The sequence below is a fragment of the Henckelia pumila genome, unplaced genomic scaffold, assembly GCF_033568475.1.
Source record: "Henckelia pumila isolate YLH828 unplaced genomic scaffold, ASM3356847v2 CTG_466, whole genome shotgun sequence".
NCBI classification, from domain to species: domain Eukaryota; kingdom Viridiplantae; phylum Streptophyta; class Magnoliopsida; order Lamiales; family Gesneriaceae; genus Henckelia; species Henckelia pumila.
This window is the reverse complement of record NW_027331833.1, coordinates 4,502,680-4,573,897: the sequence shown is the minus strand read 5'-3', so window position 1 is coordinate 4,573,897 and position 71,218 is coordinate 4,502,680. Positions and strand designations below refer to the sequence as shown.

The window sequence follows — 71,218 nt, the reverse complement described above, 5'->3', positions numbered from 1 at the left end:
GATGAGTCCTAAGCCCTTGGTTGGAGGCGAGACTCCGAAGGATGCGAAGAACTGGCTAGATCGCATGGAGACTTGTTTTCAGACATTCCACTGTACTGAGGAGCAGAAGATGGAGACTCTTGGTTATCTTCTAGATGGGTGAGCCCATAAGTGGTGGAGGTTCACTTCTGCACCGTTCATTGCGACGAGAGGAGTTGCTACTTGGGCCGAGTTTCGTACAGCTTTTCAAAAGCTGTATTTTCCTCCTGCACTCCGTCAGGCTAAGGCGGGTGAGTTACTGAGTTTGCGTTAGGGATCTATGATGATTGACGAGTATCAGCAGAAGTTCTTCGATCTGTTATCTTATTGCCCCAAGATTGCTAATAGCTCTGAGATGAAGTACAATCTGTTCCTTCAGGGTCTTAACCCGGAGATTCATGACCGTGTGGCGGTTGGTGATGATATGACCTATGAGGTATTGGTGAGCCGTTGTCACCAGGCGGAGGATACATTCGGCGTAATAGGTCTTTCTCTCAGTGTAGGCCTGCGAGTTCTTTGGGTCCTCATGCTCAGTCTTTTAAGAAGTCCGGATCTACTTCTTATTCCTCCGGTTCCGGTGGTGTTGTTCGTTTTGGGAAGAAGGAGAAATGCGACCATTGTGAGAAGAACCATCCGTCAGACAAATGCCGTAAAGCTTCTGGGGCATGTTTTTGATGTGGAGAGGTTGGTCATCTCCGGAGGGATTGTCCATTAGCTGGGGGAGGCGTTTCAGGTTCTGGTTCAGGATCGGGTTCTCAGGATACCGTTCAGCAGAGGTCGCAGGGACAGTCTGCTGGGAGTTCTCACTTGAAGCCGCGGACTTTTGGCCAGGTGTTTGCCTTGAGGCACGATCAGGCAGTGGAGGATAATGAGAAGGTCATCGCAGGTACATTTTTGTTATATGGTATACCTGATCTTGTACTCATTGACAATGGTACATCTCATTCTTTCATTTCTGCACGCTTTGTTAAGAGGCATAAGTTACCATGCATTGCACTAGACGTAGTAGTTTCTGTTTATACTCCGACGGGAACATTCTGATAGCGAATCTCATGGTTCTTGCGATGGATGACTTCGATTGTATTCTGGGGATAGACATGTTGACTACCTATCGAGCTTCAGTGGACTGCTATCAGAGATTAGTACGCTTTCATCTGGATGGGAGTGATAGCTGGTTTTTCTATGGTGAGGGAGCACGACCCCCGATGCCGTTGGTATCAGCTTTGAGAGCCTGTCGAGCTCTAGAGTCTGGCGGGGAAGGTTACCTCATCTATACAGTTGATCTGTCTGCTGAGAGCGTTGGGATAGAGAGTATTTCGGTTGTGAATGAATTCCCAGATGTATTTCCTGATAAGATTCCGGGTTTTCCTCCTGCTAGGAAAGTCGAGTTTGACATAGAGTTGATGTCGGGTACTTCGCCTATTTCTCGAGCATATGAGTATCATTGATGTTTTGGAATGGATGAGAAGGACACTCAATCAGGGAGAATGGAGCTGTTCATAATGAGGACATGAGAAATATGAAAAGAATGACTACGGATCATACATGCAGAGAATCGAGAATATTTGAATATGGATGTCGATTGGAGCGTTTTGATGTTGTATGACTTCTAGAATGCTTGAAAATATCTCAGCACAAACAATATGGGCCGGACCTCGACATCTCCTAGAATCTGGACAAAATCGCAATCTCACAAAATGCGGTTGGATGTAGATGATTCGTTTAATGAAACATTAAATTCATATTTTGTGGGTTGCGTGACCATGTAGGACAAATTTTTTTAGCTTTTGGGAGGTAAATTGCAATTAGAGAAGGTTTGAAGATGGTACAATATCAAAGTATAGAGATTCATGAAATTTCTACAGATACTCTTCTGGCAGTGCAAGCAGTCACCGATCCAGGTGATCAAGATCACAACTATATTGGATTACTCGCTTCTGAAGTTAGGAACATTATCGACGGTCACCATGATAGAAAGTTTTATCATATTCGACGATCGGCGAATAAGGTTGCTCACAAACTTGCTTCTTTTGTTATTTCTTCCGACTCTTCCTTTGTTTGGGAGTTTGGAAATTTTTCTATGTGGTTGGTAAATCTTGTATCTAGTGACGTTACTTCATCTATCTATCTATCTATCTATCTATCTATCTATCTATATTATAAATATACCACTTTCAATTGTGAATTTGTCCCTATATCCTTCACTATTTAAGCTAGAAGTTTTCTTTTGTGGGTTCATTAGTCATTTTTTTGTCCATTTTAAATGACTAATAGAAATTATTAACATTAACATTTGGACATTAAATACAATGAATCTCTTCTTATTGGTTTTCCCATTTTCGGCTCATCCCTAAAATTATAATATCCCTCAAGTTATATATTATTTGTTAGTTCTTCAATATTGAAAATGATGCACATTCAAAAGTATAAAATTTAGAAAAAAAATGTAGCTAGCATAATTGCAATAATATTTATAAATAAATAAATCTATCTATTCTATATTATAAATATACCACTTCCAATTGTAAATTTCCCCTATATCCTTCACTATATAAGCTAGAAAAAATTTCTTTTGTGGGTTCATTAGTCATTTTTTGTCCATCTTAAATGACTAATAGCAATTATTAACATTAACATTTGGACATTAAATACAATGAATCTCTTTTTATTGGTTTTCCCATTTTTGGCTCATCCCTAAAATTATAATATCCCTCAACTTATATATTGTTTGTTAGTTCTTCAATATTGAAAATGATGCACATTCAAAAGTATAAAGTTTAGAAAAAAAAAATGTAGCTAGCATAATTGCAATAATATTTATAAATAAATAAATAATAAGAAAGATATATAAAAAAATTAAGTTGGATTTATCTATCTATCTATCTATCTATCTATCATAAGTCAACGTTATGTTGTTGTAGATATATGTTGAATATAATTGGTCATGCTTCGTCGTTCGGCTAACAGAGTAGCCCATTGTATTGCTCGTTTTGCTTGTTCTATTCTTACTCCTTTTATTTGGGTGAATGATGATTTTTCTTTTTGATTGGTTAAATTTGTAGTGGACGATGTGCAATAATAATTTTACAAGTTTTTCCCTCCAAAAAACATTATTTATTGAATTATGTATATATATATATATATATATGTCATTTTGTCATATATGTACTATGTTTTTAGCTTAAATCTAAACGGTAACTTTTTACCAACTTTAGAAATATTAATATGCGCATCTAATGATTATGATGTGTCACATTAATTTTTTAACAAGAAGAAACTACACTTATTTTTATTGAACTTTCTCAATTATGAATTACTTTGAATATTTTTTTGTCTCCTCTCAAATAATGTCTATCTACTTCTTTTCATGCCAATGTTTTTTTAATCTATTAATTAACCGCTCTTGAATTGTCATTTAGATTCACCTAATTTTTGTATATCTACATATAAATAATTTTGAAATTATTACGTACATTTATTTTAATTCCTTCAAGTTTTTTCAAGTGTTTTTCATTCAAATAGGAAATGATGACATTATCTACGCTATATAATTAAAATGAAGCAAGAGCTTTAGACTGAAGGGTACGGTACAACTAAAAAAGTTTATTATCCTAGATATTTCCTATATAAACATAATATTTTAGAAAAAATGTAATTTTCCTGTAAGTTGGGTTGTTTTGATTTTATCATATAGCTTGTTAAAGTTTGGATTCCATCCTATAAGTTGATTTCTTTTTGTTATCCAAAATCACTAAATACACTAAAGATTTCTTATTTCACACCGACGCTCTTTTACGTGGCTAATGTGATAAAAATAAAGCTCTTATATTACACATTTTAAAAAAATTACCTAAACAAAAAGGAAAAATTACAGTTTGTGTACGTTAATTTTGTTACTTTGTGATTTTGGTCCTCCATTTTTCACATTCAATTTTAGTCATGCGTGTTTCGATTTTTGGCTACTTTAGTCCCTTTTAGTTGAAAATGATGGTGTGACACTGTACACGTTAGCTTCACATCAGCGCTGCATTAGTGATAACATTAGCGCCACATTCGAAAAAATGACTAAAATTGTCAAAAAAATAAAAAAAATAAAATATAGTAGACTAAAACTGAAATCTTACAATATAAAAGACCGAAATCATAAGTGACAAATTTAAGGAATCAAAAATGCAATTTTCCCAAACAAAAATAAGAGAAACGACACTTTTCCCCTCGTATTTTGATGCATGTTTTGAGGTCATTTTGCTTTATTTTCCTCATTTTTTTTACCCAGATGAATTTTAATTCGTGCAACCTAAACTTTATTCTCAACACACGTACTATGTAGGAAACCACCAGTTTCTAATAAACTGTAGGACCGAGCGCTTGCTGCTTTACCAAAAGCTATAGCTAGTGGTAATTGTGCAACTCAAATCTTTTAATCGCACAGCAGCTCAAACGTCATGGTTCGATCGCTCACCAAGCAGGAACAATTATTGCACCCCAACAATCTCCCTCACAATAATTACACTCCTTACAATCAATATGAATCGAATCCATGACCTTGACTCTGATATCAATTGTAGGACCGAACGTTTGCCACTTTACCAAAAGCTATACCTGGTGGTAATGGTGAAACTCAAATTTTTTTTAAACCGCACATCAGTCCAAGCGCTATGGTTCGATCTTTCTACCAAGCAGGGACAATTATTGCACCCCAACATAAACCATATTCTATAGATCTAGAGGTTTCAGGCAAAAAAAAGACAAAAAAACTAGAATTTATTGGATACAAATCAAATTTTGACAAGTCACATAACTAAAAGCCAAATAGACTAACTTTTAGACTAAAATTGTAAATTTTCAGTATCTTCAGTTTTTGAGTTTATTTTTCTTGTGTTTAATTTTGAAAACTTAACAAAGAATGATTATAGTACTTATAATGAACATTATGATTTTTCAGTTTTTGATTTTATATCCTTTTGTTTAGTTTGAAAATAATGTCAATCACTATTGTCGATCAAACATCTAGAATATTTATTAGATATTAATAAACATATATATAATTTTAAGTTTATCACGTGTTTCGCACGTGCACCTTCATAGTCTTAATAAATTTACAAGATTATCAAAAAATGAAAAAAAAAAACAAGACGTCATTTTTTTAAAAAATTTTTATGAGGAGACAGTAGACCAATATGGAAATATAATTTAATGTGAAAAAATATCTTGGGGATATTTATGTCATTTAGGCTACTATGGAGTTGGAACAAATAAATAAAAGTAGTAGGGACTGATAAAAAAACATCTTCTGACATAAGGACTGAGCAAATATTTGAGTTTTAGATTAGAGATTTAAAGCCAATTTCCTGAAACGATAATTAGATATTATATCTTAAATTCGCGTTACGTGATTTGTCCTTCATGGAAAATTACTATATCAATTTCAAGGATTTAAAATGTGTCCATGATGGAAAAATAGAACTCGAATCTTTCGAGTCAAACTCAAATATCTCGAATCGAATAACACTTAATTCGAGACAGGATCGTTAACGTAGTTGAATTTACCAACCTTTCTTCCGACGAAAATAGCAATGCAATGGTCCAATGCCGATCACGAACGGAAAGGAATCGAGTTCACAACTCAAATGCTTCAAAACATGATATCTTGATTGTGTAATTTGGAATGATGATCTCGGCACTTTAAGAAGAACAGAAATTGAAGCAACTAACTTCTGCCATACGGCCCATACCACCCATAAGATTATGGGATTAGGGAGGTTATTATAACTAATAACCACTCCCTCCAAATGATTCAAAATTTGAATCATCGGGTATGGGTCAGTCCTCATGGGCGACCCATTAACCCATTATTTCTTACATCTCCCACTCGCACATGAGGGCTAGACCTTTCGTCTAGTTTATTCACAATCATATACCACCAATTTCATACAATCAAATGGATCGTGTGACCAACGAGAATATTAAACCAGAGCATATAACCATACACCTGTTAAGGATATATAGCAGCTCATTTCATAATATTCATGAGTATATCTACTCGTTATACCCCAGATTTATTATTACACTAATCAACGTATCTCTCGTCCCATACAAAATAATAAGAGCATACTTGATGTATTCACAATTATGTTCTAACATCTATTTTAAACATAATTAGCCGGCTAGTGAATACCAAATGAGTGTCAAAATAAATCTTCCTTTCCTACTGAAATCTTTCAATTTCTATTTTAGCTGCTTTCTTAGACATGTACCGCATTACCGAATCGTCCAGTTATTGGTATCATGCTAAAGTAGCAACACTAAAATAAAATTAAAAAAACGTTGAAAGTCTTAAGGGTATAAGATTAGGTTTGTATTTAAACCTACAGATCTCACACGATGAGTTGGGACTCATCTACTCATTATCCAGATGGTCACTTCAGTACACGTGGTATGAAAACACGTGCTACGATGTGATTTTTCCTCCTTTTGGAAGCGTATGTCATACATATAATATTCACATCGTACAGATCTTAGTTCAAGTGTGTCTCAACACTTAACTTGAGTTTTCACCTCGTTTATCCTCCATCATGTATCAATATATTGAAAACTCTAATCTAGTTATAACAAGTTTAATGGATTGTGGAAAAATCCATTCCGATTACAATTTCATAAAGTAATCTCATCTTGGGAATTCATGACCAAGGCAACATATGTATTGATTTTATTCACCACAAAAATCAATATTGTCTCATCTCTGCATGTTTCTCAACATCAGAGGCGATTGCTCGTGTGAGAGAGCCAATCTCAAACTTTTCAAACATACCTTTAATGCGCAGATAAAAATTCATAAAATAAATGTGTACACATAGCGCATAATAAACATTCTTATAATAATGAGCACAATGTCTTAATTATTCATGTGTTTTAATACAATCACATCCTACGTATTCCAAGAGATCTAACATGATCAATGAAGATATCTCTTGGTATTGGCTTAGTAAAAGGATCAGGCACCATCATGCGCGTAGGCATGTATTTCAAAGTCACCTCCTTTTTTTCAACAATATCTCTGATGAAATTGTAATTTGTATCGATATGTTTGGTTTTTTCATGATATTTAGGATCTTTTTTGTAAGCAATTGCTGATTGATTATTGCAATAAACTGTTACAGCTCCCACTGGACTGCTTACAACACCTAAATGATCTAGAAATATTCTCAACCAAACACCTTCTTGCACTGCAGAAGCACACGCCACAAATTATTCTTTCATTGTGGATAGAGATACACATGTTTGTTTCTTGCTTCTCCAAGATATGCATCCACCATTTAACAAGAAAGCATATCTAGAGATGGATTTACGCTCATCTAAATCACCACCCCAGTCAGCATCTGTGTATCCCATCAGTGTTAGATCCTTTCCTTGATAACAGAGGAAATAATCTGTAGTGCCTTTTAGGTATATCAGAATCCTTTTAACCGCACTCCAGTGTTTTTTCTTGGATTAGATTGATACCTGCTGACCAGACCCACAACATAACAAATATCGGGACGAGTACACATCATTGCGTACATCAAACTCCCAACTGCACTGGAATATGGAATTTTGGACATCTCATGGATTTCTTCAGAAGTGTTTGGGTACATTTCATGACTTAAGTTCTTGCCTTTGGCCACGGGAGTATCAATGGGTTTTCAATTCGACATTCTAAATTGCTCTAGAACCTTTTTAATGTAAGATTCTTGAGACAATGTAAGCAGTCTCTTAGAACGATCTCTGTGAATTTTAACACCTAGAATGTAATCTGCCTCATCCATGTTCTTCATCTCAAAATTCGAGGACAACCACTTTTTAATGGTTTCTATATACTCCTTGTCATTTTCAGCTAACAATATGTCATCGACATAAAGAGATAGTATTACAAACTTTCTATTGGATCTCTTCACATAAACACAATGGTCTTCGTCAATAATAATGAAGTCATATGAGATTATCGCTCTGTGAAATCTCAAATACCATTGTCTAGAAGACTGCTTAAGGCCATAAATTGATCTATTCAATTTACAAACTTGTTTTCTTGACCTTTAACAACAAAACCTACTGGTTGTTCCATGTAGATTTCTTCCTCAAGTTCTCCATTGATAAAAGCAGTCTTAACATCCATTTGATATAATTCTAAATCCAAATAAGCAACTATGGTCAACAACAGACGAATAGAAGTAAATCTCACTACTGGCGAAAAAGTTTCTTCATAATCAATACTCTCTTGTTGAGTGTAACCCTTTGCCACCAGTTGAGCCTTATACCTCTCTATTGTTCCATCAGCCTTTCGCTTAATTTTGAGAACCCACTTGTTCCCTATAGCTTTACGACCATGTGGAATTTCAACTAGTTCCCAAATTTTTTTTGATTTCATTGAATCCATTTCTTCGTCAATTGCATTCATCCATTTGTCCCTCGAAGGACAAGATAAAGCTTCATCTATGTTTTTAGGCTCTTCTTCATCAACTGAAGATATGATATATGTGTGCCCCTCGATGTCATAATGACGTTTAGGCATATCTTTCCTATTGCTCTTTCGAAGTTGGAGGTCAGATGAATCAATATGATCAGTATTGCTCCTACTCGGATCGAATGAATCATCTTGAGCAGGACCATTAGGATTTCTCCCACTCTGATCAGATGAATCATTGTGATCAGGATTTCTCCCACTGGGATCAAACAAAAACTCATCCACTTGAGTTTTTGATGACTCATTTGACAACAACCCATTATCTGAATCAGATAACTCAAATAAAGGTTCATTCCCTTTTATTTCACCTCGCTTAGGAAAGTCATTCTCCAGAAATTTTACATTTCGTGATTTAATCTCAGTAATGCTTCCATCATCATGTTCACCAATGAACACGTAACCCTTAGAATGCTAAGAGTATCTAATAAAAATACACTTCTTTCCTCGAGGACCCAACTTTCCATATTTACTTGTAGAATCATAAATATAAATTGTTGATCCCCAAGGTCTAAGATTACTGAGATCCGGTTGCCTACCAGTCCAAAGTTCATATGGCGTGGAAGTAAATGACTTTGAAGGTACCTTGTTCAGGATATAGGCCGCAACTAATAAAGCATCGCCCCAAAAATAAATAGAAAAATTAGCTTGCGCCATCATGGACCTCGTCATATCCAACAATGTTCTATTCCTTCTCTCAGCAACACCATTTTGCTGAGGTGTGTAAGGAGTAGTCAATTGTCTAATTATTTCCTTTTCATTACATAGATCCTTAAATTGATCTGATAGATATTCACGACCTCTGTCAGTTCTCAAAGCCTTAATTGTTTTGTCAATTTGGTTTTCCACTTCATTTGCATAACGTCTAAAACATTCCAATGCTTCAGATTTATGTGAAATCAAATAGACATGACCATAACGAGTGAAATCATCTATAAACGTAATGAAGTAAGAGGCTCCATGTCTAGCCTTCACACTCATTGGACCACATATATTTGAATGAATCAATTGCAGTGGAATTCTGCCCTAATTGCTTTTTCGAATGGTTTTTGTGTCATTTTACCAGCAAGACAGTGTTCACAATTCGAAAAATCAACTTTAGAAATAGAACCCAATAGTCCTACTTTCATTAGTCGATTCATCTTGTCTTGCCCTATGTGACCTAATCTAGCATGCCAAGTATAAGCATCCATATTTGCATGACTAGATGAACAAACATTTAACGAAACACATCGATCTACATAATAGTTAAACATTTGTCTGTCACAATCTAACACAATAAAACGATTTCTAAAATAACCATAATGCATATTGCCATAGTAGATACGAACAAGAGTACTACTAAAGTTCAAACAAAATCCTAATCCTAGAAGAACAACAACAGATACTAGATTTCGTCGAATTTCCGGTGCATAGAGAACATCATGTAGAATAAGAGTTCGGCCTTCATGCAACTCAAGTTTGCAAGTACCGATTCCTTTGACTTCAACTCTTGCATTATTTCCTACATATATCCATCTACACACTAGGAACTCGACGAAAATCTGCCAACGCTTCACGATCTCTAGTTACATGGTTTGTTGCTCCTGAGTCTACAATCCACACAGGATAAGATTCACTTAATAAAACAGTACTAGAGACACATATAGTACTCACAAAAGCATTATTAAGTGATACCTTTTTTAGGATCAGGGCACTCACGAGCGAAATTACCAAATGCTTGACAATTATAGCACTTCATTTTGCTCTTATCTTTCTTCTTCCATAACCTCTTACGCTTACTCTTTTGGTTTGACTTGAAGTTGTTCTTCTTGGATCCTTCCACAACATTCTTTCCCTTCCTATTATTCTTCCAGTTCTTAAAACGTTTAAAGCCCGAAGATTTCTTGGAACTAGATTCAGCCACAAACGCACTTGCTATGGACTTAGCAGCACCAAGCCGCTCATCCTCAAGTTCAACATGGCGAGCAGCATCAGAGAAAGTCTTAATGCTATCATTGTGAGTCAGATTGACTTTCAGATGCTCCCACTTGTCAGGAAGAGATCGAATCAAAGCTTGAACTTGTTTCTCATCAAAGAGAATATGACCAGCTAATGTCAATTCATGTATCATGTTTGACATAGTTCTCAAATGCTATTTGATGTTGTGATCAGCTTGTTTCTTGTAAGTGTCAAACTTGATAGTCAATTGCCTCAGGCGGGTGACAGTGGTACCTCCATATTTCTCCCTCAGGTACACCCAAATGTCATGAGCAGTAGTATGTTGTTCACATTCATGGATGAGATCATCAATCACAGAGCTAACCAAAATAGCACGAGCAGTTGAATCTTTCTTTTTCCATGCTTGGTAAGCTTCTTGATCTCTCCTCTGCTGAACAGTATTACCCACACCGGGATCCTGCATGATTTGGTTGATACCCTCTAAGGCATCTTGCTCATCAAGCACATACCAAATCTTATGGCGCCAAGTATCATAGTTGTCACCATTCAGTTTGTCACCCTTGTTAAGATCAGCAATGATAGATTTGGATGCCATGGTCTGTATATTTTAGATGTGATAACACATGTTAATGCTCATTAAATGTACACATTAGTTTTGTACTTGTAATTAACATCTATGATGATTTAACATCATAGATTCGAAAGTTCACTAAGCTCCCAATCATCATCTACAATCCTAATGTCATCATCATAAATTTAATTTCAAAGTTACAAAAAAAATTATATCAATGATTTTAGGTGAGAATCACTCAAATTCTTCCAGTCTAAAACTCCCACTTAACTTGGAATATCTTTATAAATTCCAAATAGAAATATATAGATAAGCATGTATTTACATAAACTAACATTAAATTTTACAACATGCTAATATTCAAATACAAATAAAACATAAACTACATTACTTGTGTCAGATAACATGTTCATATAAAACATTTACAACTAAACATAAAAACGTAGATTATAACAAGTAATTTCCCTAAATAAAATCTAATTTCTTCTTATTGCACATGCGGGTTATCATTTTGGTCATTTCCTTTGAGAGCATGTCAGATGGAGCGAACTTCAAGAGACGAGCACCAGTATTTATCCTTAAAGATAATGACTTTTTCATCTCGAGTTCTACCTCTTTCCTCCATCTTTTAATCAGTGATGATTGTACATCATCAAGGAAGGTCGACGAATATTCCCTTTCGTTAATTATTTCATCGAATATGTTCTTCCAATGTCCAGGCAGGGAATTTCTCAATATTCAAAATTTATCATAATCTCAAAAATAATTACCCAAATGCACAAGATCCATACGCATGTCCTCCCAAACTTTAATATGTTGAGGCATACTATGCATGTGATTCATGTTATATTGCTTAAACATGTGCAATTTTGCTATTCGTTCCGGGGCTCTTTGAAATTTAGCTGCTCCACGAAGGATGCTAAGAGCGTGTCTAATTCTTGCCATATCTATATAATATGAGAATAAATATTATATTGGACACAAAGCCAACCATAATATTTAATATTCATGATATATAAAATCAATCTCACATTCTTAATATTATATATGGACAAGATTCTTTTATATTAAACACATAAACTCTTATTATGAATTTCATGTACCCATATAAAAAAAATGATTTTCATAATCATGCTAAACAATCACATACTCATTTCAGAATCCAATTACAAAATGGATTGTCCAATTATATTAAAAATTAAAAAACCACGAAGTCTTTAATTTCACTACAAGAAAAACGGCTAACGACAACGCTTTTTCCGCGTTGTTAATGTCCCCAAAAAAGCGTTGTCGTAGCCAGTGTTGTAAAAGACCACGCTCAAAAACAACGCGGAAAAAGCGTTGTAGTTTCTGGAAAAGACAACGCTTAAAAAGCGTTGTCGTATCTAAAAACAACAACGCATTTTAAGCGTTGTCTTTTATAAAAAGCATTATCGTTTCTGGAAAAGACAACGCTTTTTAAGTGTTGTTGTATCTGGAAAAGACAACGCTTCAAAAAAGCGTTGTCTTTTTTGGTAAAGACAACGCTTTAAAAAGTGTTGTCTTTGTTCAAATAAAAAACAAAAAAAAATTTAATTCACAAATTTTCAATTTTATAAATCACTCAAAATTCAAAAATTTGTAGAATAAAATTTAATATAGAGTCTTCCTATATTATAAATCATTCAAATAAAAAAATAATCGAATTCTAAATTAATGAACACTAGGAAAAACTATGCATTAATCTCGAAAAACTTTGATTCCTTCCTTCAGCACATGTTAGCGTCCCAAGCTTTCATAAAAGCCGCAACAATCTCTTTTTTTTTAATTTGTATCCCCATACTGTAAATTATTAAAAATAAAAACAAATATAAATAGATTATAATGAAAAGTAAAAGCAAACACATTTATCAGTAAAAGAACATGAACTACGAATGACGAAACTATCACTAAGCGATTGAAATGATCAAATGAACTACGAATTACGAAGTTATCACTAAGCGATTGGAATTATCAAGTTGTGATCCATTTAATTAAGGAATGCGGAAATAGCTTATTTTCAGATACTAGATTTAACAATAATGACTTTGTTACTCAATTATTTAATGAGTGATAAAGTTTGTATACCTCCAGTAATAGCCATCAAGGTTTCTCCAGTTAGTGCAGCAACACCGATGATACCTTCACGTTTCCATGCACTTAGCCCATGAGCTTTCTGGTGATCACGTTTATAATTCGGATACCTCCTCTTTCAGAGCAAACAAGAATTTTAATTTCTAAGCAAGAAGCACCACATGCATATTTAAGACTGGAGGAAATAAAGAATTGCATGACAAAAAAATGAAAGTGAGCTGACATAAGACATAAATCACAAGAAAAGAAAAACTTCAACCTATAGGCATGTTCTAATGATGTTATTTCAAATATGTGCCAAGAAACTGAGCCTTAAGAAACCCTATAAGCATCTCATGACCAGCAATCATTTTTCACAAAAATTCAATATACAAAAACCACACAATAAACACTTCATTGGCACAAAAATAAAACAGAAAAAGATCATTTGACGATCAAGGCCGTAATGTTACCAATCAAATATGCACCAAGAATCATGTCGAAAGAAACATATATGATACACAAATATCATCTCCCTCAAATTGACTGCATGTATGTATCTCCATAACCTGCACAAAACCGTGAAAGTTGGTTAGAGAAGTCTAATATTGCAATGAATAGTAGTTCTGCCAACCTATTCTTTGTTCAAATTGAGTAGACACCAACATGGGTAATAAGAAACGAGAAGGGGAACATTAGACAAAATAGACATTAATAAATTTTGATAAATATAGATCATATATACGTGTCAATGTATGAATCTTTCACCTAGCTTTCCTTTTTTATTTTGGTTTTGATTCCAGGTACTTGTATCGCAAAGATCAGAAAACAACATCAGTAAGGAATGCGGTTATCATGGCAGAAAATAGAATCCCTGTACAAACAAAAAAGTTAAAATTCAGTACTTGGGATTGTTTATTTTGGCTCTTGAACAATGATATATAATAACATACACAAGATATGAGTCAGCTGATCTCCATACCTAGTACAACATGATAAAGTCCCCTGCAAAGTACAACTAGAAAATGAATTCAAGGAAAAATGGATGCAAATAGGGTACTTTATATTTTAAGAAAAAATCAATGAATTAGAAATCTACATTATAAAAGGTCAATTATTAGATATAGAATTTTGACAGAAGGTGCAAGCTATATCCAATATCATTTGCAGGTGCTTTTAATTTTATTATTTTTTGTGGCAATTGAGTAGTTGCAAATGCACTGTTCATATAAATCATAATATGGAATATACAAACGTTTTGTATCCAGGTATGGACCCGATGAGGGGGCAAAACTTGATTATTATTATTATGTTTTTTTTCAAAAACATCTGTTTTTTTTTTCATTGACCCCTTTTGGGTCTGCCCTCTCGGCAGGATTTCAAGAACCATTTAAATTCTAGGTCATATTTTTTCAAATGATTATGGTAATCTTCATCATCAAGATAAATATTCTAGACCATCAAGGTTAACATGATTCAAACCAATTTAGGCCACTAGAAATTTTATACAAGGCTAAAAATAACCAAGCTTCAATTCAGACACTCGAAAACAAATGAAAAATTTCAGTAGCGTGATTAAACAAAAATCGACAATATTAAACACAATTCTTCCATGAACATTTCCGAGAAACAAATCCATGCCAGCAATAAAACACATAAATTTTCATAAATCTCGAGCACATTAAAATAAACTGAAAATACATAAGATAAAGTTACCAAATTAATAATAAAATAAATACGTTCAATTGACTTTACTAACATTTGTCTTGTATGTTTGCTACTTGCGCCTTTGCATGCATACAACTTGTCTGTGCATATTGTTTAGTCTAATAGTTAGAAGACTTCCATTTATATCCTAAAGCATAACACAATCCAACAATCACTTCAAATGAAGAATTTCCAGAAATTTAATCAAACTTAGTACATAAAAACTTGTATACAATGAGGAGAGTGCAGAACTTATCAAATCAAAGAATCAAATATTTGAAGTTCAACGTGTGATTAGATTGAAAAAAAAGCTTTTCAAAAAATTCTTTTATGCTAAAATATTAAGGTTTTTTTAAGTGCTTAAGAACAAGAAATTGCAGATTTTATAAGAGCACAAATTAGACATAAATGTGTATCTACTTCAGCCTATATAAAAAAAATTATATTGTTTTCTAACTACCTCGTTCAATTATCGAAATGATTCGAATGTGCCACATACCCAAACCCATTTTAAAATTTATTTCAACAAGGAATTAAACAAAAATAGTGTATTCCAGTTTTCATTAAAATCTATAGATTTTCGAAGCTGTTTCTTTCTTTAAACGGGAGTATGACAATTAAGAAGCATAAACTTACATTATCACATTCCATGTTTAAGCTTTTATGTCATGCATAAGCAAATTTCGTTACCATCCCCACCATATATTTGTCAATAGTACCCTTTAGCTTTTGTGTCATACATGTAGCATCAAATAAACTTCAATTGAATGTTTGGTAGATCGAACTTTGAGCTTTAAGCCATTGAATACAAGTCAAACAGAGAATGAATGAAATGACACAAACCCAAGAGAAGCTACAGATTCATCAGAAACCAGTGAAAAAAGATACAGGAAAAATACCTCTGCCTATTCAATGAACTAAACCTCCTTTCTCCAAGCTTTATATTGTTCCATCTTCGAAACAGCAAACACTAGAATTCATAAAATAACAAAAGAATCATTTCCATCCATCAAAACTAAAACGACCCATTTTCCCAAAAACAGCAACCAAGGTTTATCTTTCATCAACTACAAAAACAAAGAATTTAGAAAGTTGCCCTTGAATCATAACAACTGCACACAATAATGAAGTACCGAGTAAAGGCGGAACTTCGAGCCCATGAAGCATACAGTAGTTGGGGGCCCTGCCGCCACCACTGCTTCCATTTCTGCTCGATTGCCTGCCGGAAAAATTAAAGGAAAGCGGATAATTTTCCAAGACAAATGGCGCAGAACAACGACTTCACAGAGCTATCCTCAAGGCTAGTGAGCGTGAAATCTACAAGAGTCGCAGGATTGGAATTAAAATTGAGGACCTGGTGCACCAAGTGATCTTGCTTGTGGTCCATATTCATTCTCAGTCTTCAATTCACTGTTTAGCACTACATAATCAATTACTCAAAAACCCGACAATGAAATTAGTATATATTATAATCAGTAAAATCAAATTCACCCATGATTTGACATTCACACCTGTGAGAGTATAATGGGGTCACCCTGCTATTCATACAGATTTTCACTCTTTCCTCAAATTCACAATTTTTTCAGTAAACCCTTTCATAGCCATCTCTCACATCGAGATAAATCAACTTAATATCAAGAACTAACAATCAGCAATTAATTTTGGCAAGAACACAAATAACTATAAATTAAGCTACATAAATTAATAGCAAAACGTTAAAAAGATGGGTAACAGTAACCTTCAATGGCTCATTGTCTGTCCGAAAGATAATCCTTGGTACATATTTGAGCCAAACTTGAAATTCACTGCACAAAACACAGCAAGAGGACAACAAAAGCCTAAAAAAAATAACACTATGAGTCTAAAGATAAAATATTTAGCAATATATTAGCAACTTTTGCTTGATGCAAGAACATGGTGATTGTGGACAAAAGCTATCTATAAACTAAAATCCAAGAAAAAAACATCAGCAAGAATTTAAATTGTGATGTCCAATCCTCAAGAAAGATTTATAACAAACAGCGTATCTTCAGAATTAGAAATTATAACCAAGATAATGAAATCTTAGAAGATATCGAGCGGATTCCCTAAGATGTAAGAGCTACACTGAAATTGAAAATTTTTCACAAATCTTCTGTGAGGAAACAGATGCAAGAATACCTTTTGTGAGGAAAGCTATGGCGGTCGGCACGACTCGGCCATCGACGGCAGGCAGAATTTAATTTGTGACTTGCCAGAAGCGGGAAGGAGCCTAGGCGACGGTCGGCGACGGCGAAGGGACGGCGAAACGATGACGTCTGGAAAAAGGGTTCGACGGAGCGTGCTTAAAAATTAGGGAAATATGTACCGGAAGAAATCCCTCGACGAGAGGATTCTAAATCTATGCTCAAATCACCTTTTCCAGCAACGAGGCGGCGTAGATCGGGGTTTGAAATTTAGAAATGGTGAAGGGAGAAATAAGATAGATATGCCGAGAGAGAGAGAATTCGAGGAGAGAGAAATATATTGTATGCGTGTATTTTATTTTGGGGCCAGAATTTTAAAAAAAAATCATCGACAATACTTTTTAAAAAGCGCGTTGTAGATAATAAAAGGACGCTCATAGACAACGCTTTTTAAAAAGCGTTGTCTTTGACAAAAAAAAACAATTATATACAACGCTTTTTTGCAAAAGCGTTGTCTTTTATAAATTAAAAATATATATAGACAACGCTTTTCACTGAAAGCGTTGTCTATAAAAAAAAACGCAACGCTTTTTACAAAAAGCGTTGTCTTTTGAGTGACGGTATGAGCTTTTTCTTGTAGTGTTTTCTCAAAATATTGGACCGATCATGCATAAGCATTTTCATGACTATTAAATATTGGATCTTAGGCATGCCTCTTAATATTTAAAACAATCATGCCTTCTTAAAAAAATGATGACTTATGCATCTGGAAAAAAAATTTCACCGAGGAACATACGTGTTGAACAATTAACAAAAAAAAACTGGTATTAGGCCATTGATAACGTACACGTATTAATGATTATGTGGTAAACTAATATATAATTAAATGCATGCTAATTGTTTCTCCCTTCCACGGTCCACCATATTACATCTGTGCAACATTAAAAAAATGCACCGCTTGGCCACTTCAAAGAAATGATTTACATGCAGCAATATATATATTTGAATATGCATGCCCTATTATTTTGACACATATGTATGCAAGAGTGAACCATCTCAATTTGTTTTCTGATTTGCCGTCCATCAATTAACACATATTAATAAAAATGGTGCTTTCTGTGCTGTCCAAAAGAAAACAAACTGTACATGTTAAATTTTTTTAACAAAAAATGCAGTTTCGATTTCCTTGAAGAAACAGAACCAAAATCCATTTCTGAATCAAACGAATGCATTTAAACATCGAAACCAAGTTAGAAATTCAACTAACGCAGACTCTGATACGAATGACGAAAAATTAGAACTCGAATCTTTCGAGTCAAACTCAAATATTTCGAATCGAATACACTTAATTCGAGACAGGATCGTTAACGTAATTGAATTTACCAACCTTTCTTCCGACGAAAATAGCAATGCAATGGTCCGATTCCGATCACGAACGGAAAGGAATCAATTTCACAACCCAAATGCTTCAAAACATGATATCTTGATTGTGTAATTTGGAATGACGGTCTTGCACTTTAAGAAGAACAGAAATTGAAGCAACTAACTAGAACAGAAATTGAAGCAACTAACTTCTGCCATACGACCCATACCACCCATAAGATTATGGGATTAGGGAGGTTATTATCTTTTATCTTTTACTATTTAATTAAAGATGAGCATCCTATAGAAACTTATTGGTACGTTGGTGTGTTAATGTTTTTATTTTACATTTTTTCCCAGTCAGTTATTACCCACGTTCTCTTCCAAAACTTACTTTTTCCCCAAAAACCAACTCAAATCCCACCCCTCCCAATAAAAAAATCCTTCTACTCGGCTCCTATTTATTTCTCTTTCAGATCAATCATCCAAGATGCCGAATTTCATTCAAGAGTCCAGAGCCCAATCGATTTTGGTGAGTGTTATAATGCTATGAAATTCCCGTTCACGCTTTCTATTTTTGTTTGAGGAAATTCTGAAAAAAATTCAAACAAATACGAGTGTTATCAACATATTTTTGGCATACTCAGTTGGCAATCTGGAAAAAAATCAAGCAAATACGATCTACTTTCACCACCAGTATCAGAAATAGTTTTATGTTTTACCAATTTTCGAAAATCGCTATATTTATTTGTTGTATATTTCTGTTCGATTTGTTTTTATCTTTGGGTTGAGGTTGCCTTTATCTGTGTGCTTATTTTAGAGATTTTCGAAAATTGGTGAATCATAAAACTATATATATTGAAAATTGGATAGTCGGTGGTGATAGATTTGAGATTTTAATGATTATCGTTACGGTTTGTTTGTTTGTTTTCTTAATTTTATTTTGTGTTTATATTAGTGCGTTTTTGGATGTTCTATCTTGGCTTCTATAAAACTTATTTACAAAAAAAAATTAATTTTTTTGTTTATTAATATGCTTTTACTCATCACCAAATATGTTCTATCTCGGGTTTCTTGCAAAAACCAACTAAACCAGTTAAACTTGACATTCAATCCTTGATAAAATTTTCGGTGGATTGATTGATTCAGGGCTTTGAAGAAGAGTTATTGGGATATGGAAGTCCATCCAAGGAAATTTTTTTTGCAAAATCCGGACCTAACCCCCACCCTTGAGCTTAGATCCACCAATATTATTTGATCTAATTTTGTTCAATTTATGTTGCTTCACACATTCATGATTATCAAATTATGTTCTCTCTTATATCATTGCTATAATCTATCGGGTAAAGAGGCTACTATTATTTTTCTCATTTTTTAAGTTTGTATTTTGTATGACTAAGTAGAATTTTCCTTACATTAACTATTTTTTTCATTGTTTACTGTTTTATTAAGAATGAGCAAGGTAAAAAAACTGATTGGTACTATTGGTATGTCCAATTTTAAATCACAAAGTACTAGGAAAAACAGAAAACAAACCACAAAAAATATCTCTTCTCCCTCTTCGATTCTCCGATTTTGTTAAAAAAATCACTTTTCCCTCTCCTGAGATCGTGGGTCACACAAAGATGGGGTCATAACCACTGACATGTTTTACATTCTCAATATGAATCTTGATTCTTAACTTTTGCTAAATTTATATTTACTGATTACTCAATCCAAGATGTTAGTTTTTTTCTTCAACTCATGGTGATATGTTGCATTCGTCTTTCCAATTATTCTTGAAATTGATTTCTCTTTTTAGTGTTCTAATGAACTCAACCTTTACCATTAGGAGATTTATTATTTTCTTTTAAGAACTCCATAAAAAAATTCTAATAGGCCGTATTATAGAAAAAATTCTTACTAAATGGTAAAATATAATGCCTACATGGTCGATGATTAAAGGACGACACATCTGAGTTTCGTATAACATTTCAATTTTTATGATTTATATAAAACTTGATGTCATGCTACTTTATTTTATTCAGGATTGGAAAAAAACATTATTTTATTTTTTCATGCTACTGCTTCAAACCAATACATGGTCCTCAGCTTTCTCATTCAAAGTTGCAAATTACGTGGCTCTGTTTCTCGGAAATCTCAGCATCAATAGCAACTCCGTGTAGTTACGGACGTCAGCTTTGCATTTCTAGCACATTTTTTGGTGAGACCTCTTATCTAGATTGTCATTCTTACACTCTTTAATATGTTTATTTCATTGGATTTCTATGTACTTCTCTCGGTTCTGTTATTATGTTACGCAAACAACATGTTTGACAAAATAAAAAGCTCAATGTTCCAAAGCCAATACCACCCCTCTTATGGCAGTTTCTGAAGCTAAGTTACATAGATGTTATTCATGCTAGATTCACCATCAACTTGCTAATATTTAAAAAGATATGAATAAATACACATGTTGTTATGCGCCCGGGTCTTATTGTGTGTTTTTATACAATAAAAACAATTTACAACTTATCGTTCTTAGTTTGAGTGAATTTCCAGGTTGAAAAAAAAACTTATAAAATTTTTATTCTGCCAATCTTAAAATTTCTTCCTGTTTAAATTGTTATCAAATTGATTAAGGCCTTGGGTGAACTCTAAAAGCATTCCGATGGGATAGATGTTATGGTGATTCACATTTATTTTTGATTTGCACTTATTTTATATATTTTTTTGTTTCTTCGGTTGGCCTTTGGGTATGCAAGTTAATATAAAACTAGCAAGCGTGGCACACGCATTGCGTGTGTAATCAAAAAAAGTGGCGACACCTTGATGTATAACTTAATACATGTTCTGAAAATAAATCTAATGCAATCAAATAAGATAACTAAAATATGTTGGAAACTTATATTTGGTCAGAGTTAAACCCAAATTATCTCAAAAACTGAGTAGGTAATGGATGATCAAAGACATTACCATTCCCATGTTATTTATATGACACAAGGCGTTCCTTCTTCATAAACCAAATAATGGGATGTTTACATAACATTAATTTGGATCAAACATTAAATCCATATGCCTTGGAATTAAGTAACAAATATTTCCATAAACAAAGAGACTTATTTCATTCAAATTTTATTTCTCTACATAAATCTTTCGGCTCCCATCTGTAGATTTTGTTTCCATTAAAAGTCAAATTTGCGTGTCCTCTGATTGATAATTGGTTCTCGAGCCTTTGTAATAAGAAGACATTGAAAGTTTTTAATATACAGTGGAAAACCCAGCGAAGACAAAATTAAGACTACAAATGCTACCTGTATATTCTTGGCAATCCCACTTTGAGATAGAGCCCTGGAAAGAGCAAACAAACCACTCTGGGGACTACTTACATATGAACCCAAGATAACAACCTGCCCAAGTACCACATAGAGCAAAGACAAATTGCTTACATTTTATATTAACTTGCATACCCAAAGGCCAACCGAAGAAACAAAAAAATATATGAAATAAGTGCAAATCAAAAATAAATGTGAATCACCATAACATCTATCCCATCGGAATGCTTTTAGAGTTCACCCAAGGCCTTAATCAATTTGATAACAATTTAAACAGGAAGAAATTTTAAGATTGGCAGAATAAAAATTTTATAAGTTTTTTTTTCAACCGAGTAATTCACTCAAACTAAGTATGATAAGTTGTAAATTGTTTTTATTGTATAAAAACACACAATAAGACCCGGGCGCATAACAACATGTGTATTTATTCATATCTTGTTAAATATCAGCAAGTTGATGGTGAATCTAGCATGAATAACATCTATGTAACTTAGCTTCAGAAACTGCCATAAGAGGGGTGGTATTGGCTTTGGAACATTGAGCTTTTTATTTTGTCAAACATGTTGTTTGCGTAACATAATAACATAACCGAGAGAAGTATATAGAAATCCAATGAAATAAACATATTAAAGAGTGTAAGAATGACAATCTAGATAAGAGGTCTCACCAAAAAATGTGCTAGAAATGCAAAGCTGACGTCCGTAACTACATGGAGTTGCTATTGATGCTGAGATTTCCGAGAAACAGAGCCACGTAATTTGCAACTTTGAATGAGAAAGCTGAGGACCATGTATTGGTTTGAAGCAGTAGCATGACAAAATAAAATAATGTTTTTTTCCAATCCTGAATAAAATAAAGTAGCATGACATCAAGTTTTATATAAATCATAAAAATTGAAATGTTATACGAAACTCAGATGTGTCGTCCTTTAATCATCGACCATGTAGGCATTATATTTTACCATTTAGTAAGAATTTTTTCTATAATACGGCCTATTAGAATTTTTTTTATGGAGTTCTCAAAAGAAAATAATAAATCTCCTAATGGTAAAGGTTGAGTTCATTAGAACACTAAAAAGAGAAATCAATTTCAAGAATAATTGGAAAGACGAATGTAACATATCACCATGAGTTGAAGTTGAACACACGCTTGCAGTAAAAAAACTAACATCTTGGATTGAGTAATCAGTAAATATAAATTTAGCAAAATTTAAGAATCAAGATTCATATTGAGAATGTAAAACATGTCAGTGGTTATGACCCCATCTTTGTGTGACCCACGATCTCAGGAGAGGGAAAAGTGATTTTTTTTAACAAAATCGGAGAATCGAAGAGGGAGAAGAGATTTTTTGTGATTTGTTTTCTGTTTTTCCTAGTACTTTGTGATTTAAAATTGGACGTACCAATAGTACCAATCAGTTTTTTTACCTTGCTCATTCTTAATAAAACAGTAAACGATGAAAAAAATAGTTAATGTAAGGAAAATTCTACTTAGTCATACAAAATACAAACTTAAAAAATGAGAAAAATAATAGTAGCCTCTTTACCCAATAGATTATAGCAATGATATAAGAGAGAACATAATTTGATAATCATCAATGTGTGAAGCAACATAAATTGAACAAAATTAGATCAAATAATATTGGTGGATCTAAGCTCAAGGGTGGGGGTTAGGTCCGGATTTTGCAAAAAAAATTTCCTTGGATGGACTTCCATATCCCAATAACTCTTCTTCAAAGCCCTGAATCAATCAATCCACCGAAAATTTTATCAAGGATTGAATGTCAAGTTTAACTGGTTTAGTTGGTTTTTGCAAGAAACCCGAGGTAGAACATATTTGGTGATGAGTAAAAGCATATTAATAAACAAAAAAATTAATTTTTTTTTGTAAATAAGTTTTATAGAAGCCAAGATAGAACACCCAAAAACGCACCAATATAAACACAAAATAAAATTAAGAAAACAAACAAACAAACCGTAACGATAATCATTAAAATCTCAAATCTATCACCACCGACTATCCAATTTTCAATATATATAGTTTTATGATTCACCAATTTTCGAAAATCTCTAAAATAAGCACACAGATAAAGGCAACCTCAACCCAAATATAAAAACAAATCGAACAGAAATATACAACAAATAAATATAGCGATTTTCGAAAATTGGTAAAACATAAAACTATTTCTGATACTGGTGGTGAAGGTAGATCGTATTTGCTTGATTTTTTTCCAGATTGCCAACTGAGTATGCCAAAAATATGTTGATAACACTCGTATTTGTTTGAATTTTTTTTCAGAATTTCCTCAAACAAAAATAAAAAGCGTGAACGGGAATTTCATAGCACTATAACACTCACCAAAATCGATTGGGCTCTGGACTCTTGAATGAAATTCGGCATCTTGGATGATTGATCTGAAAGAGAAATAAATAGGAGCCGAGTAGAAGGATTTTTTATTGGGAGGGGTGGGATTTGAGTTGGTTTTTGGGGAAAAAGTAAGTTTTGGAAGAGAACGTGGTTAATAACTGACTGGGCAAAAATGTAAAATAAAAACATTAACACACCAACGTACCAATAAGTTTCTATAGGATTCTCATCTTTAATTAAATAATAAAAGATGTAAGCAATTTGTCTTTGCTCTATGTGGTACTTGGGCAGGTTGTTATTTTGGATTCATATGTAAGTAGTCCCCAGAGTGGTTTGTTTGCTCTTTCCAGGGCTCTATCTCAAAATGGGATTGCCAAGAATATACAGGTAGCATTTGTAGTCTTAATTTTATCTTCGCTGGGTTTTTCACTGTATATTAAAAACTTTCAATGTCTTTTTATTGCAAAGGCTCGAGAACCAATTATCAATCAGAGGACACGTAAATTTGACTTTCAATGGAAACAAAATCTACAGATGGGAGCCGAAAGATTTATGTAGAGAAATAAAATTTGAATGAAATAAGTCTCTTTGTTTATGGAAATATTTGTTACTTAATTCCAAGGCATATGGATTTAAGGTTTGATCCAAATTAATGTTATGTAAACATCCCATTATTTGGTTTATGAAGAAGGAACGCCTTGTGTCATATAAATAACATGGGAATGGTAATGTCTTTGATCATCCATTACCTACTCAGTTTTTGAGATAATTTGGGTTTAACTCTGACCAAATATAAGTTTTCAACATATTTTATTTATCTTATTTGATTGCATTAGATTTATTTTTAGAACATGTATTAAGTTATACATCAAGGTGTCGCCACTTTTTTTAGTTACACACGCAACGTGTGTGCCACGCTTGCTAGTAACTAATAATCACTCCCTCCAAATGATTCAAAATTTGAATCATCGGGTATGGGTCAGCCCTCATGGGAGACCCATTAACCCAGGGGCGAAGCCAGGATTCCAAATTAGCTGGCTCCGTCTCGTGTTAGTAATAATTAGAGCGAATATTACATTCAAATCGAGTAAAACTTTCTAAAATCTAATTATCGAAAAATTAAATCGAATACACAGAATTTTACTACAAAATGAAACAAACTAGCTAGACCAATTTTTTTTTATTTCAGTCGAAAACTAAATTAACTGAACTTATAATTTTTTTTAAAAAAATCAAGCTTTAAAAAACAAAATTTCATATAAAAACTGAACTAAATAAATTTAAAATTTATTTTTAAAATATATATTTTTTAAAGTCTAATTATATTATATCCAATAAAATTTTATTAAAAATTCATAAAATTTATGTCCTAATAAACTTTGTTAAAAATTTAATAATATTATTTTTTTAAATAAAAGTTCGATTTCTCAGTTAACCAAATTAAAGTTTTATGTTAAAAATCAAAACGGAACTGAATTAATCGATATTTTAAAACTAAAATTAATTAAAATTTCGAATAAACACAAACCAAATTTTCAAATTAATTCAGTTTATTATATTATTTCGATTCAAACGGATATTTTTTTTACGTTTTTACTGTAATAGATGTTTGGTATATTGGTTAAATAACTTGATATATATTTTGTTATTTTCTTCATTCCCTAAGTTAATTAAATAGAAATCTAATCATCCCAAAAATTTTCAACAAATAATTATTTTTCAAATCTCATAATTATTTAGTTTTTTGTTATTTTAAATCGAAAATAGCAATACAAGACCAACAATAATTACATCAATAATTCTCAAATATTTCAACCAATTGATTATTTTTTTCCAAAATTCGCGACAATAGATTTTTAGGGTAAAAATCCAAACTCATGTATATCATTAGTCAATATTATGACAATTGAAATAATTGCAATTAAATATGCAACATAATTTTAGATTTGTCAATTTTACCTCAAAATCTCATAATTTTGAAAGCTAGGATAATCAACCAAACAATAAATTGGAATGAATTGTGATTTGCGAGAGTTGTCTTATTTTTTCCTACGTAAAACAAATGTCAATTACGTAGGAAAAATGTTTAAGTCGACCAAACTCATAAAAAAATATTAATTTTCAATTTAAATATATATCTAGTCGACCCGTTGCATATAGAGATGACAATGGATCGGGTTCGAGTAGGATTTCATGTCTCCGTCCTCATCCCATTTATTATATACACCACATACCCATCACGTCGAGTATTCAACTTTCATCCACATCCACATACCATCGGAGGATAAATACCCATATCTTACCCAAATATTCTATCAACACTTACAATTGCATTTTTTTCGAATTTGATTATTTTGATAAAATTATGTTTGTTTACCAAAATTTTACAAGAAAAATAAGAAAAAGATGAAAGATAAAAAAATAAATAAAAAAAACTAACTAAACATAATATAGCAAATAAAGAAAATAGTATAAATAATTTATCACAACACTATTATTCTACAAAATAGTGTTAGTTTTATACTAATAATTTTTTATGTTTCATCCAACTAACATTATTCAACAATAATAAATTAAAATTAAAATTTTATAATTTAATATAAATAAATACATAAATAAATAAATACATGTATATATATATATGTATATATATATATATATATTTAATCGGGTATTCAGATAGGATATGGGTAAAATGTTACTACATCCATCTCCTTCCCGAAATCTGAAACCCTCATACCTAATTACTCATTTATTTAATTTGGTCCTCCATCGAGTTCGGAAGAAATTGTCATCCTAGTTAAGACGTACTTGACTTATATTTATTCTATAGAAAATAGACCCAATAAAAAAATATTTAGAGGGTGTTTGGGTGAGCTTATAAGCTCTTGAAAACAGCTTATAAGGCCCCGTTTGGATTTGGTAGACATTTTTTTAAAAAAAGTGCTTTTTTAAGCTATAATTTTTTGCTTTTGAAAAATCTCTAATTTTGACTTAAAAAAGTGCTTTTTTAAGCATTTATTTTGACATCCAAACACCTTATTAACTAAAAAAACACTTTTTTAAAAAAAAAAATATTTTTCTAGTTTAGCTTCTGAAACCAAACGGGGCCTAAGAGGATATTTGGCTAAGCTTATTAAAAAGTGCTTATAAGCTCCTAGTGCTTAAAAGCTGTTTTACGAGCTTATAAGCTGTTAAAGTGTTTGGGTAAACTTATTTTAAACAACTTAAAGATGTTGATATGTTTGGTATTATAAGATCTTTTTATTGTCAAAATTACCAAAAAGGGTATAATTCTATGAAAATAAAATTTTGAGTTATACACATACGAAAATAGTTTTAAAATAAACATATATTAAAAAATAAAATTATCTTAATATTTTACTTTAGAAAAATTTATGTGATTTGTAATTTTTTTAAAAAAATAATATTTAATATTTAATGGGTGGAGGATATGATGGAGATTTATGAAAATATTCAAGGATATTTTAGAGAGATATGATATTAAAATAAAATCTTTTTGAAAAAAGTACTTCCCCCTTACTTTTTTAAAAACAGCTTATAAGCTGTCAAACAGCTTATTTTGACAGCTTATAAGCTGTTTTTAAAATTTTTTGCCAAACAAAATTTGAGAGCTTAAAAGCTCTAAAACAACTTATAAGCTGTTTGCAAGAGCTTTTAAGCTCTCCCAAACACCCTCTAAGCTGTTTAAGAGCTTATAAGGTCTAATTAGAAATTAGTTTTCTAACCCAGGGTAATTTTTCGAATTTATGTAGAATGAAGATGTGGATTATGAATAATCATCTATAGGACCATGCATCCAACAGTTCGTATTTTTACACATAGACGTAATTAATTATATATTGTTGACGTTGCAAATCATGGGACATTAGATCTATCATTGGGGTATTACCCATATGTTAGGTTGAAATCTACCCATCTATAGATTTTTAATATGGTAGATATCACGCAGAGTAGATCTCTTGTGAGATGATATCATGGATAATTAATCTTGCCAATATTTACCAAAAACAATAAAATTTTGACATAAAAAAATTATTTCTTTGTCTATCATAATAATCAATAAATAAATAAAATTTAAACAAACGCAATTGTGAGTCTTAAAAATTTAAAAAAAATTGTCGATGATGTGTGACTCATCTAACACCAAATTTTTAAGTATGATGTGATGTCTCGAATTCAAAACTTAATTACAAAAATCACTCCCCAACTCAAAAAAAAATTGTACGAAGCTTTACAAATATGTAATCGTTCAAACCATGCAACACCGAGGAAAACAAATATATGTCCAATCATGATGTGAGAAAAACAAATAGATGAGGTGAAGAAATCCACTACACCACCACCACAAATTTAGATTGTGTTTAAGCCAAAATATCTCCTCTTTTTCTTCCAAAAGGGGCCCACTTCTATCCTCTCTTGGCATTAAAAAATGTTAGCATCGACATGAAAAGAAATATCATCGAACCAAAGAATTTGTTCATCTCAACCTGGAAAAGAAACATACATACATACATACATATATCCATCTAGAGATATCTGAGAAATGGCTGGGGTTACTTCAATTAGTCCACACACATCTGCTTCATCTTCTCTACATCCCAAGTTCCATTCTTCAACTCTTACTTACAATTTTAACTCTAGCATCGAGTCTACTGGTACAAAAGTGGGTAAAATATCAAGAAGCTTTAGGCCACTGAGCATTCAGAATGCTGCTACAAAAACTGCCAAATCACCAGGTAGATAAAGATAAATAAACAAACACACGTCTCTCTATCATTGTTTGTCTGTGGATCAAACTGAATGTTTCCGTTCTTTCTTTGGGAGAATCAGCTGAAGAAGATTGGAAGATCAAACGACAAGTTCTGCTAGAAAAAAAGGTGAGGAAAACAGGTATTACTGGGGAGGAAATTGGCCTAAACCAATCGTTCATTAATCTAAACTTAAAAATAATCTTCAAAACCCTTGTTTTTGTTTGCTCAATAACTTTCCCATTTTAGGCCTCATTGTATAGTTGGGGTGTCTGTTTGGTGAGAAGTGGATATGGATAAGTGGACAAAGTTTTGCAGGTAAGGAGTGTGGATGCAAAGGAAGCATTGCGGCTCACAAAAGAAAACAACTTTGTCATTCTTGATGTACGGCCAGAGGCAGAATTCAAAGAGGTGAGTCCTATTTTCACCAGTCCCTTGTAGAACTACTAAATCCCAAATGTTTCTTGGTTTATGTGAATGGACAAATTCCGGGATCAAAAGTATCGGTGGACAATATTTGAGATGTTAGATGGAAGTAGGATGGTTGCAGGTTGAACACTTGGAAATTTGCCGAAATGAGACGAAAAGAGTGCATATTTGCATTTCATTTCGCTCCATCTTACTGCTGGACTGTTGTTTGGTGCAGGCTCATCCGGAAGGTGCCGTTAATGTGCAAATATACAGGCTTATAAAGGAGTGGACTGCATGGGACATTGCAAGGAGAGCAGCATTTGCGTTTTTCGGCATCTTTGCGGGAACGGAGGAGAACCCTGAATTCATCTCAAGTAAGATGCAAACGATACTTAGACTTGGAACTCCTGAAAAAAAAACAAAATTTATTTACTCAAAGGGCTATTGCTTCGTGCAAGCAGGTGTGGAATCAAAATTACCCAAGGATGCAAAGATTATAGTGGCCTGTTCAACTGGAGGAACGACCAAGCCTACACAAAATCTTCCAGAGGGCCAGCAGTCAAGGTTCTCCTCACCTCTATTTGTATTTCCTATCTAGCTATCTTCACCATCCCAAATACCTATAGGCCATCTCCAACCTCCCCTCCTTCTACTCGATTCCTTGGTTTGTCCTCGGTTATGCCGTAACACAATAAAGATGCATTGAAAGCCCGGAGAAATAGTCAAAACAGGACTAGAACATATATCAGTATTACTCCTCAATCATGAGAATGAATGGCAAAAACCATAGTTATTTCGAAGCAAAATGAATGCCTTATGCTCACGAGTATAGTAGAAACCTAGGCTTTTCTGCGCCTTGTAAAAGATGGGGCGTCCTAGAAGATGATTTGGTGGATTGAAGTAAATACTCATTAGACTACAGATTAGTGTCATCTTGCATTTATTTAGGCCATGACTCATCAGGTATGAGAAGAGCCCAAATCCTAAAAACTAACCAACCTTCCCTAAAAAATCAACCGTCACTCTGCACTTGTTTTTGGAGTTGATATGGGAACACTAACAATTATACACTGAAAGATTTAATGATTTACCATTCCTATGTTTTGAGCTCGCTTAAGAAGTCCCGAGTCTTAAGAGCCCCCACCAGCTTGCACTTTATTGGGTAGCCGAACCTTGGCTTAAATTAAGGCGCGAGAGCTGAGTGTCGTTGAGTTTGAGCCTAGGCCTTCAGGCTTTTCAATAACTTCAGGTAAAACATGATTCAGACACAAAAAGAAGATTCAGGCGCGGATGTAAGGTCAGGTTTAATTTGTATGGTTTGTGATTCTCATCTTTTGACGAGGGCGACATGAAGCTTGTAGTCTGTAGGTATAACCTAATTAAGTAGAAAGCCTACAAACATTTGTAATACTCTACTCAATGCAGGTCATTCATAGCAGCTTACTTGCTGGTTCTCAATGGCTACACAAATGTCTATCACTTGGAAGGGGGGCTTTACAACTGGTTTAAGGAAGACTTGCCAACAGTATCTGAAGATTGAAGCTCAGTCTGAAAAAGTTATCTTGAGCAAGTTGTGATGTGATTGTTTTGTCAAGTGAGGTTTGAGTCTTAGTGAGTTCATGCGTGCGTAAAGAAACAAGATCGATTGTAGAGATCAAGGTCCTGCAATTTTTCGCCACATTCTAAAAAGTTTTTGATGCTTAATTAAATGCATGCATGCACTACAATAAACTCAATCATCCAACTGTTGCGTTTCAACATCCCAAAAAAAGCCGAAAGTTGTCTAAAATGCCGACAGAAGAGCCCTAGCATAATATCTCTATATGGCTAAAGTTCATAATTATTCTACATACAAATGTGTATTTTGTACCGAACATGAGCATAACTAAAAGGGACAAGGTAAGCTTTTACAGATTTGTACACTCACAAGCCAAACCATAGACAGACGGACTTCACACAGCATCATGACCAGGCAAATCTTCCGCACTCCTAAGTGAATTCATGATGAAGGTGCATCACCAAGTCGGTACATTGTGATTTCTTGTTGCTTGAAATATCGACGGTCCTCTTCATCCACAAGTACAAGGTTCAAGTAGTACTTTACGCTAAATTTGTTGTTGATGTTATGATATGTTGGGGTTAGCTCGTAGGGGCTAAGGAACAATCTTATAGGAATTGATTCACCTGTCAAAACAAGCACTTGTCCAGTAAATTATCCAACTTATCCAAAAGTTACAGTAGAGTGGAACTTTTTCCGAGGAAATAAAGACACGGGTTAACACAAAAGGGAAAGGGAAAACAAAGAGGATACTATCAAGAATCAAAAAGAGAAGAAATGCTAACAATGAGCTTTATCGCCGGTACATACAAACATATAGGAAAATTAAGAATAGTTCTTAATGTACCTCTGACTGGAGCACCATCCATAAGTTCAAACTTTGCTAGCGTCTCTGTCTCAACATGTGTGTTAGTCCCTGACCCTGTCGATTCTCTGCGTCTAATCTCAAGATCCATATTTTTAATCTTAATTCTTACAAGGAGAAAATATATTTTGCCTAAAATAACATCTTTCAAATGATACCTGGATATTAAAAAAATCCTTATCAGTATGAGATCGTCTGCCATCTTTAATTTCAAAAGAAGATAAAACATAGCACTCGAGTAAAAGAAAAAAATTTGATTGCAGACAGGTTTTGCTGATCCTCAGATGGTTGTGTAAAAATACCCAATCAACTTAGGTGAAAGTAAAACCCGGCAATGTCACATAAGTGACCAGAGTTGCTTAGACCCAAAAAGAAACTGAACTGAAAAAACCAAAAAGAAATAGTACTTGAGTTTACTCACTACAAATACCAGAATTCAGTTCCATCCCAAACTGAAGGAAGTACATCTGTTTGATTATTAATTAAAAGGTAGTATGTAATACTTACTTGCTCTTATTGTACTCAAACTCAATATGAAGGCAGTCTTCGATTCCAACTTCCATCTACAACCAGAAGACCAAGATTATTGAAACATGTATATACATGTATAAATCAAAGGAGAATACCTCAATGTTGCATAATGTGACAGAAATAGTTGAAGATTATGATCCAAATATCCTTCCCATTACTTGCAATCTCAGAAAAGTATGACTGTAACTTGGAAAACATGAATATAAAAGTCAATATAAATAACAGTATACCTTGATGCTGGTGTTGATTGATGGAGGGGGAGTATAATTCCAAACCTGATACACCACAAAACATATGACTAAATCAAAATGACCAGATCACAGATATTGAAAGCTCATTAACACGAGGCAGTTTTGAACTCAACAAAATTACAGATGCACAGCACAGTAAAAATATGCAGAAAATAGAAACTGCTTCCAGAAGCAATCTCTCTCCTCTTCAAGAGTTTCTGTCCTCATAACTATCCAATCTCAGGTACATGGAGGCTCAAATACAGAAGATTGGGGTGGAAATTAAGTTAAAAACACAGGTAACAAACAGAAGGTATGAAAGAGCCTCCAACAATGATGCCACTCTGAGTTCATATAAAGAGAAATTACAGATTCCCCGATGAGACAAGGGTAAAAATTACCTCCTCTAACATAGAGATAAGCATTTAAAAGATTTTCTTCCCACAAAATTAAACTACAAGTGTCATTTGACTCATTTTCAAGGAGTGACAAACAAACTAGCCCCTTTGTTTTTATTTTCTGTAGACATTCTCTCTCTCAAAATATAAACAAACAATATCACCTATTTTCATGACCTTCTCCCCAACATATGTTTTCGTTCATTTTCACATCTCCGAACATAACTATTCTCTTTGACTGGTATTATATTATATTATAGCTCAAAATTATATTTGAAACGTAAAATAGTTTTATCTGATATTTTTTTACATGATTTGTAAATGACAATTCTATTTTCCTAAAACAACAGTAAACATTTATTCTCCCAAAACATTTCCCAAAGTATTTTCCAAAACCCAAAACAAAACCAAGCAAGCCTGGTGGATTTTGAATATTATCAATTCGCACTAATCTCATACCACAACTAGGTAATGATCTACTTGAACAATGTTCAGAAGAATAGTGAGTGTGTTAATACATGTCCTCTAACGGGAATACACTGCATAGGATAATCTGCAAAATTTTAGGAGAAGATGTTCACCACAAAATCTTGATATTCAATTATGCTGCCAGCATAGCCCCGACTTATTGTCACCTTCAGGACATACCTGAAACAAGCACAACATTCTGATAAAGATTTAACATCTGACTCTGGAAAAATGAAAGCTAAAAATCAAATGTCAGAACAAGAGAGAAGGCAACAAGGACATAATCTTTGTGCTATTCACATATCCAAGTCTCTATGCTGCAACAGCAACTGGTTGTGAACTTTCGCAAACAGATGCTTGATATATAACTTTATGCAATGAATCTATGTGCAAAGCAAAACTTTGGAGATCACAAACGGAACAAAAAAAAATTCTACTGTCTACAAATTACAGCAGTCAGCAAAAGGATCAAGAACGGCATAACAGACTTCAAAAACCAAAGACCCCTTGGTCATAGGTGGTCAATATTTTCCTAAGTATCTAGAAACAAGTCTTTCCACGGGCACACTTTCTGCTTTACGCACCATGCATGGTAAATATTGAGAACACATCATTTTGCCAGTACAGAAACAGCCAAAACATATTGACTGTACAGGACCATAAACTATACACAATTAACTCACCTAAGTCGCACATTTACTCCGTTGTATGTCTCGTATGGCATCTCAATAGTTGAAAATTCGAAGGGAAATGTTTTCTTTTCATACAATTCACCAGGAACATCCAGTTCACGAACTACATGCATAAATAGAAGACAGATAAAGGGTGTGAAACTATGAAGCAGAATAGCATGCTTATTGTTCTTAAAGCACACTTTTTTTTATGAATAAGAAACTCAAATAAGCAATGTTATGAGTTGTGGTGCCAAAAAGTTTAGATAAAGCACATAGACAGCCGATATGCAGCTTCAATGAGTAATAAAATAAATGATAGTACTTACCCAGAGAAGTGAAGTCGTAGAAGTTGCCTCTGTCAAAAAACATTTCTACAAACAGAAACTAATCGTGATATTGTTTCAGTCTACAATATTTCTGTATTCATAATTAAGTCAATCTGATATAAATAAAAAGAACTAAAACAAAACTAGGGAAGTTCAAGATGAAGTGGCGACCAGAAAACTTAGTTCATACAACAACATAGAAGTAAAACTGAACCTGAATGCTCTGAATAACATCGACAACATCAAGAGAAAACAAACCTATTTGACCAAGAAGCTCTACTTTGATTCCATTGTGTTCTACCTTCTTCCCAGAGACAGGTACAACAGATATCTGAAAACACAACTCATGGGTGAACATGCACATTATTAACAAACCAAATTTCAACTTAAAAGTTTTATTTTTTTTCCAAACTGGTATGATAATACAAGTAAGAAATACCTTTCCAGATATATTTTCTCGACTTTGGAAGAGTGGGACCATCACTGTCCGACCATTCTCCTTCTTCAATGGGACCTAAGATAACAATGGTACATACAATATAGAAACCATGAGCTTGTCTTTCCATCACTGACAGCAGATAAAATAAGCAAAGAAATCTTAGTTACCAAACATCCAAACCGAATAAAAATTCAAAACATGTGTTTACTCGCTCTGATCAATTACACACTATTAGGTACAATATAATGTCAGGAAAACAAGAACAGAAATCAACTACTATAATAAACCAAATTATAGACTGGCCATGTGAAAATTCCAAAAACCCATCCACTGAACTTTGTTAGATAATGCAAAAGAACATTAGCCTCGCCTCTGCCCATAAAATAAGAAAAATTCACTAGCATAAATTCATAGTTCGTCAAGCACTTTCACAGTAAAGAAGTCAGGAACGCTTGAAATGTACACCTGCTTTCGAGCTTTCCCATCCGTAAATGTAACAGATATGTTGCATGCAGGCTTAAACGCTCCGATAATATAATTCTGGAACAACCACACTAAAACTCGTCAAGGCATGAAATATACCAGCAACAAAAATTCATCATTAAAGCTAACACCGAAACTTTTACCATTGCTGAAATCAAACCCTAACAGAAAGCAAACTCCTAACGCAACACCTGCAGCAAAATTCCTCAAAATCTTAAGCTCCACATCGTAACCGAAGCATACAACCGCAAATCAAACAATCGCACTTCACAAACAGAAAGAATTTCAGGTCATAATGTGAAATAATTTGGAAATTACTTGTATTAAACGCAAAAAATTCGAATACCGCCACTACCATAAGAAGATGTAAAGATCTTAACTGAAGATCATAAGAGTGAGGGAAGTGTAATGCGATCACATCGACAGTTGATGGAGACAAAGTCGCCCAAGTCCAAAGCCAAAGTGTGCGATTATTCCATAGGGCGTGTTTGGTTGGCAAAATAAAGGAAATAAAAATAAATGGGGCCCATTTGATACTGATACAGGGATACTAGCCTGGGCTTAGGCTTTAGGTAAATGATGGGTTCAGTTTTAATTAACTAACTTTGTTCGCGTGAACTCAAGGCATGCGTCAATGCTGCCTATTGTGGCTCGATTAATAGGGGGCTAGAAACCACGAGGCCCCGATCCCTCGAACGCAAAATTTCATTCTATCTCATGGGTTTTACCCTATATGATAGGTGAAAGCACATGATTGGTCAAATTATGCGGGTCTCACATAATTTTATGTGAGTTCCACATAATTAGACTAATTATGTGCTTCCACACCATCCATGGATAGGATCGAAAAAACCCCCTCGAACGGTGTCGAGCATGGACCCCGCTCATAATTTGTTCAAAAAATAAATTATGTTGTCGTGTCTTGTCATATCAATTGGCAATACATCAAATGTATACAATCTTTTTAAATAGACGAATGATTTGAAAATCTCAACATGTGAAAATGCATCGGTGTCTCTAAAATCTAAATTATGCGTCATATCAATATTGTTAAGATAAACTCGATAGATTATAAAATATCACATCCGAACCGAAAAGTTAGTATCATAATCTCAACAACAAATTTTACTTAAAGGGACGGGAAATTATTTGGTTTGGTTGGTATTTTCACAATGAATCTTTGACACCTAGCTAGACCATATAATTAGGGATGATAATGGGGCGGGTTTTGCATCAAACCCATCCTGATGGGGCGGGTCAAGACCCGCCAGAGCGGGTCCACAAGTGGGTCCGGGGCGGGTCTCGGGTTTGGGCAAACCCGCCCCGGACCCGCCCCGCCAAAGTATTATATATATATATAAATTAAAAATATTCATGTATATATATAAATATAAAATATTTATGTAATATTAATAATATATAATTATATTATTATACTAAATAATTAATATTTTATCCATAATTTGAATGTGTAATATTATCGAATTGAAATGAATTTATTTTATTATGTTTAGTATAAAAATAAATCATTATAACATTTTTTAGTTAATAAATATTAATTAATTACAAGTTAATAAATTTAAACTTGTGAAAATAATTTATTTTTTGTCTTAAATATTATAAATCTATTTTTGAAATTAAATTCAATGATATTTGTTAATCTTTTAACTTTTTATTTTTTATTTTAATAAATTTAAAATTATTTAATTTATAGCGAGTCTAACGGGTGTAACCTGGATTGGATCCGCCGGGTTCGCGGGACGGGTTCAAAGGGAGGCGGGGCGGGTCTCGGGTTTAGCCAAACCTGCCCTAGACCCGCCCCGTTGTCATCCCTACATAAAATCTTTTTTTTCTAAAAAAGTACTATATTATTATAAAAGAAGCTTCCTTAGAATAATGTTTTCAAATCAATTTGGTGAACGAAAAAACTTTTATAAGATTACCTCACTGATTAATTTTATGATATGGATCTCGTACCTAACTTGCGAAAGAATATTAATCTTGGACAGCCAATAGATTTCCTATGAGATGGTTGCATAGATATTATCAGTGAGATGATCGACCTCATTCAGGGATGAAATACCGTACCGTATCGAAAACCATATGTTCATATCCAATATACCATACCAAAATTAACTTGTGACTCACAAAAGTTTTTGTGACTAACTTTTATATTAAACTGTACAAATAAATCATATCGATATACTCATATACATATATGTCACCGTCTCAAAAACATGATTTTTTGTTGAAACCTTCGTCAAAATGTGATCCAAATAACCCGATTATTTTATTTCTCAATGCACGTTAAAATTGGCCATTCATTTAAAACCACCCAAATATTAATCTATAGGGTAGTTTTCAATATTTTAAAAGAAAATCATGTCCTGAGCAAATTGTTTTCAGAAAAATCAGAACTTCAATTGCATGGACAACATCTGCAAAATCTTATGCAAGTTACTAAAATCTCTCTTCGACTAATCCAAACAATTTCTTATCGCAATGACTTGATTTCCTTTTCATGGATGTCTGTTGTCTGTCTGCTAGTATTTGATTAAACAATATAAAAGTTTAAATATTGTGGGAGTTAATAACGAGTCAAGGTACATCCCTCAATCCCATATTATATGTCCATCAATGATTAGTTATTCAAATATATATATATACCACACGGATTTGCATATACTCGACGTCGCAGCTAGGGATCGACAAAAGGACAGGTGAAGAAAAGGTGGTGTTGAGGTGACGACGGCCGCGCATATAAGCAGCAAATAGAACTATTTTTGTCCATAATATGAATGACGAGGGATCAAAATTGTTATCTTGAAATAATCGGGGACAAAGTATCTTAGACAGTATAGGGACCAAAACAAGGATTTTTCCCAGATCATGGGAAAGTGAGCCATTGTAAAAAGATTATAATATAAGAAGACAGCATGCAAAAAATGGCATAAAGCAAACATTCATGCGTGATTGCATTTCGAAAGAAGGTATCAACATAGGAAGCTTAATTTAGTGGCATACAATATAAGCAACTAGTATTGTGTGTAGTGTTTTGGAGAGCTTCTAAGAAGCATTTTTCAGATTTTTCTTCTTCCTTCACAAAATTTCAAAAATTTGTGAAGAAAAAGCTCTCTCTCCCAAACACTACCTAAAGCTATGAGAAAGCATTTGGTGGTTAACGATCTTGAGCATCCGAACGAATGTTCAAAATTTGAGAAACCACGAGCTTCGAAAGCTCATTAATGGCAATTTGATAATCATCTGATTCTCTGTGTGGTGACCATCCTGAAGACAGTGAGCTTAATCGGCTGTATTCACCAGCTGCAACTTTCGTTTTCGTGGTTGTGGCAAGGACCCTCTCTATATCATGCATTGATAATGGTCTTGGCTCCTGAAAAGGAACAACGCCATTTATATATAAGATAAAACATTTGGACATCCAGCCCTCTCAAATTAAGCATTCATTACCGTGGCCCATGAAGTTTGGACACAGGCAACATTTGGCAATAGTATGTTTCGAGGTAACAATAATTAAAATCGCATAAAGTCATCATTGCCAATTTGTAAGATATTGTACAAATTCCTGTGGACCAAAAGAGCATAGCCAATTCAACAAGACTGACTTGTATAAAAAACACAAGTTTAGAGTAGTGCTAATGGCAAGCAAACTTTAACATAAATAAGCAAGAAAGAAAATACTGGCTGCGCAACCACCTTAATCTCTCCCAGTAGGGGACGAAGAGATCAAGGTTCAAGCCCAGGTTAAAGCAAAAGATCCCCCACCCCCAATGTAACCAAAAAAAGAAGAAAAAAAGAAAGAAAGTACCAACCGGAGATGGCTTTCCACTCTTCTCGTCATTCAGCAGGTCCCGAATAGGAAAATAGGCTGCCTTTTTGCAAAGTTCTAGAAGATCTGAACCAGTGTATCCATCACATAGACCAGCAATTCGTTCATAATCAATGTCATCTGCTACCTTCTCATCCTTTAACAGAACCTTCAATATAGCTGTTCTTTCTCGGCGATCAGGAATCCCAATTTCAAATGCCTGAGGAAGACGCCGGAGAATTGCTTCATCAAGTTCTGATGGACGATTAGTTGCAGCAAGTACCATCACCCTAGCGTTTTCTACATCAACCAATTCACATCATTCAAACGTAGATACTATCTAACAAAACCCATAATCTTGAAATGAACATGGAGGAACCTCACAAGGCAAAACTCTAATCATGGAGCAGGGAAAAGTAGTTGTAAGAGATTATGAATAAACTTACGATCAGTGGTGAAACCATCCCACAAAGCCATAAATTCGGTCTTCATATTGGTCAGTGCTTCATGATCTGTACTCTTGCGTTGGCCTAAAAAACTATCCACTTCATCAATGAAAATAATAGCTGGTTGGAGCTTGTAGGCCAAGGTGAATACAGCAGCCACTGCGAAAATAGTACAGCAAAAATAAATAGAAGAAAATTACAGAGAACTCTTAAAAACCCCAAGTGTCTTCAAATCTTACTAATACAAAACTAATGTGTATTAAAGCTTAAAAAGTTCTGTATCTCATAAATGTTTTGAAAAAATGAAATAGATAACCGCTTCTCCTCCTCCTCCTTCTTTCAAATATATATTTTAATTTTTGAAAAAATAAAATTAATATTCACACTAGGACTGTTCTAGCTATATAAGAAACCCTTGATTAACATAAGATAATTGTGAAACAAAGCCCCACCCAATTCTTCTTACTGTCATTCTGCTTAAAATAAATGGATAAGTTAGTCACTTTTAAAAACAATATATATTGCTCTCAACAACTATCGAAAAATCCAGTCTCATCATCCATAGCATTGACACATCTACAAACTAACTCAAAATGCGCAAAAACCAATCCATCTCACAGTTTCTTCAGACGTCACAAACATTCAAATACACACAATCCAGAAAATGCGATACAGAGAAAGCCGAAAGGAGTTTAAGAAATTTTGGGAGCTATACCTAATTTCTGTGCATCGCCAAACCATTTGCTCATTAGATTAGATATTCTAACATTGATAAAAACAGCTCCTGACTCTCTTGCAATTGCTTTTGCAAGCATCGTCTTCCCAGTGCCTGGTGGTCCATATAGCAAAACACCTTTTTGTGGACAAAGAAGCTTCCCCCGAGAAAACAGCTCGGGTCTTCTCAGTGGAAGAATGACTATATCATACAATGATTGTTTAATGGCATCCAATCCTCCAATAGAGTCAAATTTCACATCTATTTCATCAGGGTTGACTACATCACATGCTATAACATCCTGTGTCATTATGAAAGCAATATGGAATAAGCAGGGCATATTTACTTACAGACACCCAGCAGTTAAGCAATTTCAACGGTCAAAGCATAAAGCTTGCTTCAGTCGCTTACCAAAAAACATTAAAATTTCAACTGAAACTTCAGTCAGATATGCAAAACGGTGCAGCAACGATTCTTCAACTTACAGGGCATGTAGACACAAAATTAATGGTGGATTCATTTCAATTAGCTGATAGATCATCAAATGCCAGCACTTCTCAAAATACCAACAAGCACCAAAAAAAAAAGTCTTAACCTCAAAGGCACTGGTAGGAATGAATACAAATAATTCGTCTAGTGACAAGTGTGGCGAGGGGGTGATGTATTCACTAGTGTTACACATAAATTTTGAAAAATTGTATATTTAAGGGGTGTACATGGAATCTGCCCCTGGCTCTGGATCAATTATCTGCCCAAATGCAGTGCATCTTCAGGAAACACACTTCTGCAATCTTTATCTAAGTTTAGTAAACCTGATACTTATCCACAATATCATATCAATCAAACTTATCAAAAGCATCTACTTAACCTCCAATGGACTTCATCCTAAAGTCTACATGGTCAAATTTCGGAAGCAAGCAGTATATTCTCAACTAATAAAAATGCTTAAAACCTATCTACCGGCACAAGGATGCAAAACGGGAGTAATTCGATAATTTCTCGTAATGAAAAGAAACACACCACAGGTGAAAGTAACCTCGTATTGATTTGTCTGGATGAGAGGTCGGCCTAAACGCTTGGCGATTTCCTTCTTGTTCTCCATAGCTTTTTTCGAAGCTTCACGGTTAGGGTCGAGATGCCTGAGCCCGACGAACAACACCAAGCAGCTGAGGGCGGCGCTGGCGGCGTATAGAATCAGTTCCTGCACCAATTTCGTCTCCGACGAACCACTTCCCATTGTGGCGAAGTTCCGATTCAGGGAACGGAAATCGAAAGGGGGTTAGGAAGACAGAGGAGGTTCTGGAGGAGTTCGTGGCCGTGTCGTGTGGAATGGAAAAGTCGCGGTGTGGGGATTAGACGGTGCCCGCGGAGAAGTCTTGGGCCGTAAGATTTTCCAAAATAATGAAAATTTCTATAACATGGGGAATTTTAAAAGGCATTAATAGGGTGTTTATTCGTCGGTTCGGTTTTATTTTGTCTAATTTTGGTTTGATTTTTTGGTTTTCGCTTTATAAAAAATATAATTCGAAGTCAAATTGTTCTACTTTGGTTTGGTTTGATTTTTGCACTATAATGGACCGGTTTATACGGTTCGGTTTGGTCGATTTGATCATTAATAATACATAACACAATAAAATAAATATAAATTTCATCCAACATATAATTTAAATACCCCAACACACAACTTAAATTTATAGTCATATAGTAAAAAAACAAAAAAATAACAAATAATACAAGAACAAACATCCAACCACAGTCTTATAATATTTTTAAAAAAACAAAACAAATTTTGATATGGTTATTTCAATTTTGATACAATTATTAAAATTAATAATATAAATACATTGTAAAATATAATATGTTTTTTTACATGATTTCTTAGTAAAAACTTAAAAATAAAATTTAAATGACTTACATAAAAAACAATCAACTAAAAATTACATAAACAAGATTCAATTAATCAACTATAAATTACATAAACGACAACAATGAATAAATAAACAGCAATCAACTAAAAATTATTCAAAATGATTATTCATTCACTAAATATCATCTCATCTCATACCATATATAATATAAATATAAAATATAAATAAAATTATTAATTTAATTCAATTTCGTTTTTTTCGATCGGTTTTGACATATATAATCCAAAACCAAACCAAATAAACTTCGATTTTAATATTTATATCCGAATTATAAAATACGATTTTCGGTTCTGTTCGGTTTTTGATTTTTTCGATTTGGATTTCCAGTTTTTTCGGTTTTATCCGAAATATGAATACCCCTAGGTATTAATATTAATTAATAAAAATAATTTTGGTACATAAATTATTATTATTATTGATAAAATATACTATTTTTGAAACGACCCACTAACTCTATAATAAATAAATATGCGGAAATTTTTTTTTTTTTTTTTTACTACTAAATAAAATATGTACATATATGCCCATACATATATGCACATAATAAAATATTTAAAATAGATACATGACTAAATAAATAAACAATTAAATACTTAAGTAAAATGCATCTTTGAAATAAATAATTATCTGAGTCAACCTCTATAATTCAAAATGTACTGCATAAATAAAATAAATAAAAAGTGTGCATGCACTAAAATATTTAATAAAATATTCAATCACCTCAACCCATGAAAATATTAAAATGTATCATAACATAACATATATGGTGACTCAGAAGCTGTCACGGTCACGGGGCTACTGCAGCACTGCTCATACGTCCTCACCACCGGTAGGAGTAACCTGCTCCTCTACGTACTCACCTGCACCATATCAGTGTAGTGAGCCTAGAGGCCCAACATGCATACTAACAAGGGTTTAAAATAATTTAAATCAATTTAATACTAATACATACATATACATGAATGAGCATGCTTAAAATTACATAACATAACTTACTTAAATAAACATAAATAACATAATACATAACATACATAATATCATACATATTTGAGTTGTTGAGCACTTATTTTCTTAACATCGAATGGTCCTATCCGTAAGTGTGACCCATACTTATAGTGCGACTGATCAGTCTAAGAAACCATCGTACGAGGCTGGTGGCGAACCACCCATACATAAATGGCAGAAAACTGCCCATACATAAATGGCAGAAACTGCCCATACATAAATGGCCACACTACTTCAATTTCCACCTAAAATATTTTTATTTGCTCAACCATAGAATTTCAATCATAGCATAAAAATTGATTTCATGAATGCATGTACTTAAATAAATTGTGTGTCCTTCATTTATATTTAAGTTATTTTCTAATATCATATAAATATTCAAATAACTTTTCATGCATAAAAATAATTAAATATAAACTCAGGACACATGCAAATTTCTCATGGTTTGATTCAGCTGCTGGCCCTAGACATGCAAGCCCATTAACTTAAGACTTGGCCCAATAAATCAACCAAAGCCCATTAAGACTAAATTAGGCCCAATAACACTGTCCCTGGCCCAATGGGCCCTAAAGTCCAATAACAGGCCCAATAACTTTCATGGGCTCCCAAGCCCATAAAAATTTCTGGCCAACTTAAAAATTTAAATAAAAATTATTAAAAGCCCAAAAATAAATAAAATAACCCAAAATAATTTAATGGAACCCAAATAAATTAAATGGTACTAATTAATTTTTTTGGGAATTTAATTAGCCCATTTAATTCCTAATTAACTTAAAAACTTAAAAATAAAAATACCCGAGCCGAATTAAAATAACCCGGACCCGGACCCACTTAACCCGACCCACTAACCTACTGACCCGACCCGGACCCAAGACCCGACCCGGAAACCACCAGAAACCCTAAGCCCGACTTCCCCCTCTCTTGTTACGTCTCGGCCGAGAGCAGCAGGCCTTCTTGGCCTGCTGCCGGCCGGCTCCGGCCGCCCCTGGCCGGAGCGCCGCCGCCCGGACGTAGCCCACGTCCGGGCGGACCTAACCTGACCAGGCCCCAGCCCCCATGCAGCCAGGAACCAGGAACCCGAAGCCCTCTTCTCCCGAACCCTAGCCTGCGCCGTCTGCACCTTTTTAGCTTAAATCCATTCGGCCGAGCCCTTCTCAGCCCCAAACCCTGCCATGGCTCGATCCTTAGGCACCCTAGGACCTTACTTGACCGAACCCTCAGCCCCGAACCAAGCCATGCCAACAAAATTTTCGTGAATCATGAATCATGCGTGCAATCAACAACATTAAATCGATTTTCTAAAAAATACTTAAAAGATTCAGATGCCTACCATAACTTACATGATATATATACTGATATAGCGTAAAAATAAGAAAAAGATCATGCCTTTCACCGTAGACGACAAGAAACACGGGCGTGGGACGGTTCCGGGACGACGGAGCGACAAAAAATGAACTTTGGAGCTTCAAAGATCTTGGCTATGGTGTCTTCTTGAGCTGCTGGGTCGAGGAAGGAGAGTGGAGGGGTGGGATGGCGGCTGATGGGAAAGTGACGTGTGGGTGTGTGTGGGGTTGGGTAGATTAGGTTTTAATATTTAAGAAAATAGGTTTTTAGGTTAATTAATAATAATTAAAAGTTTTAAAAAAAATAATATAAAATTTAAACATTCTAAATAAAAGTTCAAATCAGAAACTTAAATTATAATTTATAAAATCCCGAAATTAGAAATTAGGGGAATTTTAAAAATACTAAAAAGTCAATATTTTGACTAATTTTGGATAAAAATGACCCCTAAAATTAAATAAAATTAAATACTTAAAATTTTGAGATAATAAAACTCAAAATAATATTTTAAGGCTCCAAAAAGGTTCATAAAATAATTTGGCTAGAAAGTTGTCATCTCGTCCGTCCACGGTCCCGTCTACGCGATTAAATAATAAAAATACTAAAAATCATAAAAATCACTAATTATGGGTTAAATGCTTAAAAATAAATTAAATCATGCATAACTAATTCACATAATTATTTAACCCATAAATCATAAATTTAAATAATTAAATATCTAATTATGCAGGCGGATTTACGTATTTAAAAATACCGGGTGTTACAATTCTCCCCCCCTTAAATTGAATTTCGTCCTCGAAATTAAAGTACTTACCCGAACAACTCCGGGTAGCGAGTCCTCATATCCTCCTCGGTCTCCCAAGTAGCTTCCTCCTCCGAGTGATTCAGCCACTGGACTCTGACCATCGGTATGACCCGTTTCCTAAGCCTCCGCTCCTCTCTAGCCAAGATCCGCACTGGTCTCTCCTCGTATACAAGATCCGGTGGCAACTGTAAGGGCTCGAAATCCAACACATGCGACGGGTTGGAGACATATCTCCGAAGCATGGATACATGGAAAACGTTGTGCACTGCCGCTAGCCCTGGAGGTAGAGCTAAACGATAGGCCAACGTGCCCACTCGCTCCAAGATCTCGAATGGCCCTATATATCTCGGATTAAGCTTGCCTCTCCGTCCAAAACGCGCTACTCCCTTCATAGGTGACACCTTCAAGAATACGTGATCACCTACTGCGAACTCCAAATCGCGCCGTCTGGCATCTGCATAACTCTTCTGCCGACTCTGCGCAGTCCTCATCCTCTCTCGAATCTGCGTCACGATGTCAGCTGTCTGCTGCACAATCTCTGGACCCAACAAAATCCTCTCACCAACCTCATCCCAATGCACCGGAGATCTACATCTCCTCCCATAAAGTGCTGCATAAGGAGCCATACCTATAGACGACTGAAAGCTGTTGTTATAGGTAAACTCCACTAATGGCAGTCTAGTCTCCCAAGATCCTCGAAAATCGATGACACAAGCTCTCAGAAGATCCTCGAGAACCTGGATCACTCTCTCAGACTGACCATCTGTCTGGGGATGAAATGCTGTACTGAACAAAAGCCTCGTCCCCAAAGCTGTGTGCAGACTCTTCCAAAACGCAGATGTGAATCTCGGATCTCTGTCTGACACAATAGACACTGGTATGCCATGAAGTCTAACAATCTCTCTGATGTAAAGCTCTGCATACTGTGTCAAAGTATAAGTAGTCTTCACCGGCAAGAAATGAGCTGACTTGGTGAGTCTATCTACAATCACCCAAATCGCTGTGCAACCTCTGGCACTCCTCGGTAAGCCAACCACAAAGTCCATCGTAATATTCTCCCATTTCCATTCCGGAATAGGAAGAGGTCTAAGAAGTCCTGCTGGACGCTGATGCTCTGCCTTGACTTGCTGACAAGTCAAGCACTCTGACACCACTCTCCCGATGTCACTCTTCATCCCGGGCCACCAATACAATAGCTGCAAGTCTTTGTACATCTTCGTACTTCCGGGGTGAATGGAGTACGGAGATGTGTGAGCCTCTGCCAAAATCTCAGCTCTCAACTGATCGACGTTCGGTACCCACATCCTACCACGGTACTGAACAATACCATCCTCCACTGTATACAAGAGATTACCTCTAGCCTCATCTCTCTGTCTCCATCGCTGTAACTCCTCATCAGTAGACTGTCCCTCTCTAATCCGATCTCGCAGAACTGGCTGCACCGTCAACACTGACAAGCTCGGTGCACAACCACTCGGATAACACTCCAAGCCAAATCTCTGAATCTCGCTCTGTAGTTGTAACTGTACGGTCAAACATGATACCACTGACGACTTCCGACTCAAAGCATCGGCCACTACATTAGCTTTACCCGGATGGTAGCTAATGTCACAGTCATAGTCCTTCACCAACTCCAACCATCTGCGATGTCTCATGTTCAACTCCTTCTGTGTGAAGAAGTACTTGAGACTCTTGTGGTCTGTGAAAATCTTGCACTTCTCGCCATACAGATAGTGCCTCCAGATTTTCAACGCAAATACCACTGCTGCAAGCTCCAAATCATGCGTCGGATAGTTCTGCTCATGAATCTTCAACTGTCGCGACGCATATGCGATAACTCTGCCACTCTGCATAAGTACCGCGCCCAAACCAAGCTTGGACGCGTCGGTGTACACCACTAACTCCTCATGTGGCACTGTCATAGCTAACACAGGTGCTGAAGTAAGTGCATCCTTCAGTTGATCAAAGCTCCTCTGACAATCTGGACTCCAAATATACTTCGTGTTCTTCTTGGTTAAGGAAGTCAAGGGTACTGCAATAGAGGAAAAACCCTTGATGAACTTCCTATAGTATCCTGCTAAACCCAAGAAGCTGCGAATCTCCGAAGCATTCTTTGGAATCCCCCAATCCCTCACTGCCTGCACCTTGGACTGATCCACTGCAATCCCATCCCTAGAAATAATGTGGCCTAGAAACGCCACCTGCTCCAACCAAAACTCACACTTACTGAACTTTGCAAACAGTCGATGCTCCCTCAAAGTCTGCAAGGCTGTATGCAAATGTTGTATATGCTCCTCAATGCTCCTCGAGTAGATCAATATGTCATCAATGAATACAATGACAAACTGATCTAGATACGGCTGGAAGACACGATGCATGAGATCCATAAAAACTGCTGGAGCATTGGTCAACCCAAAGGGCATCACCAAGAACTCATAGTGCCCATATCGTGTCCTAAAGGCAGTCTTAGACACGTCTGAATCTCTGACTCTCAGCTGATGGTAACCAGATCGCAAATCGATCTTGGAGAATACCGAAGCTCCCTGCAACTGATCGAATAAATCCTCTATCCTCGGTAGTGGATACTTATTCTTCACTGTGACTCTGTTGAGCTCTCGGTAGTCGATGCACAATCTCATGCTGCCGTCCTTCTTCTTCTTCACAAACAACACTGGAGCTCCCCATGGAGAAAAGTTAGGACGAACAAAGCCCTTCTCCAACAGCTCCTGAATCTGCTCCTTCAACTCTCTCATCTCTGTAGGAGCAAGTCGATACGGTGCCTTAGAGATAGGCACAGTATCCGGCAACAAATCAATACTGAACTCCACCTCTCTCACTGGTGGAACTCCTGCAACATCGTCAGGAAAAACATCTGGATAATCACGTACCACCTCTATATCTGATAAAGATCTGCTAGAAATGTCTGAGGTAGTGGCCACACTAGCAAGAAAGCCCTGACATCCATGGCGCAATAATTTCCTCGCACGAACAAGTGATATCATCTGAGGAATACTGCTAGACTGAGATGCAAAGAAAGTAAACATCTCACCTCCCGCTGGCTTTACTGACACTGTCCTACGTCGGAAATCAATCGAAGCTCCATTAACTGATAGCCAGTCCATACCCAAAATCAAGTCAAACCCGGTCAATGGAAGAACCACTAGATCTGCTCGAATGGAGTGTCCCTGCAACTCCAATTCCAGATCCCTGATGACACTAGTGGTAGTGATAGTCTGTCCGGATGGCATGGTAACATCGTAACCACAGTCGACAACCTCCGGTGTAATGCCTATCCGTCTGATAAAATCTCGGGAGATAAACGAATGCGTGGCTCCTGAATCTAGCAACGCAAACGTGGAGTTGCCTCCAACTAGAATTCTTCCTGCACGCAGAAGATTCCCAACAATTCATACTACTACGCTCCCAAGGTTAAAACACTACAACCCTTAATTCTAATCACAAAGAAACAAAATTCTTATTCTAGCATGCTGATAGTTAAACTCAAGTAACAGGCATTCAAATATAATCGCAATAAACAAAAGCAAAGAATTGAAAAAGGTCTAGGGGTTAGGTATACCGGTGATCAAGGAGGTATCTGGGTCAGCCTCCTCTGCCTGCATCACATATACTCGCCCACTGACGTTCTGCCTCTGCGGGCAGTTGGCAATCTGATGCCCCGGCTCTTTGCAACGATAGCAGACTCCTGCTCCCATAAGACACTGCCCGGAATGCATCTTCTGACACTTCGGACATACTGGATATCTCCCTGGAGTAGGGGCCCCGCCCCTAGTCTGCTGCTGTGGCTTCCCCTGAGGCCTCTGCTGATTCGGGCCCTTAGATGGCCCTGTAGACTGCTTCTTCGCAGGTGGCTGCGAAGATGGTCGCTGATACCCTGTCTGCAAAAACTGCCTCTTACCCTGCTGCTCTCTCTGTATCTCTCTCCGTCCCTCCTCGGAACGCAAGGCCCTGCTGACTGCAGACTCATATGTAAAGACGTCTGCCATACGCACGTCATGCCTGATCTCAGCCTTCAGGCCCTCCACAAACTGCCGCAGCTTCTCCTGCGGACTATCAGCAATCATGGGCACAAAGTGACAGCCCCTCTCAAACTGGCTCACGTACTCCACAACAGACCTGTCCCCCTGACGGAGACTCATGAACTCCCGGATCATGCGACTGCGCACATCCTCAGTGAAGTACTTGGCGTAGAAGATACGCCTGAACTCGGCCCACGTCAGTGTAGGTAAATGGACCCCTCTAACTGCACCCTCCCACCAAAGGGCTGCATCGCCTCGCATCATGTACGTCGCACAGCTCACCCTGTCGGCGTCTGTGATCCCCATATAATCAAAGATGGACTCAAGAGAGCGAATCCATCCCTCAGCCACCAAAGGATCGGTGGTACCAACAAACTCCTTGGGCCCCTTCTTCTGGAACCTCTCAGCAACGTCCTCCTCATGGGACAGTCTGGGACGTGCAGCCTGCTCCAACAGAGCAGTAATACCCGCCATCATATTAGCATTGGCCTGCTCCAATGCTGATAAAGGATTCTGCGGAGGTGGCGGTGGAGGCGGAGGTGGAGGTGGAGGTCCCCCACGTCGGTTCACTGGTCTGGGAGGCATTCTGCACCACCACATATTACTTTACGTAAATCGTCATGCATAACTAAGTGGTTTAAAAGTAATGCTAACTTAAATTCAAAGAATTAAATCATGCTATAAACACTTAAAACTTACAGACCGGTAGCGTGGATTTCTGAGCTAGCATAGCAGTAATGACCCCTCCAAGGACCGTGCTCTGATACCAACTGAAACGACCCACTAACTCTATAATAAATAAATATGCGGAAATTTTTTTTTTTTTTTTACTACTAAATAAAATATGTACATATATGCCCATACATATATGCACAGAATAAAATATTTAAAATAGATACATGACTAAATAAATAAACAATTAAATACTTAAGTAAAATGCATCTTTGAAATAAATAATTATCTGAGTCAACCTCTATAATTCAAAATGTACTGCATAAATAAAATAAATAAAAAGTGTGCATGCACTAAAATATTTAATAAAATATTCAATCACCTCAACCCATGAAAATATTAAAATGTATCATAACATAACATATATGGTGACTCAGAAGCTGTCACGGTCACGGGGCTACTGCAGCACTGCTCATACATCCTCACCACCGGTAGGAGTAACCTGCTCCTCTACGTACTCACCTGTACCATATCAGTGTAGTGAGCCTAGAGGCCCAACATGCATACTAACAAGGGTTTAAAATAATTTAAATCAATTTAATACTAATACATACATATACATGAATGAGCATGCTTAAAATTACATAACATAACTTACTTAAATAAACATAAATAACATAATACATAACATACATAATATCATACATATTTGAGTTGTTGAGCACTTATTTTCTTAACATCGAATGGTCCTATCCGTAAGTGTGACCCATACTTATAGTGCGACTGATCAGTCTAAGAAACCATCGTACGAGGCTGGTGGCGAACCACCCATACATAAATGGCAGAAAACTGCCCATACATAAATGGCAGAAACTGCCCATACATAAATGGCCACACTACTTCAATTTCCACCTAAAATATTTTTATTTGCTCAACCATAGAATTTCAATCATAGCATAAAAATTGATTTCATGAATGCATGTACTTAAATAAATTGTGTGTCCTTCATTTATATTTAAGTTATTTTCTAATATCATATAAATATTCAAATAACTTTTCATGCATAAAAATAATTAAATATAAACTCAGGACACATGCAAATTTCTCATGGTTTGATTCAGCTGCTGGCCCTAGACATGCAAGCCCATTAACTTAAGACTTGGCCCAATAAATCAACCAAAGCCCATTAAGACTAAATTAGGCCCAATAACACTGTCCCTGGCCCAATGGGTCCTAAAGTCCAATAACAGGCCCAATAACTTTCATGGGCTCCCAAGCCCATAAAAATTTCTGGCCAACTTAAAAATTTAAATAAAAATTATTAAAAGCCCAAAAATAAATAAAATAACCCAAAATAATTTAATAGAACCCAAATAAATTAAATGGTACTAATTAATTTTTTTGGGAATTTAATTAGCCTATTTAATTCCTAATTAACTTAAAAACTTAAAAATAAAAATACCCGAGCCCAATTAAAATAACCCGGACCCGGACCCACTTAACCCGACCCACTAACATACTGACCCGACCCGGACCCAAGACCCGACCCGGAAACCACCAGAAACCCTAAGCCCGACTTCCCCCTCTCTTGTTACGTCTCGGCCGAGAGCAGCAGGCCTTCTTGGCCTGCTGCCGGCCGGCTCCGGCCGCCCCTGGCCGGAGCGCCGCCGCCCGGACGTAGCCCACGTCCGGGCGGACCTAACCTGACCAGGCCCCAGCCCCCATGCAGCCAGGAACCAGGAACCCGAAGCCCTCTTCTCCCGAACCCTAGCCTGCGCCGTCTGCACCTTTCTAGCTTAAATCCATTCGGCCGAGCCCTTCTCAGCCCCAAACCCTGCCATGGCTCGATCCTTAGGCACCCTAGGACCTTACCTGACCGAACCCTCAGCCCCGAACCAAGCCATGCCAACAAAATTTTCGTGAATCATGAATCATGCGTGCAATCAACAACATTAAATCGATTTTCTGAAAAATACTTAAAAGATTCAGATGCCTACCATAACTTACATGATATATATACTGATATAGCGTAAAAATAAGAAAAAGATCATGCCTTTCACCGTAGACGACGAGAAACACGGGCGTGGGACGGTTCCGGGACGACGGGGCGACAAAAAATGAACTTTGGAGCTTCAAAGATCTTGGCTATGGTGTCTTCTTGAGCTGCTGGGTCGAGGAAGGAGAGTGGAGGGGTGGGATGGCGGCTGATGGGAAAGTGACGTGTGGGTGTGTGTGGGGTTGGGTAGATTAGGTTTTAATATTTAAGAAAATAGGTTTTTAGGTTAATTAATAATAATTAAAAGTTTTAAAAAAAATAATATAAAATTTAAACATTCTAAATAAAAGTTCAAATCAGAAACTTAAATTATAATTTATAAAATCCCGAAATTAGAAATTAGGGGAATTTTAAAAATACTAAAAAGTCAATATTTTGACTAATTTTGGATAAAAATGACCCCTAAAATTAAATAAAATTAAATACTTAAAATTTTGAGATAATAAAACTCAAAATAATATTTTAAGGCTACAAAAAGGTTCATAAAATAATTTGGCTAGAAAGTTGTCATCTCGTCCGTCCACGGTCCCGTCTACGCGATTAAATAATAAAAATACTAAAAATCATAAAAATCACTAATTATGGGTTAAATGCTTAAAAATAAATTAAATCATGCATAACTAATTCACATAATTATTTAACCCATAAATCATAAATTTAAATAATTAAATATCTAATTATGCAGGCGGATTTACGTATTTAAAAATACCGGGTGTTACAATTTTAAAAGACATAATATCTAGGATCTTCTAGGCGTTATTTAGGTGTTAGTAGAGCCTTTAATTTGAGTTAGACTCGTCCCACCATACAATTTAAGTAGGTTGTTTCAACCCAACTAAAGACGGGTCAACCCGTGCGGGCCTAGGCGGGCGAGACGGGCTTGGGTTGGCCCACAGACCTGGAGGAATTTTTTTTTACTTAATGGTGATATATGTATTTTTTTTAATGAAAGCTGTGAATTTTTTTTTATTAATTACTTTATATAAAAGTTACACATGTGAAATAAATAATTAGAATTTTTATTAATATGTTTCTATTAATATTTATTTATGAAATAAAAATTATAATTAATTATAATGATTTTTTCTTCAACAACAGTTCCTAAATACAAACAAAAAAAACATTAATAAAAAAAACATTATAAATTAGTATATATTTGATGACGCTCATATCTTGCAACCTTATGAAGCTGAGTTAGATGAAACTCTTTGCTATTTTGAACAGCCGATTCAGGTACTCGATAAAAAGGAAAAGCAACTCCGAACAAAGACCATTCCATTGGTGAAGATTCAATGGAGTCGACACGGAGTTGAAGAAGCGACCTGAGAAGTTGAAGAAGACATGAGGCAGAGATTTCCTTATCTATTCCACTGATGTGAATTCTTATTCCGTTTTCTGTTATTCTTTATTCTTATGAGTATACCAACTGCATATCTAGACTGTTTATGAATTCGAGGACGAACTCATGTCTTAGTGGGGGAGAAATGTAAGGCCCGAGATTATTTGATTTAATCCGAATTTATTAATTTTAATCCGAGTATATTTAATTTAAGAGTATTAGAATTTAAATCGAAACTCTAAATATTTCCATATTAAATATACTCGGATTAAAATTAATAAATTCGGATTAAATCAAATATTCCCAAATTATTTACATTTAATAAAAAAATAATTTGGTTCTTAAATTTTCGTGGTTGCAAACACTTCTTGATAAAGGGTTCATATTTTTATACTCAGTATTCAAGTACTTTTAACTTCAGAGGTTGTGATTCACATTATATATTGCGATTAACAAAAGTTATTTGTTTTTAAACTCAATGACAAAACTGAGAACACTTAACAAAAAAATCTCAATTCATTTCGTATAATTAGATATTTTTTCTAGCAATGGAAGAAAATAACGGTGACTATCAACTATGCATTCCCCAAATTGTAGATGATCAAGAGCTTGAACGATGAAGAATTATCCTCAACCCAAAAAGGCAAAGAAAAATTCGGGAGTTGATATGCAGAAGCTTTTGATAAAAGTTCCTACGGATCCAAAATCGAGAAAAGGTTTGCAACATAATGCTCTTGTGAATTTGAAGCCATTTGAAGAATTTTTTTGAATTCTTCTTTGTTGTTTGCATGTTATTGAGTCTATTTTCTTATCTCATATGCTAACCCTTTTATCCTCAAATTCTTGGGTTATGTTCTTGTTAATGTCGTAATTTGTTCGTTTCTAATTTATTTTTGTCGTTGAAAGACATCATGATTCCAGATAAAGACATAGGTAATGCAAGTCGATAAGCAAGATTGCCTATCTTCTCAAGTATCTCATACATCCCAATATATCGCGGAGATAACTTTCCTCGTTGCCTCAATATACCTGATTCAGCTCCTTTTGCACGATTCAAAGCATCAGCAAAGGTATTCGGTCTTCTCGAGTTTACAAGAGTGAACACATCTGGATTCAAGCCATTTATAAATTGATCGGCTTGAGCTTCATCACTTGCAGCGATATGCGGTGCAAACTTCAGTAGGTTAGTGAACTTTGCACCTTTAGATTCCCTAACGCAGATGCACTAGCCATGTAGCGCATCTGCGCTAGTCACATGTAGCGCAGCTGCGCCAGATCGGTATTTTTATAAAAAAAAATGTTTTGGATTTGGTTATGCACTATTATTATGTTTATTAAACCCGGGTCTCCACATAAATATAAATCTGTACATACATAGTCGTTGGATTTCCAACACGATGGACATAGAAAAGCAAGTATTTGGGCAATTGGTAAGAACATAATGTCAAAGTTGCAACATCTTAACCAAGAATATAATCCATCTACCATCATAGGTGATATACGTAGAGGATTCGATATTAACTTGAGTTATCAAAAGGAGTTGAAGGCCAATGAGCATTCACTTGAGCTTATTGTTGGAGGTCACCTGAACATAGTTATGGGAATTTACCATCATATTGTTATGTCTTGGAGAAGAGTAATCATAGAAGAGTTACAGGTATTCAAACATACCTGAATAATCACTTTTTGTATTTCTACATGTCCTTAGGACCAAGTATACGTGATTTTCATCCATCAATGAGACCTGTTATATGTGTTGATGTGCTTTTTTAAAATTTAAATACAGAGGAATGTTAATCATTGCAACATGTCCAGATGTCAATGGGCAAATTTATCCTATTGCTTGGGGAATTGTGGATTCTGAGAATGATTCATCATGATCATGGTTTATGTCAAAGTTGAAAGAACAAATTAGTGACTCAACCGATTGGTATTTATATTTGATAGGCACAAGAATATTGCTAAAGCCATAAAAATGATATTTCCATAATCTCATCACGGCTTTTGTATGTGTCACATCGAGCAAAATTTTAAAGTGATGTTTCATACAAAAGGTCTCATACCTTTGTTCAAATCTGCAACAGAAGCTTATCGGATGTCTAAGTTTGAAAGTTTCATTGCAGAAATATGCATGGAGAAAGAATATAAAACACGAAAAATACTTGGCGGATATAGGTTATGATTCTTGGTCAAGAGCTCACTTTAAAGGAAAACGCTACAATATTATGACATCAAATAGTGCTAAGTCGATGTATTCTATGTTAAAATCCCAAAGAGATTATCCAATCACTGCTTTGATCAAAAATATATATCCCGAAGAGATTATCCAATCACTGCTTTGATTAAAAACATATATATATATTCAATTATTCCTGAACATAGTTATGAGAATTTACCATCATATTGTTATGTATTGGAGAAGAATAATAATAGAACAGTTACATGTATTCAAACAGACATAAATAATCACTTTTTGTACTTCTACCTGTCCTTAGGACCATGTATACGTGATTTTCATTCATCAATGAGACCTGTTATATGTGTTGATGTACTTTTTTGAAATCTAAATACAGAGAAATGTTAATTATTGCAACATGTCAAGATGCCAATGGACAAATTTATCCTATTGCTTGGGGAATTGTGGATTCTGAGAATGATTCATCATGATCATGGTTTATGTCAAAGTTGAAAGAACAAATTGGTGACTCAACCAATTGGTATTTATATTTGATAGGCACAAGAATATTGCTAAAGCCATAAAAATGATATTTCCAGAATCTCATCACGGCTTTTGTATGTGTCACATGGAGCAAAATATTAAAGTGATGTTTCATACAAAAAGTCTCATACCTTTGTTCAAATCTGCAACATAAGCTTATCGGATGTCTAAGTTTAAAAGTTGCATTGCAAAAATATGCATGGAGAAAGAATATGAAACACGAAAAATACTTGGCGGATACATGTTATGATTCTTGGTCAAAAGCTCACTTTAAAGGAAAACGCTACAATATTATGACATCAAATAGTGCCGAGTCTATGTATTCTATGTTTAAATCCCAAAGAGATTATCCAATCATTGCTTTGATAAAAAATATATATCCCGAATAGATTATCCAATCACTGCTTTGATTAAAAATATATATTCAATTATGCAAAGATAGTTTTATAAGAGTTGTACAGGAGCAGAATCATGCACGAGCCAGTTGACCACAAAGTTTGAAGAAATTTTACGCAACGCTTACTCAATTTTCAAGGTGAATCCTATAGCATCTTACGAGTTTCAAGTTGGTCCAGATACAATTAACATGGATGTTTTGAATATTACACAAATGACACGTTCATGCAAGAAATTTGACATATTCTATGTAAACGTGCACTTATAGCTGCAAGGTCAAGAGGATTTCGATTTATAGTTTGTGTTCCGAATACTACAAAACTACATGTTGGAGAACCTCCTGTGCTGGCCCAATTCATCTCTTAGATAATGAGATAGATTGGTTGATTCCAAGTGAAGTTCAAGAGAGGATTATCTTACCTCCATTTGTGAGAAGACCATGTGGAATCCACGGGTGAAATATCTTTAAAACGTCCTTGCTCTACGTGTGGTTCTACTAGGTACAATAAGAAAGTTGCAAAAATCCTACTCCAATTTGACATGAAATGATTATGTTCAGAATTTTTCAAACAAGATTATTATTTCATTAGGATTTTATTTGTTATTGATTTTATTTTACATTTTTGGGAGATCTCGTCGATTGGTTCGAGTCTTTGATAATTTGTTTTCTAATTACATTTAGTATGAATAAAGCCTTTCGTGAATTTTTCTTAGGTAGTGTTTATAACTTCTAAAAATAGTATCACACTGCTTTAATTTATTGAGTAAGATTATGTATTAATTAGATATTGTGAATTAGTTTTCACTTTCCTCACATTGGTATGAATAGATTAAACCAATTACTGCAATTTGACAAACCAATTCACATTATTTAAAAAAAAAAAAAATCCTGTTCAACTTTACACGAATTGGTTCCAAAAATAGTTTATACATGGACAAATCCAACTGAATACTTTTTTCTTATTTTAGAAAAAGGGCATGAAGTCAACTATTCATTTAAATCAATTCTCATATTTGGAGTATCAAAAAGTGTAAAAGGGGATTCATTGCATCTAATACAATAATACGAGTCACATATTAAAAGATATGAATACTTTCGTATCAATTAAATTTTATGTAATTGTAGAAAATATTGTGTATATTCAAAATACATTTTAAACAAACTTTTTGAATTTTGCAAATAAAGTGTAGTAAAATCTCTCTTAATTAATTAATTTATTGAGTGAGTTATAGAAAGAAACAGACAAAATTAAAAAAATGTTACTTTTGACAATAAATAAATGGATATAAAATTTATTTCTTTCTATTTGCAAATTGCACGCACGGTCATAGAAGTTTTGCTGATTTCCTTGGACTAGTATCGTATGCCACCAATTTTCATGATTTCATCGAATACTTACTGTGAACAGTAGCTTCGAATCTTTGTGTTGATGTTGGTTAATTTGTCTTTTATTCGCGTAATTTCGCACTTTTTTATGCAGCTAGGGAAATGGCGTCCGATCCGAAAGTTCACGCATTTGAGGAGGTTGCGGGGCATAACAAGCATAAGGATTGCTGGATTATCATAAGTGGAAAGGTTCGATTTCTTCCTCGTCGTGATTTATGCTATTTGATTTTTCTCCAATTAGAACTGAGAGAAAAAAAATCTTTCGAATTTTGAATTGAAATGCTAATTTTTTATGAGCTTTATATGTGACTTTCTTTTATATGTTTACTCTACTTTTTTAGTTGCTTATGGCTTGGAATATGTTCATAAAGGTATTAATACATGAGCTGAGTATTATGGAGATCTCTTTCTGGTTTGTATTGTTCTTTACATATCATGAATATTTCACCAAATCCACCAGGGTCGGGGAGCACTTGAAAATTTGACATGATTTTTGTTTGCACTTTCGATATTAGAGTTTCCGGTATGTCAGAGGGGACAGATATTATTCATTTGGATGCTCAGTAATTTAAATGCTATTTTGTCCTGGTTTATACTGGATCAATCATCAACTTGTTCTGCCTGGCAATCGAAGACGTGTACATGTGTATTGAGATTTATTCTGCTCAGTTTTTGAGGTTCTGGATCTAAAGATGAGCGTCTCTTCAAAATTTTAAACCTTTTGGTGAAAACACCCCGGAAAGTTATTTCTTATCATTGTGACCATGAACCTTTTCATTGTCAAAATCCGCAATAAGTCTAGAACAGTGGTTGATGTTCCCCATTGGCTCTGGAAATAATGGTAGAGCAGCTAGTAAGAGTGGGGGTTATCCCTTTTAGAAGGGTAGATTTTTTTGTATTTGGTCACGGCCGAGAACAGTGGTGTTTTAGTTAAGAATCGACGTGACAGAAAGAACGAGCTTGGAAGAGGTTATAATTGAGTTAGTGTGGATGATGAATCTATTACATGATTGATTAAGGTCCTTATGCTGGGTATTCACAGCCTGTAGGAAGTCATCCAGAATATGCTGTCATGAACCTTGTTTTTTCAAGGTGCGGACAATGCTGTGTATCTCACATAAACGTCAGTCCATGTACATTTTTTTCGAGGTGTGGACAATAATGTGCATCTCACATAGAGTCCACAAATGATTATAAAGTGGCTCATAAACTTGAGTGTCCTACCCAGAAGGCTAGTATATCAAGGTATGCTTTTTTCTCCGCCTATGGTCTAACAAGCAATCGATTGTGGGTGCAATGCAAGTGGTTTCTCCGTTTAGCAGATTCACCTTTTTATGATTGAATCTCAAATGATGTTCATGCATGAAGTATATAGGACTCTGGGAACGGAAAAAGTGTACAATCCTGGTTACCTGATCCTTTTTGTTGTGTGGGTTTTCTTCTATGTATTTCTTTTGTTTGCCTTTGGCCCTTTTGTAAGGAATTTCTTGCCGAATGCTGCCCCACCTCTCCTTCTAATGCCTACAGTTGCAACCCTCACATAATGTTGGTTATTTTTCAGGTTTATGATGTAACACCATTCATGGAAGATCATCCTGGTGGCGATGAAGTTCTGCTGTCAGCAACGGGTAATGTGGAATGATCCTAGACTGGATTCCTCTTCACTATACCGTTCCACTTCAATGATGGATAACGTGCGTAAATGCAGGCTCGTGCTAAAGATTTGACGCCTGAATTTGTTGGCAACTTGCAGGAAAAGATGCTACGGATGACTTTGAAGATGTTGGCCACAGTGATTCTGCTAGGGAAATGATGGACAAATATTTGATTGGGGAGATAGACATGTCAACTGTTCCTCGGAAACGCACCTACATTCCACCACAAGATGCCAAATACAATCAAGACAAGACTCCCGAGTTTGTGATTAAGATCTTGCAGTTCCTGGTGCCTCTATTAATCTTGGGATTGGCCTTTGCTGTTAGGCTCTACACCAAAGAGAAATAATTGTCTAAAATTAAAGTTTACATTGTGATGGTTTCTTTGTTTTCAGAGTACATGTAGTCATTCAAAAATGCAAAATCAACCTCCTTTCGTGGCATATTGAACTTTGAGTTTTATGAAGTTCTAAAATACCTTTCCTGCCAAATGTGGGGCTGTTATGAAGTGTGCGATCATTGGGTTATAGTTGGATCGCACCTAAAGTGAGGCCTAGAGGTCTAGTCCTCAAGCCCAAGTCCGAGGCGACCCAATTTGTGTATATATCTATATTATATATAACATATATTCCTATTATTATTCCTATTATTATGCAAGAGACTCTTAGTTGGTCTCTTGGTATGCCAAAATATTAAAAAATATTTAAAACACACACACACTAAAACTGTTTTTCTCTACTATCTCTATTTCTTTTTTTTTTCTTTTTTATTTAATTATTTTTATTTAATATATAATACAATCATTTTATTTAACTATTTTCAAATTCGTAATTATTTGAAAAAACTAATGGAATAGGAAATACCTAATAGAAGAAATGATGTTTTAACTACTTATGGTTATCATTCTTAACAAAAAAAAATTATTTTTACTGCTATAAATTTATTAGATTTTTTTTATTAAAATTAAGTATAAAAAAACTTTCGTCACACACATCGTGTGTACAAATATGCTAGTATAATATAAAGCAAGAACATCTTAATGGTTTCTTGGTATGCTCACTTTTAATTTGTTATTTTTTTAAAAAAAACCCCACAAAATTATCAAATTGTGAAAATAAAAAAATCAAATCAAATACTTGAAAAAGTATAAATTTATATTATATACACACAGAACATAATATTTGTATATAACATTACACAGTGCGGCTAGTATATACATATGATTTTAGATCAAATCAATATCAACATAGATAAAAAAAAAAGAAATTTATTCAATTAGAACTGAATAAACTTTGCTTAAAAAAAAAAAATTAATAAAAACTTTTTCTCCCGCCAAATGGTAATCTTAGGTAGTGTTTAGCTATTTGCAACTTCTAAAAATAATTGATCATTGGTTTTTTAACAAATTTTTAGAAGTTACAAACACTAACTAATATCATTCAAATGATCATGTAGACCATCTATTATGTCTTATTATTTGATTACATATATTTGGATCTCTCTTATTAATTAAAATAAATACTAACGTTTTGTATTATTTGAGATGTCCAATTTTCAAGAAATACGTAATTGGCCTGACCGTAAGACACTTGAGACTTGACCAAAAACCAACCTATGACTAACATAGTTTACAGGCTATTGCGTTAGTCCGAGGGTTTATCTAGTACACATCAAAGATAGCGACTGCAGGTTCTCACGTCACCCAAAAAAAAAAAAAAAACCTACACTATTTCATATTCAAATTTTCTGGAAAAAAAACTCAAAAATATTTTCTAGAAGCATTCATAAATACTACCTTAGACATGAAAGCTAATTTGGCCTTGTGCTTGTATTACAAATCTTTGTTAGTCTTTCGATTAATTTTCAATTGCTTATATAAATTTCTTGACGCGTAGTCTTTCTAGCCGCTTGATTATTTTAAAAGCCAAACGTCAATTCCACCCAAATGGAATTTGAATAACAGGCTATTACCCTTTCAAAGAGAACATTATGCAGGGTTCCCTAGTAGGGCAACATTCCCACATTATTGAGCAAATATAAGACCGATAGGATCGTCCAATCGCTAAATCAGATACATATGTAGATTATCTGTGTTTCAATGAAAGAGCCCAAACTTGTGGAATACTACATATGTTAAGATCGAAAAATAGTCCACCATATTTCAGTGGGAGAACCCGAGAATGCTAAATTCAACCAGAAAGCAGGCATTGTGCAAGAGCGAAGTCTAATTTGAGAGAGTCAGTATTTGGATTGGCCGCATCTTTGGCAGTATAGAATCCATTAGTATTAAAATACAGACAGATCATAGTCTTTTTGAAGATGGAAATATCCTTTAGTAATACAAGAGCCTCCACAGCCTCACATTAGAGCTTCGCTATTAAAACACATCATAAAAAGACTTTTCTCTGTCACAAATTTGCATTTGACGAGAAAGGGAGATCTTTTTTCTTGGACAAAATAAGCTCCGCGGTGACCGAGGAACAAATAAGATGACCGACTTTTATCTTATCCCATTTATGTATATATCATAAAGACGTCTCCAGTTTGTCATTGAGTATTACCACCAAATCATGTGCATCGTCGAGTAGCTTCCATACATTGAGATGCCCAGCCATCGCGTTGCACTCCCTTAAAATCTCATCCATACTGCTATACTTCTCTATGATCTGTTTCCTCCTTTGTAACACAGAAGCTGCAATCGCGTAAAGCAATAGATCGTCGGTTGGTGGGGCACGTTGCCTTATTCTGCTCCACGCTGTTTTCCCGATTCCGGCCCTAATGGCAGCCTGATCAGCCCACATCACCTCCCAAAGGCACATGGTTTGCTCAAAAGTTAGTTCCCTTCGGAAAAGTACAACCACCATTCTGTACACAAAAAAGCAATCCTCAGCCTGAAGTTTCTCCAAGTGCCTGTAAAGATGCGAGTCCTTGTATTTGATGATTTTAGAAACAATGCTCAGCTGCCTTCTGATTCCCACTTCATCAAGCCTGAAATTGTGACGGGCCTTCTTCATGAAACCCACGAAACACCAGAAAGCTATGTGGTCGTCTGCTATAACCGAGATTATGGGAGACAGTAGATCACTCATTCCCTGGCAATAACCAATTTCAGGGTCATACAGTGCATAGGCTTCAAGAATGGCAACTAAACGGGAAGCATGGAAGATTCTGGCAGGATCGAGGTGATCGTAATCCTTCAAACCCACCACCTCAGCCGAACGACGTGCTTTGATTTCTGATACACTTGCCAGAACTGGGGAATATGCTATCCATTCTCCATTAGCTCGAATTGCATCAAGACGTATAATTCGCTGCCAGGTGGAAAAATCTTCCGAACTGCAAAGTTTTGACTGAACTTCCATTTTTGACGGGGACAAGTCCTCCTTTGATGGCATGTCACTATCATTCTCCTCCATACTTTCTGTTAAATTGAAAGTTTCGCTCACTTCAGGATCATCTGACGAGTCAGAGTCTGAGGATTCGGACTCAGAGGCAAGATTTGAATCAGTAATTGGTTTAGAACCAGTATATCCATCCATCTTTGTTCCAGGAGTCTGTTCCGATTCCTCATTATATGGGAACCCTTCCTCGCTAGAAAGGGATTCTCTGGCACTCACAACATCTTCGGAATCAGGAGAATCCATGTCTTCAGTGTGAGTTCCACCTTCTCCATTGCTAGTTTCACCACTTCCGTTTAGCTTCAGAAGTTCTTTGTTATGTTTAAGATATTGTCGACATTGTCTTCTTAAGTTATCATATTCCTTTCTGCAAGCATATGCCAATACATTGTCAAAGAGGGATAAGTTTACACCAAAAATATCAGACAACCAAAAGTAAAAGCACGCAAACAAATGATAACAGTACTCTATGGGGAAGGATTGCGATGGGAAAGAATGGAACTAAGGAAATGTTTAGCAATGTCTTTTCTTACCAGAAATACCATACTATGTAAGAATTTGTGAGGTTGGTGATGTCACATTATATACATTGAGTTATTTTTATTGGTATATGACATATTTCAAAATTTAATAATATACTATATTGAATAAAGTATGATATAACAGTTTTTAGGGTAACAATGGGATGTCAAATCAAAATCAACGATCCTATTTCGAGATTAAAATGTATTTTCAGAAAATTGAAGTAAAGAATGTAATATAGGTTTTGCATTTTGGAAGAATGAAACATTTCAGAAAATTGAAATAAAGAATGTAATATAGGTTTTGCATTTTGGAAGAATGAAACATTTTCTAGAAAATGGAAACAAACATTGCCTAAGTTTGTGACAGTACCTTTTTTGTGTTCTAGTGACATCTCTTTCTTCTTTGGAACTGGATAGGTCATATCTGCCATAGAAAAAGAAAACAAGTCAAGAAAAACCAGAATTTATTTTTGCATAGGGTACTTTTATAAACATGTGATCAAGGAAAGCAGAGACCACATATACTGCCCGTAAACGAACATATAAATAGTAAAAAATGAAGACAGCAAGAGGAACTAAAAATGAAAGGTCTGAAAGAGGAGGAACTTATGGAGGGACAATAATTATGAGTAATGATGGAACTAATCTGTTGCAAGCAAGGATGAAAATCAGAAATGTTACAATGCTCTGGTCGGAAGAATCTTGCGATGATCTCCATGTCAAAAATGCTTTAGCGTCTACAGGAAAATTCTATAACAGTTCTGAATGCAAAGTTAGGCACATAAAGTTCAATCAGGCTCATATTCCAAAAGATACAAAAACTTACACGCCAAGAAGAAATGGCCAAACCTCTGCCCTTATACTTGGATCAACACCCTAAAGAATACAGTAAAACAAGTGAATTCAAATAATTTTTTTCCAGCCACAATTATTCAGTCACTCCATAGAGAAGACACTTAAATTAATATAAGAGCCAAGAAAACTTGAAGCTACATAAAAGTGAAACTCACTCCACTGCGGACTTTCTTCAGAAGTTTAACTCCATTGTCACGAAGTTTTCCATCTGGAGTGAATAAATTTCTCCACTGATGAGGTAAGAGTACGTGTTTCCTTTTTCTTCGAGACCATGGGGACTTGAGACGACCGCTGCAATGGATGATGGAACGAAACTATTTAGTTGAAAATGACTGATAAACTATTCTCACAGAATAACAAGAGTCACAATCATGGCAATACAGTTTTCTACAATATCATATAAAACGAGAAAGCTACTTCAGCACACATTCTAGTAACTTTTTAGCGGAGGCAATCCTTTCCCAAATAGCATCTTTAAAATGTCAAAACTTGCAAGAGATGATTTGGCCACCAACACAAACACAGGTGTCTAGGATAGGCTTCAGTACGCAATAAGATGTGCAGCGCTAATGTTCAATCACCCAAACCAAAGATATGTTTTTCATTTCATTTTATAAAGACAACTACTCCACATGGTCCTTAAAAAATTTATTAAGAGAACGAAATTAGCAAAGCGGGCTCATATGACTGAAACTTGGAAATGGAGATTTGCTGGCACACATTATAGAACAAACAGAAAATGTTGTGATAGGTTGAAACACATAGCTGTGATCCTCATTAAAAATGTGAGACAACTAGAATCTTAATGATTTTACCCGGAACACCTTTTACTTAAATGCTTGTTGCATTAAAAGGGAAATTGTGAGTATTTACAAAATATCTAGTAAACGGTGAACCTAGTTCCCAACTCGAAAACTTCTTTTGTGAGTATTTACAAAAAAATTCTGATTCACGTCTAAAGAATGAGCTAACATTACATAAATATTTCCTCTATTTCAAATGATATATAGCACTTTGGAAAGGTCTAAACTTGACAGAAATGACAAAACATAGAAGGTGGAGGTTGGGCAAGGAAGCCTTTAAGACTAGAAACAAACCTATACAATCATTTCCCTGGCTTATCAGGTAACACAAAAGCTAAAACGGACATTTCAAGACAAAATTCTTAGGGTCAGCATCACTTGGTTTTCCTAGTCTCATATACAAGAACCTTGTGCATTTAAGCCTGTAAGATATGACAGCTATAGCACAACCGAGACAATTTCAACTTTACTCGCCAAATTCACTCAAAGACAAAATCGAGAACAAAAAAAAAACACTATTCAATATGGATCCGGCCACAGAGGGTTAATAGATTGATCAGAAGAAAAAGGCGAGGGCGAACTGATAAAGATTTGTTTGAAATAAAGAATTGACCTCAAGATCCGAACTTAAATAAGCGAAACTAAGTTCCAAAGCCTGAAATAGATTTTTTAAAAAAATACTGAACAGATAACAGGAAGTAATCTTAGAAAAAGAAATAGAGAGACTAACCGATCAGAAGAGGAAGAAGAAGAACAATTAGCTGGTGAGGTTGAAGCTACTATGAATAGAACCGATCTCAAATGGTTCCACGACGACGAAGATGACGGTGAAGACAATGACGAATTTGAGGATGATGATTGTGGCGAAGATTTTGAAGATGAAGAAGTCTGACTTCGTCTAAGAGCTCTCATCTATAAACCTTTCTTTATTTTTCCTACTTGTGCAATAAATTACCCTCCCTAGCAGTTTGAACACCGGATTTCAGATGATTTTTTTTTTTGGGTTTTTACCTAGTGGTGTAGTAAACGGCGGCGGCCAACACAAGACCAGCTAACGCCGTGACGGCGAGAGTTACGAAGCCATTCGCAGTCTGGTCCATCCAGAACCCGCCGTCGCCGCCGGTGAACACAGCTCTCCTCAGCTGACTGATACTGCCGCCAATAGCTCCGACCGCCGCCGATCCTCCGGAGATCATGGAACGGAGATTCGGAACCACGATTTTGCCCCAGGGATGCCGTGACAAGCCCAGTCGATTCTCCACCATTAACCGAGCGAAAAAAAACTGCGATGAAGATTTTTACACCTTGTTCTTCGCCTTCTTCACTTGAATGGATCCCGGATCAATCCAATTTCCTCCATCTTTCATCTTCTTCCCAGAAATTTTTGGGGAGTGATACTTTCCTTTTTGAGTTTACGAGGCAATCATGTGGACTGTAGGGTTTGGATGTCAAGGAACAAGCCCTTGCTTCTCAGTCACACGACGTCGTACTGCCTGTATGGTTTTTTTTTTTTTTTTATTTTTTTTTTTATAAAATAATAATAATAATTAATTTCCGTATGTTTACAAGTGGAGACAATAATTATTGTTTATTAATAATTGTTATGGATTCAAAGGTTGACTAGAAAGTCTACGAGTCGTTTGGCTCGGTTATTAATCCAAAAATAAAATTAAAATTTTATATAAATATTTATTGTAGAATAGATCTTATTTCTTAAAATTATTTAAGTATTATAGATGTTATATGTAACTCGACATGGAAGCTGGTTTCAATGTTTTTAGATAGAAGTTTAGGGTGGGTGTGGATGTTTGTTTTGATTGCTTATTTTATGAGTAATGTTATATGTATAACGAAATTTGTACAACAATTCTTACAATATATATAAAAAAATATTATTTATCAAATCTCAAGATAAATTGAATACAAAATCTCACGATCTAATATCAAAATCTCACGATATAATAACAAAATCTCGTGATATAATTGTTGTAAATATGGTTGTACGATATATTTGTTGTATCTTTAACATTATTCTTATTTTATAGATGTGTATAGATTTTTAGTATTGATGATAAAAATTGAATTTGTTTGGTAGGTTTTTTTGTTTGATGGATAAAAGTGTGTGCATTTTTCTTTAGAGAAATACTTGTGGTGATCCGCTTCGAAATTACCTACTAATCAAACATACGCATGGAATAAATATCTTGAAGCACAATAATTCAAATAATAACAAACGAAAACTAAAACGATTTAACAACCAACCGATGGAATACAACGGGTACTGAGATCAACTAAAATAACTGTTATACAACCCGATAGAAAGACAGTACTAAAATTCACAAATGAAAACCTGGTGCAGAAACAATCCCAACATTGTTGCAGCTCAACAACCGCTATCTCTAGGTCCGTCCAACCTAAACCCTGCTCCGTAGAATGGGGTGTCCAGAACCAAAAAAACGAGGACGTGTGCTAACAACGCTCAGTACAAAAGTATGAGTATACACATGCTATGAATGTTAATGTAAATGAACGGGTACCAAAAACCTATCACGGTAAAACTCTGCTTAAACAAGAGGCGTCATGGCATGTAGCACGTTGGGCCGTCGCATCAGGAGGTGAATCACATACCAGAAAGAAAGCGTGGATAAAAGTTACCTGAGCCCAAAATACAACGGGTCCAACCATCCACTCAATAACTTGGGGTTGAGCGACCCCACTTCAGGTTATATCAAGGTGCAATATCAACATGATAATGCATGCAACATAATAATCGTGACATAATATATGCACATAAGTCATGTCATATAAATATGCAAGCATAGAACATGCATACTCAACTAGGATATCTCGGATAGTGCGTTCGTACCTCAATACAAGCAACCTAGCAACAACGGCTCTCTAGTCCAAGCCTATAAGCAGATAATCACCATATCAATTATTGCTTACTAAAAGTCTTAACTAGACTAATAGCTACTCACTGAAGCTAATCAGAGTCTAGACTTATACCTGCGTCTGTCGTTAGCCCTTTGATGACGATAGTCCAAAACTCTAGGCGTAACTTTTCTACGATCTCGGTAGCACCTCGCTATCAACCGACCCTCAAGACAACGCCCGAAAGCCTTCCAAATCAGCAAGAAAAGAGAGAGAGATATGTGAATTGGAAAATGAAAGTGAAGCTCTCGGCCCCTATTTATAGGCAACGATCGGAACTACCGATCCTACGTTCGGAGCTTTCGATGTCCTCAATTTGAGCTTTTGATCTCTAGTCACCGAACGCATGTCCCTGATTGGACAACACACTGCTTCCGACAGAGTTCGAACTTCCGAACTGAGGTTCGGAGCTTCCGATCTATCTCACGTCAGTTCACTAATCAGAAAGCCCATATTTTTTTTATACAAAGGCAATCAGACTTTTCGATCGCGGACTTCCAAACCCCTCTGCCTCTGAAGTACAACAGTGCTTCCGAACTGTCCAATAACTTGAAGTCCTTGGAACTATTTCCGATCGATCTGAATCCTATTGAGAGTCTCTTGATCCCGTTTTGACCAATTAAACATGTTTAAGCAGTTGATTAACTTAATTAGAAAATCAGGCTACTACAATTCCCCTACTCAGATCTTAATATTATGAAAGCTAATATCGATGTATTTTGAAATCTGTTTGTGAAATTTAAATAAAACCTAACCCTTGTGAACTTCATCGATTCTCGTCCACACCTTCCTCTTCTCGTCCACCAACTGCTTCGCCGAGTCTGAAGGTATGTTTTGTGAACCCATCCTTTACCCCAAATGTTAATTCTATTATGTAAATTCTTCACTGAATTGATTTTATATGTATATATATGGATTTTTAATTTTTAGATCTGGTTTATTTTTCATTCTTTTGTATTTCATCTTTTGGTGTCAGGTGTTGTTCGAGCTTCATTGTCGAAATTCAACATGTTTCTCGTATTTTGAAGCCGCAGAATGGAGTTTAAATTTTGTTGACTTCGAAACTTAAGTGATGGTTATTTTTTTTCCATCAAATGTAGTTTAAGGGCCTGTTTGGTGTACCAGATTATGGCAGGATTAATTCAAAGTTCTATGTTTGACTCGTTTTTAGCAGTTTCGAGGATAACTATGATCCCAGTACAAAAATGATGTCGACTGTTGAAATTGATGGAAACACCTCCCGAATTCGAGTAAGTATTGAGAAACCTGAATTCTACGGTACATGGAAAAAGAAGTAATGACATTTTTCTCCCTTTTCCTAAAAATTAGTCCAACCAATTCCTTAAAAAAAATGTTACCGACAAAATACATGAAGCATTTCTAGGTTTGGATGACGGAATTTGAATTGAAAATCTGCTTCCCTGCTAACAAATCTGGACTGGTGCCATCATTTTGAGGTAAGTAAAGTGTTTGAACAAGGCTTTCTGGTTGTAGATATGGTCTTTAGTCGTTTAAACAACATCTAAAAAAATGTTTTACCTTATTAAAGTACTTTTCGTCCTCATTTACTCATGCGGTAATTTTGCCTTGTATCCCTAGAAATATCTGAAAACTTAAATATGTAGAGTAGCTCGCATTAATTTTATTTCTCAACTTAAGCCTATTCATATTTGCACTTTTGGGTTTACGGTAATCTTCTTCAATGTTTGCATATGTATGATATAACGCCCCAGATTCGACGACTATCCTCACTGTATCAAGACGAGTCTTTTAAACGTGCTTGTGTTCTCACTCACACGTACCCTGGGAAACTTTCCAAGGGGTCATCCATCATATAATTGCCCCAAGTCAATCACGCTTAACTTTGGAGTTATTATGTGATGAGCTCCCGAAAAGAAGATGCACCTTCGTGATATGAGTAGTACATATCAAATCCTTTTAGCACTCCTCAACTGTGCGGTTCCATACCTACACAATCTCAGAATCACTCTCATTTCGATACATGATCGGTTCATTCATGTATTCCTTCGCCTAGAATCCTGTCAGGAGCCGCTCATTGTATGTGCAAAACAACATATGTTTTTAAGCTGCATTTGGAAGATATTTTGTTGTAAGAAAAAGATGTAAAATCCACTCTCATCAAGTAAGTAACGGATTGGACAAAAGACTTTAGTTTTTTTAGTTCAACCAACAAGTTAGTTGCAGTTATAAATACAAATAATATTTTTAATAAATTAATGATAAAATGCATCGTGGATTTTTTGGGTTTTAAACACTTCCAAAACAAGTCAAGCAAATACACAATAATGTATCGGGTGTCAATTAAATTATTAATAGTGGGAAATGTTAAAAACTAAACAAAAAAGCTTAAATTTAATACCAAATGGATCGTGAAATGCATATCTAGAACAAAACAAAAAATTTAAACTACATTGGAAGGAAAAATATCACCATCGCTGAAGTTTCGAAGACACAAAATGTGAGGACCTCGGGTACTAATCTATTAAAAAAACAATCATCAAAATATCAGCATATCAGAAGATAGAAATTTTGAATTAATTCGGGAAAATCACATCAAATCCAAATGACCTTAGTTCAACGATCCGATTTCGATATCGCAATACATATCAACTCTAGAACACATATTCATGATCAATTCTGAATTCTCCAACATACAAAATCTCGAAACCAGCTGAAACATAAGAAAAATTACGTTACTTTGAAGCTCTTGCAACAAGGATCTCGAAACTAAGCCCTATTTTGAAATCGGATGGTCGAATCTTCAACAATCAAAGATTTAAGATGAAGAATGAACTTGAAATCTGAAAATTGGAAGGGATTCTCGATTTTTGCTGCTCAAATCTGATGGAATACATGCATATTACACATATATAAGCATATGTAGACAAGTGTCCCACTCACTTACAAGTATTCACAATTTGGCCCCTGAAATCTTCACTATTTGCAAATCAGTCTTCGGTCAATCTTTTTAATTCAATTTCAATCCTAAATAATTTAACAATATTAAAATTTAAATCTAAACTCCAAAAATTCTTAAATTAAATATTCTCGGATTAAAATTAAATAATCTCGGACCTTACAATTCTCCCCCTCTAAGACATGATTTTGTTTTCGAAATCGCATGCAATCGATACCCGTATAAGATAAGGAAATAACATAAATACT

The 71,218-nt window shown here is 35.1% G+C and overlaps 7 protein-coding genes and 1 long non-coding RNA gene across 30 annotated transcripts; 2 read left to right on the top strand and 6 right to left on the bottom strand.

Annotated features, from left to right (window-relative positions):
• Positions 1-10,649: 10,649 nt before the first annotated feature.
• On the bottom strand, positions 10,650-11,051 carry LOC140872629 (uncharacterized). Its single transcript, XM_073275517.1, has one exon. The coding sequence runs from the start codon at positions 11,049-11,051 to the stop codon at positions 10,650-10,652; it is 402 nt and encodes a 133-aa protein (XP_073131618.1).
• A 1,585-nt stretch (positions 11,052-12,636) lies between these two features.
• Positions 12,637-17,667, bottom strand: LOC140872534 (uncharacterized). Of its 13 annotated transcripts, XR_012147845.1 has the most exons (7): positions 15,959-17,667; positions 15,725-15,795; positions 14,878-14,973; positions 14,101-14,123; positions 13,887-13,992; positions 13,134-13,687; positions 12,637-12,848 (listed from the first exon to the last, which is right to left on the bottom strand). It is a non-coding gene; the product is annotated as an uncharacterized lncRNA (long non-coding RNA). The 13 variants fall into 13 exon arrangements; XR_012147844.1 differs by having other exon boundaries at positions 13,134-13,254; positions 13,592-13,687; positions 14,101-15,795; XR_012147842.1 differs by having other exon boundaries at positions 14,878-15,795.
• Positions 17,668-28,477: 10,810 nt separating this feature from the next.
• Positions 28,478-30,894, top strand: LOC140872437 (rhodanese-like domain-containing protein 14, chloroplastic). 2 transcript variants are annotated; one of them, XM_073275260.1, is made up of 6 exons: positions 28,492-28,793; positions 28,888-28,934; positions 29,124-29,216; positions 29,452-29,590; positions 29,678-29,780; positions 30,642-30,894. In XM_073275260.1, the coding sequence occupies exons 1-6, from the start codon at positions 28,601-28,603 to the stop codon at positions 30,754-30,756; spliced, it is 690 nt and encodes a 229-aa protein (XP_073131361.1). In that variant the 5' UTR covers positions 28,492-28,600; the 3' UTR covers positions 30,757-30,894. The 2 variants fall into 2 exon arrangements, with proteins under 2 accessions (XP_073131360.1, XP_073131361.1); XM_073275259.1 differs by having other exon boundaries at positions 28,478-28,793; positions 29,452-29,780.
• Positions 30,895-31,048: 154 nt separating this feature from the next.
• Positions 31,049-35,696, bottom strand: LOC140872436 (vacuolar protein sorting-associated protein 26A-like). Of its 6 annotated transcripts, none has more exons than XM_073275253.1 (12): positions 35,569-35,693; positions 35,332-35,379; positions 35,171-35,245; positions 34,706-34,780; positions 34,525-34,597; positions 34,267-34,311; positions 33,950-34,061; positions 33,380-33,446; positions 32,401-32,445; positions 32,147-32,202; positions 31,622-31,797; positions 31,049-31,400 (listed from the first exon to the last, which is right to left on the bottom strand). In XM_073275253.1, the coding sequence occupies exons 2-12, from the start codon at positions 35,332-35,334 to the stop codon at positions 31,216-31,218; spliced, it is 912 nt and encodes a 303-aa protein (XP_073131354.1). In that variant the 5' UTR covers positions 35,335-35,379; positions 35,569-35,693; the 3' UTR covers positions 31,049-31,215. The 6 variants fall into 6 exon arrangements, with proteins under 6 accessions (XP_073131354.1, XP_073131358.1, XP_073131355.1 ...); XM_073275257.1 differs by having other exon boundaries at positions 35,332-35,453; positions 35,544-35,648; XM_073275254.1 differs by having other exon boundaries at positions 35,507-35,643.
• A 2,419-nt stretch (positions 35,697-38,115) lies between these two features.
• On the bottom strand, positions 38,116-41,556 carry LOC140872523 (uncharacterized). Its single transcript, XM_073275373.1, has 5 exons — positions 41,215-41,556; positions 40,179-40,479; positions 39,464-39,622; positions 39,022-39,317; positions 38,116-38,582 (listed from the first exon to the last, which is right to left on the bottom strand). The coding sequence occupies exons 1-5, from the start codon at positions 41,413-41,415 to the stop codon at positions 38,367-38,369; spliced, it is 1,173 nt and encodes a 390-aa protein (XP_073131474.1). The 5' UTR covers positions 41,416-41,556; the 3' UTR covers positions 38,116-38,366.
• Positions 41,557-42,877: 1,321 nt separating this feature from the next.
• On the bottom strand, positions 42,878-45,751 carry LOC140872628 (uncharacterized). Its single transcript, XM_073275516.1, has 2 exons — positions 45,270-45,751; positions 42,878-42,966 (listed from the first exon to the last, which is right to left on the bottom strand). The coding sequence occupies exons 1-2, from the start codon at positions 45,749-45,751 to the stop codon at positions 42,963-42,965; spliced, it is 486 nt and encodes a 161-aa protein (XP_073131617.1). The 3' UTR covers positions 42,878-42,962.
• A 12,034-nt stretch (positions 45,752-57,785) lies between these two features.
• Positions 57,786-60,012, top strand: LOC140872539 (cytochrome b5-like). Of its 4 annotated transcripts, none has more exons than XM_073275405.1 (4): positions 57,786-57,841; positions 57,961-58,055; positions 59,428-59,494; positions 59,620-60,012. In XM_073275405.1, the coding sequence occupies exons 2-4, from the start codon at positions 57,969-57,971 to the stop codon at positions 59,868-59,870; spliced, it is 405 nt and encodes a 134-aa protein (XP_073131506.1). In that variant the 5' UTR covers positions 57,786-57,841; positions 57,961-57,968; the 3' UTR covers positions 59,871-60,012. The 4 variants fall into 4 exon arrangements, with proteins under 4 accessions (XP_073131506.1, XP_073131507.1, XP_073131508.1 ...); XM_073275406.1 differs by having other exon boundaries at positions 57,803-57,836; XM_073275407.1 differs by lacking the exon at positions 57,786-57,841 and adding an exon at positions 57,842-57,887.
• A 1,770-nt stretch (positions 60,013-61,782) lies between these two features.
• On the bottom strand, positions 61,783-66,581 carry LOC140872441 (rab GTPase-activating protein 22-like). 2 transcript variants are annotated; one of them, XM_073275264.1, is made up of 5 exons: positions 66,113-66,581; positions 64,454-64,589; positions 64,270-64,319; positions 63,814-63,867; positions 61,783-63,286 (listed from the first exon to the last, which is right to left on the bottom strand). In XM_073275264.1, the coding sequence occupies exons 1-5, from the start codon at positions 66,364-66,366 to the stop codon at positions 62,047-62,049; spliced, it is 1,734 nt and encodes a 577-aa protein (XP_073131365.1). In that variant the 5' UTR covers positions 66,367-66,581; the 3' UTR covers positions 61,783-62,046. The 2 variants fall into 2 exon arrangements, with proteins under 2 accessions (XP_073131365.1, XP_073131366.1); XM_073275265.1 differs by having other exon boundaries at positions 65,832-66,255.
• Between the last annotated feature and the right edge of the window lie 4,637 nt (positions 66,582-71,218).

Bases quoted from the DNA above. Each gene is read 5' to 3' on its own strand.
- LOC140872539 (XM_073275404.1), top strand. From the start codon at position 57,859: ATGATTTCATCGAATACTTACT. The intron at 57,881-57,960 runs GTGAACAGTAGC...TTTTTTATGCAG, and splicing joins GATTTCATCGAATACTTACT to CTAGGGAAATGGCGTCCGAT. The intron at 58,056-59,427 runs GTTCGATTTCTT...GTTATTTTTCAG, and splicing joins GGATTATCATAAGTGGAAAG to GTTTATGATGTAACACCATT.
- LOC140872628 (XM_073275516.1), bottom strand. From the start codon at position 45,751: ATGAGGACTGCGCAGAGTCGGCAGAAGAGTTATGCAGATGCCAGACGG.
- LOC140872437 (XM_073275259.1), top strand. From the start codon at position 28,601: ATGGCTGGGGTTACTTCAATTAGTCCACACACATCTGCTTCATCTTCT. The intron at 28,935-29,123 runs GTGAGGAAAACA...AAAGTTTTGCAG, and splicing joins AAGTTCTGCTAGAAAAAAAG to GTAAGGAGTGTGGATGCAAA. The intron at 29,217-29,451 runs GTGAGTCCTATT...TGTTTGGTGCAG, and splicing joins CAGAGGCAGAATTCAAAGAG to GCTCATCCGGAAGGTGCCGT.
- LOC140872441 (XM_073275264.1), bottom strand. From the start codon at position 66,366: ATGGTGGAGAATCGACTGGGCTTGTCACGGCATCCCTGGGGCAAAATC. The intron at 64,320-64,453 runs GTGAGTTTCACT...TGTATTCTTTAG, and splicing joins TGAAGAAAGTCCGCAGTGGA to GGTGTTGATCCAAGTATAAG. The intron at 63,287-63,813 runs GTACTGTCACAA...ATATGCTTGCAG, and splicing joins GTCACTAGAACACAAAAAAG to AAAGGAATATGATAACTTAA.
- LOC140872436 (XM_073275253.1), bottom strand. The intron at 34,598-34,705 runs GTATTTCTTACT...TTGTGTTTTCAG, and splicing joins GAGAAAATATATCTGGAAAG to ATATCTGTTGTACCTGTCTC. The intron at 31,798-32,146 runs GTAAGTATTACA...TTTAATATCCAG, and splicing joins TTTGAGTACAATAAGAGCAA to GTATCATTTGAAAGATGTTA.
- LOC140872523 (XM_073275373.1), bottom strand. From the start codon at position 41,415: ATGGGAAGTGGTTCGTCGGAGACGAAATTGGTGCAGGAACTGATTCTA. The intron at 39,318-39,463 runs GTAAGTTTATTC...TGGTTGATGTAG, and splicing joins GGATGGTTTCACCACTGATC to AAAACGCTAGGGTGATGGTA. The intron at 38,583-39,021 runs GTTGGTACTTTC...GTTCCTTTTCAG, and splicing joins AGAGTGGAAAGCCATCTCCG to GAGCCAAGACCATTATCAAT.
- LOC140872629 (XM_073275517.1), bottom strand. From the start codon at position 11,051: ATGGCATCCAAATCTATCATTGCTGATCTTAACAAGGGTGACAAACTG.